General features: G+C 34.5%; 2 pseudogenes; one reads left to right on the forward strand and one right to left on the reverse strand.

The window, feature by feature from the left end:
- The first annotated feature begins 34,145 nt into the window (after positions 1 to 34,145).
- On the forward strand, positions 34,146 to 37,375 carry LOC143595649 (uncharacterized; annotated as a pseudogene).
- Positions 37,376 to 38,872: 1,497 nt separating this feature from the next.
- On the reverse strand, positions 38,873 to 39,457 carry LOC143595651 (protein IQ-DOMAIN 20-like; annotated as a pseudogene).
- Positions 39,458 to 72,089: the final 32,632 nt, after the last annotated feature.

Genomic DNA, 72,089 nt, shown 5'->3' on the forward strand with positions numbered 1-72,089 from the left:
TTTGGTGGTGGAATCCTGCTGGTAATAGGAAGATAATAGTTTTGATGAAAGCAAACATTAATCTAGATGGAGAACAAGATGTACGTACACTATAAGCCTCAAATATATAGTAGCCTTTACAACACTCCTCCTTGTAAATAATGGTTTCTATGTGTGTATAAGAAGAGTAATAAAAACATGTGGATAATTAATATCAATAGGGATGGATTTTACAACAGCAAACAAGACAATCATTATCAGTAACAAAAGCTTCAAATCTAGATATACTGTACCACACCTCATCCGCTCAATTTGGGAATACATTGCTTATCACGTCAAACGAATTCATGCATCTTTAAAAAAATAATTTAATCGTCGATGTTACTTATAATAAGGTATGGCAAGCTAAGAGCATTCCCAACCCATCCCCCATAATTATGTGAAGGGAATTGGTAAATTATAGGGTAGAGTTTTGAATGGTTGTGAGTGTAAATTATAGGGTGGAGAGAGAAATGTAGTGATTTTTTGTAAATTTGGGGAAATATTTGGGGAACATTGTTTGCCCCTATTTATTTTTTAATATTTGTTGAATTGGTTGTGAGTAGAGGAGAGAGAAAATTGTAATAATAAAGGTATAAAAAGTATTATTTAATTAAACAAGAAAGAGAAATGTAGTGTTTTGTAGTGTAATTATAGGGATAGAGATGGGGGATGGACTGTGAATGCTCTAAGAAAACTTATATATAAAGTATTTATGGGGGTTGAGATAGTAACTCTGTCTAGTTACTTAAATACATTACAACATTATAACCATCGAATCCTATTTCCATTGGGCATTTAGGTTTATATCTCTTGATACACTTGAAGTATCCTACCGAGGTATGCAGGTGACGTCTCAAAGTTTTATAAACGGCTAGTTATTATTATTATTTTATTTCATTTGCATTTACCTGTGGGTCGTATCTTAATTTTTTTCTAGTACTTGTTAACTTGAAATATTTTTACGTACGGTTAGATTGACAACACATGATCATTAATTCATTTGTTATAGTTTCGCATGCTAATCAGGAATTCAATATAGTAATACAAAACATGAATATACAATATGAAACCTATGAATCTCTTACAGAAGAGAGAGTGGTATCGCAACAGAAAAGGATGTAGTTGACATGTTTATCATCTTGATTGAGTATCAGTCAGGATGTATAGTTAAAGATGAGATTTTCGGGTTTTTGAGAGAATCGATTTTTGGAGAGAGAGAGAGGAACACGATTACTATATGTGTTTGCGATTCAATTATTGATGTTAATTAATCTATTCATTTATATACACAAAGAGAAACCCTTTATTAACTAGTAAGAGTAATATTATCTATCACCAATTACCAAAATAAGGGGGAGGGGGCGGTTCCAAATCCATCACCCACCACACCCAATGGTATGGTGACACCTCACCCCACCACATTTCATCACCAGTGATGGAATTTAGTGGGGGTGGTGTTAGAGCATTTTCATCATACCCATATCCATAAATTCAAAATTACACTAAAACATATTACTCCCTCCGTCCCATTATAAGTGTCATAGTTTGATTTTTCAAGTCTTTCTTGTTTAACTTTGACCGACAATATTTTTATTTGTGCTATATAATACTTGATGTAAAATATATGAATGGATTGGGTTTTAAATGTATTTTACATTGATATAATTTCCATCAAGTATTATATGACACGGAAAAAAAATATTTACGGTTTAAGTTGCAAAAGAAAGATTTGAAAACTTAAACTATGACACTTATAATGGGACGAGAGAGTACATTTTTTCTCTCCTTTTCAATTAAATAATACTTTTTTATACCTTTATCATTACCATTTCTCTCCTCTTCACACACAACCACTTTCAAAATATATTAAAAATTATAGAGGTGAACAGTAACTTTTCAAATATACTGAAAAATCACTACGTTTTCTAAAATATAAAAAACCCTTCACTCACAACACACTAAATCACTCTTTAAATTATAAAAACACTCCTCACCATAATATAGGGCATTGATGAGAATGCTCTTAGTGTGATGGATTTTGGTATATATACATACATATATATATATATATATATATATATATAGGTTTGTGTGTGTGTGTGTTGGGTTTTGTGAGATATCACCGCGTGATGGCCATCACGCAAAAACCCTCATCACACGTGGTGGGGGCATCGGCAGCGGTGTTTTGTGATGCCATCACGCGTGATGGTTTTCCACCATACTCCACCCCGTCCTCCCTAATATAATAATAATGTATAATTTAATTATTTTGATATAATATTATATAAATAATAATGATAGTCATATAAACTAATATACAATAATATATTTATTCTTACATCGCATTCTAACTTGACTTTTTATTGACATATGATACACTCTGATCGAACTGCTAGGAACGAAAAATACGAACGACCCTTTTGTATAAATTACTATTACTATATATCATATATTGATACGTAGATGTGTCAAGTTATTCTACAAAAGGTAACAAAAATGAGAAGTATGAGAAGCCATAAATAATTGACATGTGTCAAGTGGGGACCAAAAGAAAAAGGGTATAGAGGTAATTGTACATATTTTCTCTCTCCACATGCAAGACACATTTTTTTAGAACGTTTATAACTTTTTCGTGTGACATTTTTTTTTAAAATATCATCATAATAACAAGCGTTTTTTTATCTTTAATATGAGTATGATTTTTGTTATATAAAATTTAAAACAAAAATCACGTCATTGTGTCTTTTCGCACACCATTGTGTCTTTTCGCTTATCATTGTGTCTTTTTTCGTCATTTAGTCTTTTCGCACATCATTGTGTCTTTTCGCACACCATTGTGTCTTTTTTCGTCATTGTGTCTTTTCTCTTATCGTTGTGTCTTTTTTCGTCATTGTGTCTTTTTTCGCACACCATTGTGTCTTTTCGCTTATCATTGTGTCTTTTTTCGTCATTATGTCTTTTCGCACACCATTGTGTCTTTTCGCTTATCATTGTGTCTTTTTCGTCATTGTGTCTTTTTTCGTCATTGTGTCTTTTCGCTTATTATTGTGTCTTTTTTCGTCATTGTGTCTTTCGCACACCATTGTGTCTTTTCGCTTATCATTGTGTCTTTTTTCGTCATTGTGTCTTTTTATCTAATACATAAAACACAATGCTTAATACATGTTACACAATAACTTGAAACGTAAAACACAATGGTGAATACGTATAACACAATGACCTAAAACGTAAGACACAATGGTGAATACGTATAACACAATGACTTGAAACGTAAAACACAATGGAAACAACATATTACACAATGACACAATGAACAACAAAAAAACACAATTAAGAAAACCCATTAATTTTTTTTTAATTTTTATATAACAATATGATACTCATATTAAAGATAAAAAACGTTTATTATTATGGTGATTTTTTTTAAAAAAATAATGTCGTATGAAAAAGTTATGGACATTTTAAAAAGATGGGGGAATTGACATGTGTCTTGCATATGGAGAGAGAAAGTCAACAAAGATGTGTTATTACCTTCATGCCCTTTTCATCAATTTTTATTTATTAAATTAATCTCAGCCATTCAAATCTAAGATCAATGGACTAAATTTCTTCACACCCTTCTCATTTTTGTTATCCTTTGTATTTTTACTTTACCCTTAATATGTATTATGACTTAACAAAAGATAAAATAAAAGATAAACAAAGAAGAACAAGGAGTTAAATGCGGTGGCCCTTTTTTCTGGTTTTGGTAGCCAGGGATGATTAATGCTTGTTAGGAGGTTTTCTCCCCATTAAATACCTAGCCAACACATTCTTACTTCTTTTGTTTTTCACTTTCATGGAGCATGAAAGTGTAGCTATGATATTGGCCTGGTTCACTCATATATCTATAAAGTCGTTAGGGCTTTAATCTGATTGAGCCGTGCCAATATCTTAATACACTTTCATTTTATTTCTAAAATATTCAAAAGTCTCTTCACCAAGGTTGATCTCTTTGCTATAGACCTTCTGATACGTGTGCAATTTCCTTCTTATATGTACAAGTTCTTGTTGCCTACACCTTTCCAGCATATAATTAAGTACGGTTACTTAAATTTATAAGCTTTTTAGAGTTTTTATACGTTCTGATTGTTTTAAAACAATATTTTTGTTAACTATGTTTTCGTTTCTTAAAAAACTCGTGCGAATTGTTTTAGGGTTGAATGCAAGAATTAGTAACTTAATATCCAACTTACTTTCTTTTTTAATTTACTCGAGGAATTTAAAAATCATACCAATACGGCTTGAACTTTTGTTGGTGATCTCAAACTGACTCACCAAAATTGAAATTAAATTAAAGTTGTTGGGATGTTTTACAGTTACCTCTAACCCTAAATATTTTTAAACCTTTAAGACATGAATCATGTCTTATAAGTGGTCAAGATTGTTGTAAGTATAAATTTCGTAACTTTTAGTTTACGAGGTTGAGTTTTTTAATACCTTTTAAACACTAATTTTTAGCTATTTTGTTTATAATTATGAGTCACAATTAATATAAATTTATAATAATATAGTGAGATGAGAATCAAATAGATTTTTAAACTTTTAAACATAGAGTTTAAAAACTTTCATAAGAGTGGATTTCCTTTTGTAATAGTTTAAAAGTAGGAGTAGATGAGGATAGGGTGTGTAGACATTCACTGCTTAGGTAAAAACCTAACTTAGGGTTTGGTTTTGGAAAAACCGAATAACCTGAACCGAATGTTATATTTTAATTATATAGTAAACAAGTTAAATTACTTGTAAAAACTTTTTAAAATCTAGATGTTTGGTTAAATTATATTAATCATTTTTAATCTTATATTCTTTATTATTATTATTATTATTATTATTATGAATGGTTTATAATTATTTTAGGCTATTGCAACGTATTTGCAAGTATGAAGTCTCGTTGATAATATTATCATTATGTATGTTTATAAACTTGTTAAACCGAATGATATCACAAGGAATTCGTGGTGTCCATACCACGTCCGAAACGTTGTCTTAGGGATGTCTTCATCTTTCACATTCAACTTATGATAACCTGATCTAAGGTCTATTCGTGAGAACCAACTCGAACCTTGTAGTTGATCAAACAAATCATCAATATGTGGCAACGGGTATCTGTTCTTCACCGTAAGCTTGTTCAACTCACAATAGTCTATACTCATTCTCATACTTCCATCTTTCTTCTTAACGAACAACACTGGAGCGCCCCACGGGGAAACACTCGGTCTTATAAAACCTTTATCGAGGAGTTCTTGTAGTTGGGACATCAATTCTTTCATCTCAGATGGTGCCAGGCGGTAAGGTGTTTTCGCGACGGCCTGGGCTCCTGGTACTAAGTCTATCTCGAATTCTACCTCTCGCTTTGGTGGCAATCACGAAAGGTCCTCGGGGAACACTTCTGGATAATCGCGCACAACAGGAACATCTTTAAATTCTTTCGTCCCGGCCGTAGCTTTGACAACATACGCCAGGTACGCACCGCACCCTCGCCTTAACAAACCTTCGGCTCTTTTATCATCGAAATGAGATTAAGCCCTGAACTTCTTTATCACCATAAACCGTCACCGTATCACCATCTAAGGACTTTAACCTTATCAACCTACTCTTACACACTATCTGAGCCTCAAACTTAGATAGCCAATCCATTCCCAAAACCACATCGAACACTCCTAAGGTCATAACATACAGGGTAACAGGGAACTCACGTCCCTCTAACTCTATCTTACAATCCTTAACCATTCTCGTTATCCTAACATAGGTCTCACTAGCAGTTTCTTCTATAAAGGTTTCAGGCACACGACAACATTTCATTTTTGCTAACTTACTAAATGTCGTAGCTACAAAACTCTATTTGCACTTGAGTCAAGCAACACAGAAGCGGAAATACCGTTTACTAGAAATGTACCTGTCATGATATCTGGGATCTGCTTGGCATGTTCCTGAGTTAGCATGTAGGCCCTAGTCTTTGGCCTAAACTGGTCAGCATTCTTCTTTCCACTTTCTCCGCCCTCGGTACATTCTTTTGCCATATGACCCTTCTTACCGCACTTGTAACATGTGGACTCGGCATTGCATTCATGAGCGTAATGCCCCACCTTCCCACATTTGTAACAAGCAATTGACCCTAGTCTACACTCTCCACCATTAGATTTCCCACACTTATCGCACACATCAGAACCAGTACCCTACTTGCACTCACCAGCGTGCATCTTTCCATAAGTCTTGCATGATTTTCTTTCCCACACTTTCTGTTTCTTATCCTTGGAGTTCAACAACTGAGTACCGGTTCGTTTAGTAGGTGCAACCCATTTTTTCTCTTTATTTTCTTCCACTACCACATCACCCGCAGTCAGATCATCATAAACCTTTTCTGCAAGTTCAACATCATAATCAAAAATAGCAGCATAACCTACTAAGGTGCGAACGTTCTGTGGTATCCCTCTGATGTAACACTTGATTCGCTTGGATTCAGTGTTCACCATGTCAAGAACCAACCTCGACATTCGGTTGAATTCAGTACTGTACTCGTAGTGTGTCATTTTCCCTCCTTCAGATTCAGAAACTTCATCTCCTCCCTCTCAACTTCAGCATCAGCACAAAAACGTTTCATGACCAACTCCTTCAGATCATCCCATCTCATAGCCTTAATTTTTTTCCGGGTCTTTCTTTGTTCCACAGTTTCCCACCAGTACATAGCCTCATCACCAAACGACTGAGTAGCATAACCTACTGCTTGGTCGGGACGACACTCGCTAATTTGGATAACCTTGTCCATTGTGCTTATCCACTATAGAGTAGCGATTGCGTCTCCTAAACCAATCAGCTTCAGCGGGTCACAATCTTTGAATGACTTGTAGTTACATCCGCCTCGGCCTCTCTTTTTGTCATCAACCTTCACAAACATAACCTCACTCGAGTTACCTGTCTCTCTCTCTCATCATCCTTTTTACCATTCTCCCATGTTATTTGAGCGGTCCTTTCATGGCTTTCAACAGACTTGCTAGGATGCAGATTCTTCACTGCGGCAGTTACAGCTTGAGCAATGGTGGCTTGAACAACATGATCCAGTTGGTACCCTTCGTTGCTTGGTCCTCGCAGAGTTTCGCTCCTCTCCTCTCTTGTGTTAGTAACTGGTTCTACAGAAGGTTCCCGGGTAATGCGTGGCCTACCACGATGTCCCGTACGACCTCCTTGACCGACAACCTTTCTTGCTCCAGCCATTCTATAAGGAATCACAAACATCATCACTCAAGAAACTATTTAGTACAAGGATAGCAAGGCTAGCAGGTAATAACAGTGGCCAGCTGTGATTAGCTTATCATGTTACAATCTGTGTCCTATACACTTCCATTTGTGAGTCCACTTGTGCTAGTTCTACTTTGAACAGTTAGACAATCAAACAGTTCATATAATCATTTACTCCTATCTCTAGCAATTAAGCTAATTCCTTACACATTCTTACATTACATGTGAAATTAATCATGTATTTTACCTTTACTTAGCTTGCTTGAGTGACACATGGCTTTCTTGAACTGACATCTTCTTTCTTTTCTTACTTAAGTCCCATTCTCTATTCGAGTCTAAGCATGTAGGATGCTTATTTCTCTCGAAGTTATTCTCTGATACCAACTTGTAAGGTGATGTGGTCTAAATTATATACATATTAATATAAATTTTTTTATACATTTTTAGATACTTTTGAGTCATATTTTTATTTAATATTATTATTAGATGGTTCATATGTGGGTTACAAATGGTTTGAAGAGACAACGAGCTAATAGGGAGTACTTATTCTAAATTTTTGACCAAATGAATACTCGTATAGATCTAATATAATATATACATTTGGTTTCAAAAATATCATGTGCTTAATATTAATTATACTGTTGATAGATTTATTCAAATATGTTATGGGTTTTAAATGGCAAATTAAATGAGATATTAATTCAATTTTATATCAGGTTACGTAGGTGCAAAGAAAGAAGACTATGCCATGCATCATATTCGTTTTTCATATGGGCTTCATTAAATAAATTTTAACTGAAAATAAAAACATGATGGGCCCTTGTGATGGAACCCTACAAAGAAAGAATAAAAGAAAACATTAATTTTATTGTGGGAGGGGAGCCGCAAAACGACCACAGCTACATTATTACGATTATTATATATATTTTTTTGTGGTATTGGACTCACAAGAGAGACGGACAACAGCAGAACATAGAGCATTATTATTATTATTTACTTTGAGGTGCGAAAGGAGTCTCAACATTATTATTACTATATTATTTTCGTTTGGAGGGAACATTGAACAGAAGAGGTTGGCGCAAGAAGTCTCACGATTATTATTTTTTGTAGCCTACTATCCACTCAAGGGAGAACAAAAAGAGAAAGAAAGGAGCACAAGTTAATTAGTAAAGGTTTTGGGTTCACATCTATTCAACCAATCTTCATTATTATTCGGTTGGATTCTATTATTATTTTTATTATGAACTCCATTATTGAACATATAATGTTTTATCCTTTTGAACATGATTATTGGCTAAACACTTTTTAGTTATCTAGGTTTGTGATGATGTTTTGGACTTCTCGGTTTGCGGGTTTTGTTTATGGGATTTTGATTAATTAAAAATTTTGATCATATTTATTGGATGAGTCTCATGTGTATTTACTTTTAACTTGTGCTTGAATGAATGTTTCACGTGTTACTTGATTGATTGTCTTTCGATTATAGGTTGTATGTTAGGGTTGTTTACTGTGTGTTTGCAACTTATTTATGGTTTATTGAGCTCATTTACCATAGAAACTGATTTTTGGCATATTATTAGAAGTTTATATTCTTACTAGCTTATATATCCGACGGGTGATAAGTTGTCGGGTTTGTCTGCGTTGTTAGGGTTTTAAGTTAAATTATCTGACAGGAGGTTTGCCTATTTTTGCCTTAATTTAACTGTTTACCCGTGTCCTTTAGACTGTTCAAAAACCACCCCGTGTACTTAGAACCGTACATGAGATTTTCATCTCATATGGCTCCTCGTTCAATTCTTTCGAAGTTATTGGTGCATTGAGATAGTGAAACTGACGGGTTAGCTGTTTTCTAGGGTAATTAATCATAGTTGGTGAACTGACAGATGAAGCAATAAGCCGATGTTTTTACATGATCTCTAAAATTTCTTTTTAGGTGACACCTTGAGAGTGATTAAGGATCCATTAAGTTTCCTAGAGCTTCATACCTTTAGATTCCCGGTTCCTGTAGCATTTTCCCGTAACCGATAAAAGCCCGAGTCGTCACAATTCGGATTCCTCGCCCAGGTAACTCTTTCTCTCATTTGAATTTGCTAAAGTCTTATTTGGTAATTTAATTTTCTAGTTTACTTTAATTTAATTAATTATTAGTTTTTAAAATAAAATAAATAAAAATCCAAAACTATATTTTCTTAATTATTACTTTAAATTAGCTTTTAGAATTAGCCTTGTTATTTAAATTAGTGTCTCTAGGGTTCGATATTCCCGGTCTTCCCATAGCTATTCTACACCCAAGGTTCAATTGCTTGTTGCTAGTGGTTTGGTTTAGGGTATTCTAGGTTTTTATTACTCGTTGTGCTTGGTCATTATTTGTTAAATTTTTATATACCACTTCGTGCACTTCAAGTTTTTGGCGCCGTTGCCGGGGACACTTGGTAATAGTGAACTAGTTTCTATTTGCTTTTTGTTTGTTTTTAGTTTTAGTTTTTAGTTAATTAATTAGTTTTATTTTATTATTTAATTGTTCTTGATTGTTATCTCTTCCTTAATTGTAAATTGTGTACTCTAGGGATAAGCTTGGGTCCTTACTCTTTTTTCAGCGTATGCGACGTACACGTTCACTAGGACCATCAGAGTTCACTACTTCTGACGAAACCGAGATAGATTTTCATGAGCGCCGTAGGGATTTTCGATAGATTGCACATGCTCCGCGCAAAAGCAAGGTACACGTTTATGATTTTGTTTTAGATATGGGTGACACTAACCCCCCAAGGCGTACGGTTCACTCGAGATCGAATGAGGGAGTTATGGGAGACATTCTGCTATCACACGTCTGGCGATCCCGATGCTAATAACTGGCAGATTCCGACCAACGTCATGAATTCCATTACTAATTCTGCCCCATTTCACGGACTTGAAGACGAGGACGCGCCTGGCCATCTAAACAAAATTCACTCGTATTTGCGACACTTTCAATATTGCCAACGTCACTCGTGCTTTTATCTACCTTCATCTTTTTCCATTTCTCTAGAGGGTCGTGCTTCATCATGGTTGGAAAACCTTCCCCCAAGGTTCATCACTACCTGGGATAATCTTCAAGTTGAATTCCTTAAGAAGTATTTTCCGCCATCTAAAGCCTCGCGGCTTTGTGATCAGATCCGTTCCTTCCGCATGGACCCCGACGAGCCATACTCTTTGGCTTGGGAAAGGTTCCATAATCTGCTTAGTAAATGCCCCCAGCATGGTCTACTCGAATGGGCCGTAGTCGAGAAATTCTATAACGGGCTGACCTTTGAGATGCAGAAGAGATTCAATACGTGAGCTGGAGGAAACATGTTAGAGAAGCTGGATATAGATGAGTGTGAGTCGTTGTTTGAGAGTTTCGCCCTAGCCGAGCAGCAGGAGCCGTCCGCCCGAGGTACTTCTAAAACCACCACCCCTTCCACTCGTGGCATTTATCAGGTCTCGAATGATACTATCATCGCGGCTGCCTTAGAGGCAATGCAGAAGGATATCCGAGAGTTGAAGAAGATCGCTCAGAAATGCGAAATCTGTCGCGGAGGGCACGATACAATTGATTGTCCGGTCGATCAAGGAGAAGGTGGACTACTTAGGTAATCAGAATCGAGTAGTGAATGCCTACGGTAACTCGGGTTGGAGAAATAACTCCAACTATGGTTGGAGGTCGGGAGGTAATGCTCAGGGTTTTCGGCAGGAGCATGTTCAGGTTAGTGACCCAGAGGCAGCAGGGAGTTCGAGTGCGGGGAAGAGTAGTGGTATGGAACCGGATCTTAAGAAGCTTCTAACTAAGCAATCCACCATGCTTTCTCACCTTATTGACAGAGATAATAACACACAAAAGAGACTGGCTGAGCACGACACCCTATTGAAGAACCAACAGTCGTTATTTTTGGAGATGTCTCGAAAGGTGGATTAGATGATGAAGCAGATGCCACCTAATAAGAAGTTCAGAGCGTTTCAGGGCAGCACAAAGCTTGACCTAAAGGCACAGTTGAAGGCGATAACCACCCATAGTGGCAGAGGAGGTGATCGAGAGCAGTCGCCAGCAGATGATGAGGAGCCGGTGGACGAGGAGATAGAGATGGAGACTCCTGTGAGGACGCACGAGAGGCGAGTCCCAGCAAGTACCGCGTCAAATGGTGAGTCTCATGCAGAGAAAGTTGTTGAGAAGAAGATTGGAGATAACAAGAGTCCCGAAGTCGATCTTACTCGTGTTCCATATCCAGCTCGTCTTTTGCGGCAGAAGTATGCACAAGAATATGGACATTTCTTGGACATGTTTAAACAGCTAAAAATCAATCTTCGTTTGTCGAGGAACTTCAGCATATGCCTAAATATGCCAAATTCTTAAAAGATCTTCTTTGGAATAAGAAGAAGCTGGAGGGGCTTTCGACAGTACGTCTAAATAAAGGATGCTCCGCGGTAGTCCAAACAAGCTTCCGGAGAAATTAGCAGACCCGAAACACTTCACGATCCCGTGTTTGTTTGGCAGCTTGACTGAGAGCTACGCATTGGCTGATTTAGGTGCTAGCATAAATCTGATGCCATATTCTCTCTATAAAAAGCTTGGCGAGCCGGTCCCGACGCGCATGAGTTTATCCTTGGCCGACCGTTCGGTCAAATATCCGCGGGGAATCGTGGAAAACGTACTCGTTAAAGTTGATAAATTCATTTTCCTCATGGATTTTGTTATTCTCGAAATGGAGGCTGACGATCAGGTCCCGCTCATCTTGGGACGACCCTTCCTACGTACTGCTAAAGCACTTATTGACGTCTTCGACGGCAAAATTACACTTCGTATAGGGGAGGAGAACGTCACCTTCGATGTCGTCAAATCGATGAGAAACTCCAGTAGTCAGGACGATTCCGTTAACTTTCTTGACATGTTCATATCTTAGTTCGAACACTGTCTTGACTACATCTCTGGAGCAGATTTGCTCAATCAGGAGGACGAGGTTGATGTTCCCCCGGAGCACGACCTGAGCATTCTTGTTAGCTCACCTCCTGAATACCCCGAGGTGTTCACGGTTTCCGATGGCATCGAGGGACCGAAGGAGAGACCATCGATTGAGGCACCACCGTCCCTCAAGCTTAAAGAGCTACCTCCACATTTGGGGTACGCTTTCTTGGACGGTGATGCCGATTTTCCCGTCATCATTTCTTATAAGTTTACGGATGATGAGAAGTCAAGGTTGGTTGATGTGCTCAAGGCACACAAACAGGCTATTGCGTGGAAACTCATGGACATCCAGGGCATCAGCCCCAAGTTTTGCACGCACAGGATACTCATGGAGGATGAGTACAAGCCTGTAATCCAACCTCAGAGGAGGCTCAACCCTAACATGTCGGAGGTGGTTAAAAAGGAGGTTGTCAAACTCCTTGATGCAGGCCTGATATATCCCATCTCCGATTCTTCATGGGTGAGTCCCGTTCAGGTTGTCCCTAAAAAGGAGGGATGACAGTTGTCACTAACGAACGTAACGAGCTTATTCCGACTAGGACAGTCACAGGTTGGCGGGTGTGCATCGACTATAGGAGGCTTAACGACGCTACTAGGAAAGACCACTTTCCTCTTCCGTTCATTGATCAGATGTTGGAGCGTCTGTCGGGACTACAGTTTTACTGTTTTCTAGATGGATTTTCAGGTTACTTCCAGATCCCGGTCGCACATGAGGATCAGGAGAAGACCACATTGATGCGTGTTTAATGAATGCCCTTTTTAAGTAGCTCACAACTAAGCTTTAAATTTATAAAATGAAAATCCTAACGAATCCACACACAACCGGCTAGTGTACCGATCAAAAATAGTATAGACCTAAGGAAGTCCGAGTATCGAACACAAGGACACACGAAAACGTACTAAATACTTAACCCTAAACAAGACTCACCTAAGAATAATATATTTTTTTTAAATGATTTTTATATTATTAACTATTTAACCTAACTTACTTTAATTAACTTAAAAGACTTAACTTAAGAAGACTAGATGAAACTTTGAGAATAAGATTTATCAACGGAGAAAATGTCTACCTAGGTAAGAATCCTATTGAAGGTATAATAAGCTAACAGATTGTAGAATCTCACGACACCGGTATCTAAGGATGACACAACAAAGGTTCACTCAAGAAAGCTAGATCACCTCTCAGTCTCACTAACAAACCCTAACCTACACTTAGTTGATTTTGAGAACTAACCGGATAACGAATTGTTAAAGTGCTCTAATGTCGACTCTCCTCTCGGTCTCACCGACACACTACCCTAATTGAGACGAATACTACGCAACCAAGGATAGAGGAACAATTTAGTTTAACTTAAACTAGGTCAACTACTCGCTCACAAATCGAAACCCGACAAGAACCGAACCCGCTCTCGCGCGATCCTAATCCTAACAAGTAAAAGCTATGAGACGACCCTACTTCCTATCACCTCTCGGTCTCTAAGAAGGTGCCTACCCGCTGATTTTAACTAATTAACATACCCACTTAAACCCTACGGTTGATCACCCCGCAAACAATCTCTAAACACAAAGTAAAGAGTTCAAACAAGCTAAAATCAACTAAAACCGATTTAATCAATCAAAGAAAGAGGTAATTGAGTATTATTAATCAAAACACAGCCACTAAACACAACCTAATTCAATATTAAATCAAACTTTACATTAACAATTCAAGTCATGATCATCAATAATCCAATTTACTTGCTAAAACCTAACAATATTCATCTAACCTAGGTAGACTAACTACTTTAGCCTAACATTAGTTTTGGACAATAGCTAATATTCAAGTTAAACATCATAAAAATCAACATAAACATAAGTAAACTCATTCAAGATTCAATAACAATCAAACACAAGTCAATCTTCAAGTTACTTGCAAAACAATTTAAAGTAAAAGATCAAATCAACTAGTTAAGAAACTTGAACAAAAGAACAAAGTTTATGGATGTATACTCAAGATATATGGCTGAGTTTATGGTTGATGAATGTCCCTAGCTGCTGTAACAAGTCTTCCTTAAGCTTCTTCTTCTTCTCCTAGCCACCCTCTAGCCGCCTCCAACCTTTCTTCTTTCTTTTCTTTTTATGTTGTTTCGATCGGAAGTTGGCTGCCAAGTTAGGGTTTCTTTTCTTTTCTTCATATAATATGCATGTAAGGCTTCTAACTTGTGGGCTTGGGCCGGTCCTTGACTTGTAGTATTCAAAGTTGATCAAATAAGCCCCTAGAGTCTTCAAATTTGACACGTTTTCTTCATTAAACTCATAACCTACAAGTAATCAATCCATCTTTGTAAAATCAAGTAAAAACAAGCTATAACTCTTAATAATTAAACTATTTAAGCACTTAAACATGATAAAACGATACGGAAAGTAAGTGTGTATTACAAAACATCAACATTTACATGCCCATACGGTACCTTCGCGTACAAACGCATGCCTTTTGGGTTATGTAATGCTCCGGCTACTTTCCAGCGTTGCATGGTAGCGATATTCCAAGACATGATCGAGAGTTCCATGGAGGTTTTCATGGATGATTTTTCAGTATACGGGGACTCATTCGATCAATGTCTATCTAATCTTGAGAGGATGATGAAGCAGTGCATAGAGACTAAGTTGATGTTGAACCGGGAGAAGTGCCACTTTATGGTGACTGAAGGTATTGTGCTCGGGCACAAGATTTCGTGAGATGGTATTGAGGTAGACAAAGCAAAAATCGACACTATTAGTAGACTTCCTCCACCGACTAGTGTAAAATCCGTTCGTAGTTTTCTTGGGCATGCGGGTTTTTTATCGTAGGTTCATTAGAGATTTCTCTAAGATCACCCGGTCCATGACTCGCCTTCTAAAGAAGGACGTCGCATTCGACTTCGATGCTGATTGTCTGAAGGCGTTTGAGTTTCCCAGAGTCAGTTGGTTAACTCCTCTATCTTAGTAGCACCCGACTGGAGCTTACCCTTTGAGCTCATGTGCGACGCTAGTGATTTTGCAGCTGTTCTAGGTCAGCGGAAGGATAAGCACTTCCATCCTATCTATTACGTGAGTAAGACCCTCAATGATGCTCAGGAGAATTACACAACTACTGAGAATGAGCTTCTAGCAGTGGTCTTCGCATTCAAAAAATTTCGTTCTTATCTCCTGCTGTCCAAAACCATCATTTATACTGATCATGCAGCATTGCGTTACCTATTCTCCAAGAAAGATGTCAAGCCTCGCTTGATACGATGGATTCTCTTTCTTTTCGGGTTCGAAATTGAGATTAGAGATAAAAAGGGAGCGGAGAATGTAACTGCGGATCACTTATCATGTTTGGAGGATCCGAAGAGGGAGGATATTAGAGAGGATGCCATCGGCGATAAGTTTCCTCATGAGTCGTTGATGATGGTGAGAGTGAGATTTGAGAAAGAGCCAGTGTTGTACGTAAGTGCTGAAGAGGAGGGTCTTCCATGGTTCTCTGACATTGCGAATTATCTGGCCGAAGTAGTAGTGGTCAAGGGCTTGAGTTATCAGCAGAGGAGGAAGTTTTTCTCAGACACCAGCCACTACATATGGGATTCGCCTTATTTGTTTCGTATAGGCGCCGATCGAGTGTTGAGGAGGTGTGTGAGTATGGAAGAGAGCCGTGAGATTCTTAGGCATTGTCATGAGGGTTTAACTGGAGGCCACCATGGTTCGTCTTCCACCGCTAGGAAAGTTCTAGATTCCGGCTTTTATTGGCCATCGATTTTCAAAGACTCACACGATTTTGTCAGACAGTGCGACGCATGTCAGCGCACTGGTAACATCTCATCCCGTAATGAGATACCCCAAAACCCTATTCAGGGTTGTGAGGTTTTTGACGTTTGGGGCATTGATTTCATGGGTCTGTTCCCTTATTCTCGAGGGGTTTGTTCCAAGTGGGTTGAGGCTCAAGCCTTGCCCACTAATGACGCCCGAGTTCTAGTGGGATTCTTGAAGAGGTTGTTCTGTCGGTTTGGTACTCCCAAGGCCTTGATCAGTGATAGGAGCACTCATTTCTGTAATGCCCAGATGGAGAAGGTGTTGGCACGATATGGGGTCACCCATCGGTTGTCCACTTCCTATCATCCACAGTCGAGCGGGCAAGTGGAGAATGCAAACCGAGGAGTGAAGCGAATTCTAGAGAAAACTGTCGGCAAGAACCGAAAGGACTGGTCTGACAAGTTGGATGACGCACTTTGGGCTTTCCGCACAACATTTAAGACGCTTATTGGTACCATGCCCTTTAGGATGATTTATGGAAAAGCGTGCCATCTATCGGTTGAGTTAGAGCATAGAGCATATTGGGCATTGAGATCCGTTAATCTTGACCTGACCCAAGCGGTGAAAAACCGGTATCTCCAAATTCATGAGGTTGAGGAGTTTGAGAGATGAGGCATACGCTAGATCGTGGAGTTATAAGGAGCGTACGAAGGCGTTGCACGATCGAAAGTTAAGAAAGGTAAAAGAGTTCAAGTGTGGGGATCGGGTGTTGGCTTATAATTCCCGTCTGAAGTTATTTCCAGGTAAGCTTAGATCGAGATGGGTTGGTCCGTATACGGTGAAGGAGGCATTTCCGCACGGTGCTGTTGAGTTAGTTGATCATGAGGGGCGAGCGTGGAAGGTGAACGGCCATAGGTTAAAACATTATATTGGTGGGCCGGCTAATTCGGTCGAGGAAGATGTATTTCTCCTCGACATCCCTACTTTGATTGCTTGATAGTGATAGGACTCGGGGAATACCCGATTGTAGAGTTTGTATACCTTTTATTTGTTTTCCTTTATTATTTTAGTTTTTTGAGTCGGTTTTAAGTTTTTAGAGTCTGTTTGATGTCTGCTTTGGGTGCTTTGAGCTTTGTTTTGCAGGTCTGGATACTTTCGTTCGTACTCGATCTCCATTCGGACAGAGGCGTTCTAGCTTATTTGATTGTAGAGGGTACCCAAAAGCTGCGGCCGCGAATGAAATGCTATATGGTCGCTTTATTGGAACATGACATACGCATATCATTGCCATATTACCAGGGGAGTCTGTTCCCACTTTTTTATGCGTTGTTTTATTTTATTTTATTTCTGTTTTTTTGTCTTTTTCTTGTCTCACCATTATTATTTTTTGAAGCCTACTATCCATTCAAGGGAGAAGAAAAAGAGAAAGAAAGGAGCACAAGTTAATTAGTAATGGCTTTGGGTTCACATCTACTCAACCAATCTTCATTATTATTCGGTTGGATTCTATTATTATTTTTATTATGAACTCCATTATTGAACATATATATTTTATGCTTTTGAACATGATTATTGGCTAAACACTTTTTAGTTATCTAGGCTTGTGATGATGTTTTGGACTTGTCGGTTTTCGGGTTTGTTTATGGGATTTTGATTAATTAAAAGTTTTGTTCATATTTATTGGATGAGTCTCATGCGTATTTACTTTTAACTTGTGCTTTAATGAATGTTTCACATGTTACTTGATTGATTGTCTTTCGATTATATGTTGCATGTTAGGGTTGTTTACTGTGTGTTTGCAATTATTTATGGTTTATTGAGCTCATTCACCATAGAAACTGATTTTTGGCATATTATTAGAAGTTTATATTCTTACTAGCTTAAATATCCGACGGGTGATAAGTTGTCGGGTTTGTCTGCGTTGTTAGGGTTTTAGGTTAAATTATCTGACAGGAGGTTTGCCTATTTTTGCCTTAATTTGACTGTTTACCCGTGTCCTTTAGACTGTTCAAAAACCACCCCGTGTAATTAGAACCGTAAATGAGATTTTCATCTCATATGGCTCCTCGTTCAATTCTTTCGAAGTTATTGGTGCATTGAGATAGTGAAACCGACGGGTTAGCTATTTTCTAGGGTAATTAATCATAGTTGGTGAACTGACAGGTGAACCAATAAGCCGGTGTTTTTACATAATCTCTAAGATTTCTTTTTAGGTGACACCTTGAGAGTGATTAAGGATCCATTAAGTTTCCTAGAGCTTCATACCTTTAGATTCCCGGTTCCCGTAGCATTTTCCCGTAACCGATAAAAGCCCGAGTCGTCACAATTCGGATTCCTCGCCCAGGTAACTCTTTTTCTCATTTGAATTTGCTAAAGTCTTATTTGGTAATTTAATTTTCTAGTTTACTTTAATTTAATTAAGTAATTAGTTTAATTAATTATTAGTTTTTAAAATAAAATAAATAAAAATCCAAAACTATATTTTCTTAATTATAACTTTAAATTAGCTTTTAGAATTAGCCTTGTTATTTAAATTAGTGTCTCTAGGGTTCGATATTCCCGGTCTTCCCATAGCTATTCTACACCCAAGGTTCAATTGCTTGTTGCTAGTGGTTTGGTTTAGCGTATTCTAGGTTTTTATTACTCGTTGTGCTTGGACATTATTTGTTAAATTTTTATATACCATTTCGTGCACATCATAAGGCCCCGTTCCCGGTGCCATACTTTAGCGTTGGATTTACTCATAAACACAATTCTAAATACCAGATTTAATTAAAACTTTAGCGGAATAAATAAAACTTCAATCATTCGTTACAAACATTCAAACTTGTCTTTAAAAACATAACATAAAACATCTTATTTAACATCATGACAAATCTTTCTGCAGTTGCCAGCTTCTTCAGATCCTGCCATGTGTCCTTTTCAAGCTAGCTGCTTCAGTCTATTAACCTGCGTGCATATTAAAGTCAGCTACGCTGAGTGTGTTCTAGCTAAAGCAGGTAACATACAATACATTCACATACTTACTCGTACGTATATGTAGATACATACTGCTTACTTAACTCGCTTGTCTTTCTTTCGTACATAAATTAGTATATACTTTCTTTCTTTTATTCTTTCTTTCTTTCATACTTTCATACTTTATCTTGCTTTACATACATACTTATACGTTTTAAAGAGCCTTTCTCCCTATAACCTCACATATATTATTAGGGTCGGTCACCCTCTTTTACCGTCAATTCATACATACATTCCTTTTCTTTTATATATACATACTTTCATACATACTCTTAATCTTTTCTACATCATTCATATATCATACATACATCATTCATAGACATTCATATATCATACATATATCATTCTTAAACATTCACATAGCATACACTTACCACTTAAGGTAAGTGTATTAACTAATCACATCGAGTATGAACACAACCCCGAAAAGATAACAAGGAAGTGGGGCTAGAAACTCACTTGATCTAGGTTCCTTTCCGACTTAATGGTAACTCATCTGTTTAAATGGGTGCGGCTAATTGTATGACAGTTACACATATCAATTAACTACTTCTAACTATATCATACTTCTAAGTTATGGTAACCCCTAGCTACGGAGGTCCGGAGGCAGCGCCCGTGGTAGCGAGGTCTAGGGGCGGCAGCCCCTAGTAGGGTCCAAGTTGCAGAGCCATTGGCTGGGGTCGAGCTACCAGGTCAGCTTGGAAAATTTTTATTACCATTAAAGGTCCTTTACTAAATTTCATCAAAAACCCAATTTTCTTAAATACTTTACATCATACGCTACCCCATTCGTTATGATGAATGATTCCATTCGTTATATCGAATGGCTTGACTGAGATGAATGGGTGCATAAAGAATGACTAAGGCCATTCGTGCTTTCTTTGAGACGAATGGAAGGTTCATTCGTTACAGCAATACGCGAGTATGTTTTATAACGAATGGCTTGATTCGCTGTCTAAACGTGATGAATAAATGGGTAATGAATGGATAAGGTCATTCTTGACTTCTAGAGAACGAATTGGAGGCTCGTTCGTTACTAGAGCATACGAATGTGGCTCACCGTTATGACAGTTCAACGAATGACTTGCGATTCGCTCAACATAATGAATGAACAACAGTAATTATCCAATCTTTGACCCAAAAGGTTAAGGTCAAAATCCTCAAGAACACCAAACAATCAACAGATACCGGATTTGCAATTAGCCTTCAAATCACAATGAGACAACACAAGTTTGGTATCATTGAACTCGTATACCCAGCGCCTACAAACCCTAATCATCCAAACATCCAAACATCGTGTTTAAATGGTGCATTTGATCGATATATTCATATGGCTTAACATGTGATTAATTAACCCACCAAATGTTAACAAATTTCAATGAGAATCGTTGCATTTGATTCGTTTTTACCATTTATATATAGATCTAGGAATACTAAACGAACCGAACAAGTTTTCGTCATAGAACGTACCTTAAACGAATCGGTTTACAACCGCGACCTAGTCTGGATGTAGGTTTTTGCTCGCCCCGATGCTCTAACACCAACGAGCTTGGGTCTTTTCCTTCGGATCTTGGTCCGAGATGATGTGAAGGTGTTTGTGTGTGTTTTTGAAAGTGTATGGAGGCTTAGAGATTAGAATGAGGGTTTTAGAGTTTTGGGTGGTTTAAGGGGTTTATATACCCTTAAGCCCATGGACCTAAGGCACATCACCCTCTTATTCCATCTTATAATGTCCAAGCCCACCCTCTAATAGTTTATTTATCCAAACTGAAAAACGACACACTATTAAATAAACGAAATTCTTTATTATTATCATCAAAAGTAGGATGTTACACATGGAAACTGTACACACACTTTTGATGAACAACTCAGACCATGCTAAAAAACCATATAACAACAAATTACGTTCAACAATGCTCTTTTCCAAAAAAAAACTATACAGTTATACATACACGTGATTGTTTGTTAACAAACTCCTTGACCAAATTTCACTACATTACCCTACATTAACCTCCATAAAGTTATAACATGCACCCTACATTGACCTACACACCTTCATATTAGTAACATGTCAATACAATAACGTTCCACACAATTACATACACATACCCTTCATTACCCTACACAAACAGGTAACTAACCGCATACCTTAATTTCAATAAATCTTATTCCCAACGATCATACACGTAGTTTCTTTCCTACACACGATTAATAAAATGATGGTTATGATGAAAAAACGAGGCGCATTCTGAACAAAATCATCAACGCGGAATATGAACAAAATCATCATCATCCTTAACAGGTTGTTTAGATGTCCCTTCACCTATTCTCCAATTATAACCAATATTTTTGCCTACAAGAAAAGAAAAAATCGGTTATTCCATATATTAAGTTGATTAAAAATGTCTAATACATTTACCGTTACTGAACAACACATCTGCATCATGTTCTGATAGTTTCTCCACTGTGTTATAAATTAAATCACAAATCGAAACATATTGATCATCATGTAATGTGCAACACGATTTAACCAGTTTAAAACATTTGGTACTTACAAGTTACAACCATTACCCTACTTCTCTTTTTACCCCTGCTTTTACTTCCATCCTTGGTGTTAATAAACTAAACCTTCTTCAAAGTTATCCTTTTGCTACTTATTGTTGCATAAAACATACCTGATTACATGCCTTAGATTGTATCAATAAACTGATTTAGTTTTACCATGAACAACAATCATACCTTCCTTCAAAGACATATTAGCTTTCATCATGGAATTACCTACACAGAGAAACAAAAACAACACTTTAAAACCTACACTTCCTCATATTTATATACATTCCTTTGTCATTAAATTCTAAAATTTCTAATAACCATCAATTTCAACCTACACATACATTATTTCAAACTTATCAAATTAGGATTCATATATTTCTAAAAATTACTTTGTGTTATCAAATTAGGATTCATCTTAATTAAGTTTTATTATCAAAATCGATTTCAACAAACACATACATAGCGTTTCAACACATTTAACAAAATTATGAATCCCAAAATCAAGTTTCTCCTACACATGTTTAGGTCATCGTATCTCAAAATTAGACAACTTTAGAAGATTAAGGTACAATAAATACAAACCTAACCTCTGTCAAGCTTCTAATATTATCAGAGCTTCACTGTCGACAAGTAGGTTTTCATCAGCGAAATTGGAGTTATACACGCAATGGCAAATTAAAACTTTTCACGAATTGAGAAGATTTGTAACAATCGCTTGAATAACTTTGTGGATTTAGTTAATTCTCTCTAAATTTGGAAGATATTAAAGTCTAATGATGGTGGCATGATATACTCTATAGAGAGTAGACTTTCAACTTTTGAACCTAACACAATTTTACATTAGTACCCTTTTTCATTAAAAAACTAATTTAATTCATACACAATTAATTACAAAATTGCCATAACAAATGTAGGCCATAAATCAACACAATGAATGGTTATGATTAATTTCTCACATTAATATGATTTCTCCACTAAACCATCCCATATATATATATATATGATTAGGTTAATTTCAGAGTGTTTCTTATTGCGAGAAGTGCGAGAAATGAATCCAACTAATCATAAAATTTCTTTTATTTTGTCATTTATTTTAATAACAAGGGTGTTATAGTAAAAGGTGCATCTTTTTATATTTGGAAGGTCATAATATATGGAGAAGTTATAATTAATTTGTCTTTTTTATTTTTTAAAATATAGCCAAATGAACATATATTAAATTCTTTTTTTGGTTATTTTATCAAATTCAATTTTGTTGATTTATTAATATTATTTTTTTTCTCGTAATTTGAATTTCATACCTTTATGCTTTATCCAGATAATAGTTCTTATGTTCAATAGCGCCGACAAATTACACAATATATAAATGAACATACACATGAATAAAATTACACATACACAATTCGAAATATCATCTACATACTACATATACGAGCCTATACAGTACATAAACGAACCTACACACGATAAAAGTTATACATACACCATTGGAAATACCACACACACAATAATATATGAACCTACACACGATAAACATTATACATACACTATTGGAAATACCAGATACACAGTAACATATGAACCTACACAGTTCAGAAATGAACCTACACACGATAAAAATTACACATACACAATTCAAAATACTAGACACACAATAAATATATGAACCTGCAAAATAAACTATTTTTTTTTATTTTTCATATTATACTACATATAATAAATAACAAATCATGTTAATACCCTACAATTGTAAAATTTTCACATACGCATTCGTGATTCTACTAACACAATACATTAATATGCATGTCTTTATAATACATAAATTTGTGTAGGCAATATTATAACACATATGAAGAAATATGATTAAAGATATTATAGTATTTGATTAAAATTATATTTGTTTAACATTAGTTTGATTAATAACATCAATTAAAAAATAACAATTAAAAAAATTAAATGTAACTTTCAACTAGATAATAATAATAACAAATAAATGTTATTAATAACTTAAGTTTCACTACTTTGAAAAGTCCAAAAAATAAATACTAAACTACCCTTCTTTATTAAAATGTTGGTAGATTAATATAATCATAATTACAAGTTCGTCATAACTTTTCTAATCTATTGATTACACATAATCAATGGTCCAAATTAATTTCTTGCACTTTTTGCTGTAACTTGACTTATCGCATGATCCATATATATATATATATAACATTTGAAATGAATTTGAAGTACGAGAAGTTTATTAGTGAAACTAATATTACATAAAAACGGTGACTTATTATGAGGAGGTATAGTACATGAAAAATACATGATTTTAAATATTAAAAATTATTCAAATTGATGGAAAAGTTAATATTTTAAGAATGAAAATAATTATAACTATAATATATATTAAGCGATACTAGCAAAAGTGCCCGCGCGTTGCTACGGGTTCGTGAAAATTATCATATTGTATTGGTTTGTAGTGGTTGGTGTGGTGTGTAATGGATTATTAGTGTGAGCATGTTGTCGTATGTGCATGTGGTTTGTTGGATGTTATTTTTTTGTATTTGATTATGCACACGCATACGAGACTATGCATATAAAGAGCCCGCACTTTACAACGGGGACACAAAGGAGTTCAGTTGGTAGGGGGTTGGTAATAAGTAGAGGAAAAATAAAATAGAATAAAAAAGAAAGCAAGTCAAACATGGTCGAGATACATCCATAAGCCAAATGAAAAAGAAAAAATATATGGGAACTTATGCATATTTTTTTAAATATATATGCATATTTTTAAGTATGTATGTATCCAAATAAGATATTAAAATAAAAGAGATTAGAAAAGCACGTTTCAACACAGCCATATCCAAAGTCCGCTCCTATAACACTTGGTCATATAATGGCAATACTATTTTACTAATTTATTAAATCTAAGTGAAGTCTTTTGTGCTTAAAAAAATCGTATAGACAAAACTAAAACAACCAAACATACGACACTTTTCTAGACACCAAAAATTGAAAGAGGAAGGCAACGAGAATGTAATAATTACTAATGGGAAAAGAAAGTTGAGAAATGTATGTTTGAGAAACATTGATGTATAAGCGGTAAACATTTTGTTTCATAGTTGCAAAAACTGTTATTCTTGATAACTTCCTTATTCACTTTACAATAATAAGTAAAATATATGGATAGCTAGCACGTTTAAGTTTAAAATCCCCAAAACATGGTGGGATATCCCCTACCAACTTCTAGCGAAATAGCTTAACTATAGGCTAAGTTTACATATAGTCACGTGATTGGCTTTTGTAGACCCATTGTGAAAATAGATGGTTTTCCTACATGGTAATAATTTTATCACATGTGACATCTTATTCTAGTGAACTATTTATTATGTCACTGCCTCGGTACCCAAACAATAAAGTATTATAATTGTTATACTTAATAATTATTTATTACGTCGATGTCTCAGTACCCAAGCAATAAAGTATTATAATTTTTATACTTAAGAACTATTTATTACGTCAATGGCTCGGTATCCAAACACTAAAGTATTATAATTTTTATACTTATGCTCGAAGTCATAGGATAATTAGAATCATCCACTGCAAATCAATTAAAATGAAACTTTTAAGATATCCGTTGGAGTTATTGACCGTAATTATAGATAACGGATACAAATTGCAGGGCAGTTTCGGATGACATATAGGGGAGTTGCGGTCAAGATATACCTATTGGTTTGTTAGTGTAAATCATGCTCTGATATTAGTAGTTGAAGAGCTTGAATATATCATAGTAGTAATTGATTGTCCAACGCAGATGCGACTTAAAGCCGCAAAACTGTTGTATATGACTATAACCTGCAGTTTGACTTTACCTGGTCAAACTGCCCAACTTTACCACTTGGTCAAACTATTAACAAATCTGCAATCCCTTACCCATTAATAATTTTATATGTTTTGCTATACAAAATGCAATCATAACAGAGACAAACAGTAATTAAGTTATTGTATCAAATATAATGTACATTGTTTTATAATTGTAACCAAAACATTAATGACATTAGATCTATCACCTGAATTTTAACTCCAAAAGGACTTTTTATAAAAAAAATGACTTTTAACTTGAAGACTTTTGAAAATGAGTTTTAGAAAAAAAATATTTGAATTAACTTATAAGCAAACGTTGTTTTTTATAGTGTTTAGCTTAACTTTTCATTGTAAAATGACTAAAAATGACATTTGATATAAACATCGATTACATGAGAATCAATGAATTTAGAATTGAATTGTACAAACCTAGTAAAAGGACGGACGGAGACGAGGAGAAGATGGTGGCAACAGTTAGCGAAAATAAAAACAAAACAAAACAAAACAAAAAAGAATACCGTGTAGTGAATGTTGCAATAACGCATTTTTTTGCAGTTAACGATTCTATAATGGCATCATCAACTTTATCACATCCATGATTTCTGAGTCCAAATAGAGTTGCGCATCTCTCATATATGTTTTTTTCCTCATCTAAAATGATTTTCTGGTATTAACATTAAGTTTCACCAAATATATCGAATGTGCGTGTTTAAAGAGAAATATTCATTTACAAAAGAGCAAAAAGCAGGTGTAGCAGCCAGCTGGATCAACCGAAAGAAATGGTGTTGCCTCTAGTTGTCAAATTATCCTTTGAGGGGCAGCGCCATCAACTATAAAGAATCTATATAACATGTAATTTCTGTAAAAATGCCTAAATAACAACATTCTAAGCACAGAGAAACAAAATAATAGTTAATAACTCCAATTCGATATGACCAACTGAAGTGTAAATGGATGATTAAACAACCAACTTACATGTTGACAATTATGTAGCCTCAAAGATACTATGCAATGATTCACATCATGATTTAAACTTGAAATTGAACACGACCTTTGCTCAATGTCCAAACTACCCCTCAATCCAAATTTAAAACTGCATCAAATCTTGTGACCCGTTTTAACAAATCCGACCCATACACCCGTTAGACGCGGCTGATGATCCATACCACTTAAACAGATACTAGAATTTTAGTATTTGGAATATATATAAAAAATAATTAAAAAAAATAGAAAACCGAAAGCCCTCTTCAGAAGATAAGGTTTCGACACTGTCATGGTGAAAAAAAATGCATAGAATTTTTAAAATAAAACATATATGCAAAGTTAAACCAATAGCAACCATCATTCTGTTCAAGATTATTGGTAACAATGTTATAAAAGAATTTCGAAATAGTGTCTTTTGTTATATAATTCAAGAGGGTCTCTACATTAAAGGGGATTCATAATTGGCTAAAAGCCTGCAGTTTTAAGTTTTAGGATAGAAAAATAGGTCAAATGTTGCAGGTATTTACACAAAAAAAAAAAGATTTAGTATATAAATATGTTTTACTAAAGGCCTTATGGGCTGCTGCCAACAGTATAAAATGCCCATTTTGTTTGGTGGCAGTGACGAAAAATTAATGTTACCTAACCAATCAAAGAGTTAGAAACCATACGAAACCAAAAACTAAGAGACTAAAATTAGAAAATATACTGCATAACTACATTTACCCTCAATTTATAATTCCAATGACTAAGAAACCATTTAATAAGAAACTCAGACCCGTTAAGTTTAAGTAATGAATAAACATTTTAGGCATAAAACATCATCATACAAGTAATCAACTAAACATATAAAATCCAAAGAAATACAAAATTAATTTGCTTTGATCACTAGTTGACGTAGAAATTTCAAGAAGACAATAATGAAGTTCAACCTCCAATTCCCTAATTGGCCTTCATCTTCGCTGGTGCTCGTTACAGACTACAAACAAACTGAGAAAATGTAAATCAATGGATATGAAAATATCATCCAACATAAAAGGCATAGATGTAAGGCCCTGGTCTCGGTGCCCTACGTTGGCGTTAGAATTACTCATAAACACTGTATTAAATATCAGAGTTAATTTAAAACTTTCGTGGAATAAATAAAACTTCAATCATTCATTACAAACATTCATAACTTGTCTTCAAAACATAACATAAAACATATTATTCAAACATCATGACAAATCTTCAGATGTCAGCCTCTTCAATCCTGCCATGTGTTCACCTCAAGCCAACTGTCTCAGTCGATTAACGTGCGTGCATACTAAAAGTCAGCTACGCTAAGTGAGTTATAGTTAATCAGGCAACATACATTCATACATTTACTTTCATTTACGCATCCGAAGATACATATTACATACTTTACATGTTACCTTTCTTTCATAAATCCATACATTAATCCATACATTCTTTCGTATTATCACACTTTCATACTTTCATACTACATACATGTAACATCCTTCTTTTGAAAAGAATTAATAAAATAAATTTCATTTATTTTATAGTGCATTGTTTATCGGTTTAGATAAATAAACTAATAGAATGTGGGATTGGACTTTGAAAGGTGGGATAAGAGATGGAATGGGCCTTAGGTCCATGGGCTTAAGGGAGTATAAATACCCCTTAAACCCTAAACCTTTCCATTTTATACATCTCTACACCATAGCCTACACCTTGAAAAACACACACAAACACCATCCTATATCCCGAGCCAAGATTCGAGGTTGGAAACCCGAACCCGTTGGTGCTAGAGTGTTGTGACGAACCAAAAAACAGCAAGACTAGACCGTGTTCGTAAACCGACTTGTTTAAGGTACATTTATAACGAGAACTTGTTCATTTAGGTTCGGACTCGTTTGGAAATCATAGATCTGGTTGAGTATGGTGAAAACGAATCTACTGCAACAAATCTTACTGGAATTCGTTAACATATGTTAGGTTAATTAATCAACTCATGAACCGTATGCCTATATCTATAAATCGCACCTTTAAAACCCGGTGTTTGAACGATCGGACGATTAGGGTTACTAGGCGCTGGAATTACGAGTTCAACGATACCAGATTTGTGTAATTTTATCGTGATATGAGGGTTAATTGCAAACGTGTTGCATGTTGACCAAGTGTGTTCTTGGCAATTTTGACCTTGACATAGGAGTCTAGGTTTTGGATAAGATCTGATGGTCATCCGTTACTCACTTATTCGTTATGATTAAGATAACGAATTAGGTCATTCGTTACTCACCAATTCGTTATGATTAGGATAATGAATTAGGTCATTCATTACTCACCAATTCGTTATGATCAAGATAACGAATTAGGTCATTCGTTACTCACCAATTCGTTATGATAAAGATAATGAATCAAGTTATGATAAGATAACGAGCCAGATAACGAATCAGGTTATGATAAGATAACGAATCAGATCATGTAAGATAACGAATCAGGCTTAATCAAAGGCCATTCGTTATAACGAACGAGTTATCAATAAAATAATAATTTAAGGTTTCTAATAGAAATTTCGTTAAGAACAGTTAATGTTACCTGATTAACTAGAACTCACTCAGCGTAGCTGACTTTTGGTATGCACGCAGGTAAATAGATTGAAGCAGCTGGCTTGAGGGAGGGACACATGGCATGAGTTAAAAGGACTGGCATCAAATGAAGATTCGTCACGATGTTTTAATATTATCATTTATGTTATGTTTTAAAAAGACAAGTTATGAATGTTTGTATTGAATGGTTGACATTTAATGTTATTCCGTGAAAGTTTTAATTAACTTTGATATTTAGAACTGTGTTTATGAGTAAATCCAACGCTAATGTAGGGCACCGGGAACGGGGCCTTACAATACATACTATCTTTACCATCTCAGATATTATTAGGGTTTTGGTCTCTTTCTTCTCCATCTCAGATATTATTATTATGTTCTGGTCTCTTCCTTCTCTATCTCAGATATTATTTGGGTCTAGTCTCTTCATTCTTTATCTCAAATATTATTAGGGTCTGGTCCCTTCTATCTCAAATATTATTAGGGTCTGGTCCTTTCTTTTCGTAACAACTATACATACACTACTTTACACGTACATTCTATTATATACATTCAAATATATTCTTACTCATTCATACATCATTCATGCATCTTATGTAAGACACTCCTTTCCTGGTGATACGTGCAATATCGTAAGATCGTTCACGTACCGACAAGCGTATATTCATAACATAATTATAACTATCACATCTATCAGTAGGACATACACTTACCACTTAAGGTAAGTGTATTAACATTCACATTGAGTATGCACACAGCCCTAAAAACATAACAAGGAAATGGGGCTAGAAACTCACATGAGTTCTGTTACGTTCACCGTTAATGATTATTTATTTCTTTAGCTGTGCGCGACTAACTGTATAACAATTACACGTATTAATTAACTATCACTACCTATGTCGCGTTTCTAGTTTAATTATAATCCTCAACGAACGGGGGTCCGGGGGCAGCGCCTTGGAAGCGGGGTTCTAGAAGCGGCAGCCCCAAGTAGGGTCCAAGGGGCAGAGCCCCTAGCTGGGTTCGAGCTGCCAAGTCAGCTTAGAAAATTTTTTTTATCCATTAACTATCTTAACACATTTTTCATTAGAACTCTTAATTATTATTTTATTTGGTAACTCTTAAAGTTCGAGGGCTTCTTTGTAATTAATCCATTTCATCTTAAGTCCAGGGACCTTTTTGTCATTCTTTCAAACTTTAGTTCGTCATCTAGTCCTTTAACGAATGGACTCCTTCGTTATTTCTTAACGAATGTGTTCTCTCATAATGAATGGACTCATTCGTTATTTCTTAACGAATGGACCTTTATAACGAACTGTCCTTTATAACGAATTGGCTTTTATAACGAACTGGGGGTTCATTCATCAGTTCTCCGTTAACAAATGGCTTAACGAACTGCTGCTAATTCGTTATTTCTTCTTAACGAATGGGCATAACGAATTGCTTGTTAATTCGTTATTCTTCCGTTAACAAATTAGGGTTAGGTCAGAGAATGTCAGAAACATTCTCTGACATTTCTTCCTCGTACGCCGCCTTTACGTCGCCGTAAAATCGGGATCTTGCCGGAAAAACGAGACCTCACTCGTTTTCCACCGGTTTCACCGTTTTTTGCCCCGTTCGATCCAGATCTGAGCTAGGGTGACCCCTTAGCTCATCTTTTGATCGGTTTATACCCGATTCCATCCGGAACTCGTGACTTTAACGATTTAAAGTGTCGGTTCGTCGATTCGTGACTAGATCTAGCGGGTTAGGATCCATATAATATCATACTATCATTACCTCGGATTGATGTTCGGTTTTTTCTTGTTATTATGGCTAGAGAAAGATGAGAGAGAGCTTAAGTGTGTGTTTTGGGTGTTGTATGGAATGGGTGAAATGAATGGATTTAATGGATAATTAAGGTATTTATATCATGGGTCATGGGCTTAAGCCCATGGTCTTTCTTCTTTCCTTATTAATCCAAACCCATTACCCATTTTTATTTAACCCAACACTAATCCAACTCATAATAACTCATATTTTATTTTATTAACCGAAACGGAAACGGGATGTTACAATAGATGTATTGCTCAATAAAAAGTGCAAACAATTGTCAAAAGTAACCTGAAATGGAGATGCAAGAATGAAACTAAACTGATCGCCTCCTTTTTGGTTCTAACCCGCGCAACGACATATGAAGGAGTTGATGTTGAATGAATTGGTGAATTTCGTTTACATTTATAGCAATGATGTTACATTCGATCAGACCTTTGGCGTGCTTTGCGATTTATCGATTGAAATAGGTGCTCTTAAACCGTCAATATATTCGATACGAAATTGATTGCATGACTGCTCAATATATTGCACATAGTCTTAATTGTTGGCATGATGGCATTCAATGGCGAGGGAAGAAGAAAACTTGTGCATTATTAATGTATACTTATATTGTAGTTACTATTATTAACTAATAATGACCATTGGTTAAAAGGCCTTTTGCATTCCTAAAGGACGGAAGAGTAATTTTATAAAGATTGAAGCTTCATCAAGCTGTACCAAACGCTTTAAGAACTGATCGATACAATGGCAAATTACTTTTTCTGCCCAATTATGAAATGTTGTTTATGTCCTCATCCTCTAATTGTGAAATTACTCTTTCGTCTATCACTCCTTCTTAATAATATAATATAGATAATACATCCGTAAAATCAGTTAATATACTAGTATGAAGATGTTATACAAATTAATGGAAATGCTAAAACGATTTTGAATATTTAGAATTCGTTATCGAAAATATTTAGGTTTTATTTAAGGCATGAATCTTGAAATTTAGACATAATTATTTACATTTGCACATAAATAAAATGTAAAGTTTGATGATATTGGAAACTATAAAAATCTTTTAAATTTCGTTGAGATCGGTGAAATAATATTCTCTGAGATTAAATGTAAACTATAATGATTATGTTAATTAATTTGAATTTCAAATAGAACATTGATTATAATGACTATCTTCATTTTAAATAAATAAAGGTACATTTTATTATAAAGGAAATTTTAATTTAACTTTTCTTTTAGTGACCTTCAAGGACTTTTAGTTAGATATATTAAATCGAAGGTTAATGTTTAATTATATGAATAATAATAAAAAAAAATATCAGACAATAAACTTGTCTTCAACTAATTTTACTAAATAATATAGCGATAATTACAAAAGTTGAATTAAAATCAGTTAATTAGAAAACTTACAAAAACTTTGGAAATGATTTGATTTTTGAAAAATTAAATGAGGTGTTTATTTTATACATTAATTTCGACATTTTTGCATAATTAAAAAATGGTCAAATATAAAAAGATGGAAAGCTTATTGAGATAGGAGGAGACTATTAAAAACTTTAAAAGTTGTTGCAAGAGTGTTAAAATTCCGTTTTTAAAATCGGTTTAAATATGTTATCAATATTAAGCATAAAATAAGGGTATTATATAAAAACATAAATAAATAAATGTACATTTTATTATATTCAAATTTTTATTTAAATTTGGTGTTGGATACATTCAATGATTTTATAGTTAAATAGGAGTAAGTTTAGGGATCTAAGTTTTCAAATAGCGATCCATAAAAGTATCCAATTTTTTGAAACATTAATATGGAGTGTTTATATTCGACGTTAATATTGTAAGTTGAGAATAATTAAAAAAATGGTCAATTAAATATTTGGAATGTATCATTAAAATTAAATATGATGAATATTAAGAAAATTAAGCAATTAGAGTCAGTATCTAAGTTTTAGTTTTAACTTTAAATTTGAAATGAGTAATACACGATATATTAAATTGGTCAAAGAAAATAATCCATATTTAATACACAACTTATTAATTTTGAGTATCATTTAAAAATTAAGTTAATTGTACGTTGGTAAAATAAATAAAATGTATAGTGTGCTGAGATTGCAATTTATAAAAATATTTTAAATTGGTCAAATTCCGTATTTAATAAGGTCTAAATTTGTTATGATTAAGACTAAACTAATGGGAAAATTCCGTATTTATATTTTAAAAGGTAAGACGATTTATTTTGACATTTAGCCTTAAGTAAAAAATTAAAAATGGTCAAATATAAGAAAATAGAAATCGTGTATTTTCCATAAGCAATTATATATATTATTTTTTTATTATTCAAAATTCTAAAACAATTTCCATCGGAAGTTCAATGTTTAACCAATATGTTTTTAATTTTTTTAGTTATGACGAAATTATTTTCAAAAGACATTTAATATAAGATTCACATATGTTAACATAGAAAAAACAAAAATTATTCATATAAAAATGAATTAATTTACATGGAATTATGTAACCTACGTAAAATAACAAATAATTGTAAATTAAAAACTAAAATACATTCGTAATGAACGAAACAACCACAATCAACCTATTTTTCATCAAATACTCATTCCACGCAATTAGCCAAGCTACCAAGTTGGGAGTCAGAAACTGAAATTATTAAAGATCAATTAATGTTAAATATAAAGAATTATTAAAAATCAATTTAGTAAGAATTAACAATGGATGTAACCAGGATAATAAAGAGAATAATTCCAATAACGAAATAAATCAACCATATTTTCGTGTTACAATAAATTTTTTTACAAGAATTATTATTTAAAGATTGTATAATTATTTGTATAATGAATATAAATTTTTTGTTTATAGAAATCAAAATTATGGGACATGATTACCAAAAGTTAGGTGACATTTTTAATTCTTTAAATTGTTAATATTTGTTAAAGCTGTTAATAAATTGTTATACGGAAATCAAAATTAGTGGAATATTATTACCAAACATTAAGGCCAAACGTAGTGGATGAGAAAGTGGGCGAATTTGGGCGATTTTAGGGTGGAACACCGGCCCCGTGGGCGAAATTTGGGCGAAATTGGGCGGGGGCAGGGTTAGTTTATCGCCTGCGAGATTGATTAATAATAATATAATAATAATAATGTTACCGTTGGGTAACGGCTAAATATAAAAAAAAATAATTTAAACTTAATATATATATCAAACTTTATCTAACCATTTTCACCCTATCATAAACAAACTCAAACATAAAAATACCAATCGTTTTTATTATTTTCATACTTCTTCAAACTCAATGAGTTCCCCGGATTCCACGAACTCTGCCGAGATTTTGGATCAATTAATAAACGAGAGTCGAAGGATTCATCAGATTCACCGACAAGTGGCGGAAGAGCATTTAGAGGTCACGAACGCGGTTCGGGCCGTCGCCAATAACATGGTGTCCGGCTCTGCTCCATCTACGGCACCACGTAGACGGTCATATATCCTTCGGGATCGTACGTAAGCGAACGCTCGTTTGATGGAGGACTACTTCGACGACACACCTACATTTAACGACGCTATGTTTCGACGTCGTTTTCGGATGTCCAAGCGTTTATTTTTGCGCATCGTTGGTGATATGGAGCGGGAGTATGAGTATTTTCAACAGAAACCCGATGCAAGAGGATATTTAGGATTCTCCGGCATCCAAAAGTGTACTTCGGCTCTACGCATCCTCGCATACGGCAACACGACCGATATCAATGACGAGTATTTAATGATGGCTGAGAAAACAACGAGAGATGCGTTGGAGAATTTTTGCATCGGTAATATTTAAATTGTTTGTATTAACTATTGTTTTTAATATAAATATTGTTTAATAATTTATTTGTATAGGGATAATACAATTATACTCTCTTCGTTATCTGAGGATTCCTACTTCAAACGACTTGACTCGCATATATGATGTACACGAAAGCAACCATTCTTTTCCAGGCATGATCGGGAGTATAGATTGCATGCATTGGGAGTGGGCCAACTGTCCATCCGCATAGCGAGGTCAATACACTCATGGTGACCATGGAGTGCCAACGGTTAGTCTTCAAGCCATTTGTTCACACGACCTCTGGATTTGGTCAGCCTACCTCGGCTCAATCGGGTCCAACAACAACATAAACGTTCTCAACGCATCACCCGTGTTAGAGTATTACATCAGTCGTAGCATACCGGTCTTACCGTTTTATGTCAACGATACCTTCTATCGTCACGGATACTATTTGGGAGATGAGATATATCCAGAGTACTCGATCATCGTCAAGACGTTTCCAGACCCTATCGATGAAAAAAAAGATTATTTTAAGAAGAAGCAAGAGTCTGCGAGAAAGGATATCGAGAGGTGTTTCGGGGTTCTAAAAAAACGTTGGCATTATGTGAAAAACCCTTGATGTGTATGGACGCTGGCAAAAATGAGCGATGCCATGTATACGTGTATCATATTGCATAATATGATTTTAGAAGACGAGGGAAAAACAATATGTCAACACTATATACCAGGAAGCGTTCCAGAACAGTTCCTTGAATCAACCCAAGACCAACGAACGTATAACATTCACCAGCTCACGTCAAGTGATATACATAACCAACTGAAGGCGGATTTGGTTCAACACATGTGGGATAATCGTTCCGCTGAGGAGGACGAAGACGAGTACGAGGACGAAGACGAGTACGATGACGAAGACGAGGAGGAGGACAATGACGACGACGGGGACGAAGACGAAGATGAAGACGAATAGATTAGTTTTTTTATAGAAATTTTTATGTGTATTTTTATTTTGGTGTGTTTTTATATTATAATTTATTTTTATTATTCGTGTATTTTTTTTAGTTTATGTATTTTTTGTATTTATTTTTTAATTTTAATACATTTTTATTTAATTATTTAAATAAATTGGTTTTTATTTAATTAGTTTAATTATAAAAAAGAAAATAATAAAAAAACAAACTGTGCGCCCAACTTGTAGCCCCTACACCATTACACCCCAAAAACAAATTTCCACTCCATGCTGACTGGGCGCCACGTGTCATAATTCGCCCTCAATTGTAGCCCCTACACTACACATGGCCTAAGTGTTATTTAATTATTTGTTACCTATTTTAAAATGGGTGTCTGTCAAACCTCCTGTTTGTTCTATACAAACCAGAAGATTAGAATGTGAATGTGAAGCATCAAATGATTGATTTTACAAAACTTGAGTTTTTGGACATTCGGAAATTAGCTTTAATTATATATATATATGTGGTTTGGATCAAATACAAATTAAATTAACGTGCTAAATGTGAGAATTTTGTATATTAATTATGTAATTACATCATTGAGTAATTATGTAATTGCTCTACTTGATTTTCATTTTTAGCACGCTAATTTCATTTGTACGTTAACTTTTCTACACACACACACACATATATATATAACTGGACTAAATATATTAGTTTCCTAAATAACAATAAAAAAGGTCAAAGTGATACAAATTCTTAGTTTACATGATTTAGATCGCTACACATACCTGATCACATGAAGAGTATTCAAATTTAAAACCAAGTCTTTTTTTGTAAACAACCTTCATGTGTACTTGAACTAAATCATTCATATGAATCCTTAAATAAGATCTCTTACTGGATGCTCACATAACGAACAATGAGGAATCTAATAATTAGTCAAATTAGGCGTATTAGGAACAAAAATCACAAAATATAAACATACTTTATTAAATAACAAACAGATTAAACATCATATCAATTAACTGATAATTAAAAAAAATCATACCTTTAAACCCTAAATAGATTAAAACATAAATCGATTAATATGAATCGATCAAAAATCAAATCTATTAACAGTGAGTACAAAAAAAATCATGCAGTTAAACCCTAAATCCAATAACAGTGAATCGATTTGTTGTTGTTCTTCACAAAAATCGATCAACCACTAAAATATAAATCCTACCTGATAATTGAAAACAATGAACAGATTTGATGTTGTTTGGATTATGAAACCGATAAATCATGAAGAACCGGTTATAGATGAGGCGAAGAATCTGGTTTCAAACGATGAGGAGCGTTATGATTTTTGAACGAAGCGTGTGCCTTTTAAAGAAGAAACGATGAACTACTTTATTTTTGTAAACCTAGTATATTAGTAAGTTTTTGAATTCTAATAAGAATTAGAATAATTAATACTATAATTACATTAATAAGTTACAAAAACATATAAGTTAATATCATTGATTTAAAATTTATTGTGAATATGTGGAAATTATATGTATGAAAGATGGATGACATAGATGCCTATATGAACAGCTTAGAAGGACATATGTATAAAATAGTGTTGTTTTAATAGATTAGTTAGATACCCTAGTTTTAAAAGTGCTTACCGTTGAGTTTGGATTATCTGAAAGTTTTTCGTGCAAACATTTTTCTTACTTAAAAACAATTGACTAAGTTAAATGTTTCATTTTTCAATAATGTTTAACTAAAATCATTAATAGGTGACATAGGAGGTCAGGAGTTCAAAGTACAAACCCTAGAGTATAATTTTTTTTATTTGAACGACTAAATCACAAACTCATAATATTAGTACATGCTCTATTATTGGATTTTTTTCAGTCATAATATTAGTACATGCTCTATTATTGGATTTTTTTCGTTCTACAGGCCATGCCCACCTATTTCATACCTTAACCATATTACCACCCCACAAATTAGGCGTTCAAAATAAATAAACAAATAACTAAAATCATTAGACATTCATTTTTTCCTTAATTCATTATTATTATATTTATTTATATATAATAATTACAAACTTTGGTGCCGTTAAGTGTCGATTGGCCCACTTCGTGGCACCGTATTGATCCTTGAATTTTGTTTTTGTTTTTTAGTTTTTTAGTTTTAGATTCGGCACCATTACAGACATAACGGAATCGAACGAATTTGCGTAGACTCACTGCATTTGTTTTAATTTCGATATCATAACCAATGTGACAGAAATCAACCGAATTTGAGTAGACTCACCACCTCAACTTCGGGGATCGACAATGCTCGGATCTTCCCAGTGCTCAAGTGTTACCGACTGACGCCACTCAATTGATCACCTCAAATTTTATATGTTTTTGTTTTATTCTTGGTTTTTAGTTCCGCTATCATAATGCACTTTACCGAAACGTACCGACCGAATTTGCGTCGACTTATCACCTCAACGCCCTGGACCGAAAATGTTTGGGTTTATCATCGCCCGGATTTTACCAACCTGCCCAACGCAACGCACTGGGTATAACAGTAGCTTTATATAACCCACAATAAATTCGTTATAACTTTAGGGTCTGTTTGGTATGACGTAATAGAATGAACGAATGAATGGAATAGAGAATGTAATGGAATGAACAAAGGAATGAAATGAATCATTACCATTCCATTATGTTGTTTGTTTACCACAAAGGAAAGAAATGAATAATCATTTTACTATTATTTTATTATTAAGTAGTAAACTATACACACATATTTTTTTGTTAATTAATGGGACGATAATAACATAATGCGATATAATAATAAAAAATATAATAATTATTATAATTAAATAATAGTCATACCATAAGAAATTAATAATAATAATAATAATAATTTTTGACCATTTCATTCCATTCCTTGAAGGAATGAAAAAAAAAAGCACCTCCTCTGACTAAGAAATGAAAAATGTTATATATGGAAGGATTTTCATTCTTTAGTAATAATTCATTCCATTAATGAAGACAACCAAACATGTTTTATTTTATTCATTTGGAATGATTCATTCCATTGCGCCTACCATTACTTCATACCAACGCTATCTTAATTTGTATTTATTTTATACATTTAACCTGCTAAAGAATAAAGATAATTTGTCTTAATTTCTCTTACAACATCTCCGTCACTTAAGAAATTTCATCAAACTAGTTGCAACTTGCATTCTGAGAAGATTCAAGTATGCTTCATTCTAGCTATAACCTTAAATAATCACACAGCTGGGGTACCATAGGTTAGGTTAGAAGTGAGGAGCTGAAGTTGGCGAGCTCGAACCACAACCTGAAGCCGCGCAAGAGCATGCATACGCGCCTCGAACTACTGCTTGAAGCCTCACCAAACTCCTTAATGCCTTATACGCCCTCCGTGCCTATATAAGATACAATATTAATCATAATTATATAAAAAAACGACTAATTAGTTTTAGTATTCACAAAGTCTAGCGGCACAGTTTATTGCCCGTTTGTCTTTCATTTCGGTGTAAACACTACCAGCTTTAATAAAAAAATGAAATGACAAATAATATTTAAGGTGCACAAACGTACAAGATGGCGTCGAAAGCAAGCTTGAATCTTAGTGGCTGCAGCGGTTTCTTTGAGCGACGCACCATCACCTTCACATACGTGCTCATTGGTGATGGTGGCAGGGGTTGATGGTGGTGGCGGTGGTTGTTCTTGAGAAAATGTTGTATTGGTTGTGTGGAGTACTATGTTGGTCTCAGAAGGACGTGGAGATGACCGGAGAAGCCTTCTTCGGATAATCCCAAACCAAGATTTACGTGTTCTCGCCATCAAAGGTTGCGAGTTTGCTATAGATTAATCGTGCGGTCTAAAACATGAGCAGCCGGTGTTTATATATATATAGTAGTGAATATGGGTTTGAAGTAGTAGACGTAAAGAGTGGAGATGTGCGCACCATATACAAGTTTTGGCCATACGTTGAGAACGTGAGGGCATGAATTATGACCTGGTCCCAGGAAAGCGATTGTGTGATTAATTAAATATCAAAGTTTACTTCAATATAAAACGGGTCGGTTTGTGTCTTCTGCTCTATGTATATATTTAATCTTATTTTTCAAGTAACAAATAACTATAGCATATCTCCCGCATCAGATTTCAAATCTAACTCAAAATTTTATTTTTCTCACAACACAAAACTCTATATTTCCACGCACATCACACATAACACCTATTTTTACATTTAATTTTAAACTTAATCATATTATCTATATAAAAAGTTTCTATTTATTTATTTTTAATATATATAATAAGGATATTATTTTAAAATAAATAAAAATTTAAAAATAAAATATAAAATAACAGATAAAGCATCCAAAAACTTAAAAGTAAAGTGTCTTTGAACCTAAAAATAAAACATACATCACCTCCCATTTGATGCGGGCATCAAAATTATTATCCTTTTCTCTTTGGTACGTTATTCAGTTGGGTTGGGACTTGGAAGATTTAACACAATCTAGGAAGGATGTGTCGTTGGGACGAATATTCTTTGAGTATAGATTCAATCGTCCATTTCATCTCGATGTGTCGTTATGGACCACAAAAAACGGTCGGCATTGGAAATGGGCTTAGTGGAGACCACATAGTTGATTTACTTTTTGAAAATTTCCCTAATTCTTCTGATCCAGATAGATGGGTTTGGTCCTTTTAACGATAACTCTAAAGCCACTATTAAAGTTATAAGGAGACACGTGGACCTATGTACATTCCCGGGTAGTACATTTCAAACTAGATGGAATACTTTGATCCAAAAGAAGGTTAATATATGTGCGTGGCGTATTCTGTTGGAACGAATCCCGAGAAGATGGAATCTTAGTAAAATTGGAATCGATTAGGTATGTGGATGTTACATGTTGAGTGGTTGAAAGAACGTGTTTTTAGTGTTTAATATCATGCATTTTAGTTATTTATTTACATCGGACATGAGTACTTTGAGTTCTTTTACATTTGCAGGTGAAAGAAGCTTAAACAAGCTAGATGTCATGTTAACAATGATGGAGATGTGTTAAGAATTTGAGAAGTTTGGGAGTGTAAGAGAGCCAAAAGGCTAATCGGTATTGACAAGAATGAAAAAAAAACCACAAGAGTTGGGTTAAGGCATTGCCTACGCCCTACATTTTTTGTGTTACGCGGGAGCACTTTCAAGAGCATAAGTATCATATGCAAATTGAGGGGCGACGTAAAGTGAGCCAAAGAAGGTTAATATATGTGTGTGGCGTATTCTGTTGGAATGAATCCCGAGAAGATGGAATCTTAGTAAAATTGGAATCGATTAGGTATGTGGCTCAGTGGCTGTTACCTATTGAGTGGTTGAAAGAATGTGTTTTTAGTGTTTAATATCGTGTATTTTAGTTATTTATTTATATTGGACATGATTACTTTAAGTTCTTTTACATTTGCAGGTGAAAGAAGCTAAAACAAACTAGATGTCATTTTAACAATGACCAGTGCCGACTCCGAGAAGGCGAAAAATATTTTGGGCCAAAGGCGAAATTTTTTTTGGGCCTTAAGTAAAAGAAACATTTGTTTGGGTTTAAACAATTTAATTTTAAATGGGCTTACCTGATTATGGTTTGAGTTGTGTAAAAAACTTTTGTATAAAAATAAACTTATAATTGTCTCGAATAAGATTAGAACCCACAACCTTTTGCTTAGATGTCATACCCCTTTACCACTACACCAAGCTAGTGGTTATGTAATTTTGTTGAAACATTAATTATACATATCTTTTTTGATAATAATACATATAATTTTTTTTTGAAAAAAAAATTCGGGCCTGGTGGGGTGTCGGGCCTGGTGGGGTGTCGGGCCTGTGGCCGTCGACAACCCTGCCATGCCTCAAAGACGGCCCTAACAATGACAGAGATGTGTTAAGAATTTTAGAAGATTGGGAGTGTAACTAAGCCAATAGGCTAATCGGTATTAATAAGAATGAAAAAACACAAGAGTTGGGTTAAGGCATAGCCCACGCCCTACATTGTAGTGTTACGCGGGTGCACTTTCAAGAGCATAAGTATCATATGCAAATTGAGGGGCGTCGTAATGCTACGCCCTTATGGTGTGACCTTAAACCTTACTGCGTAGCCTTACGACGAGTGTTTTAATTTAATGGGAACACTTGTATTTTCTTAGGGTTGAAACTCAAAATTAGAAAGCTCCTGTGCCTCTATTTGGGAAACGACTTTGGAGTTCCATTCCACCATCACAAAGATTTTAAAACATAGTTTCTTCCATGGATTCAAAATCTAAATCAACCATTGGAGAGTTCGTAACGAAGATGCAAGGCTAAACCATTCGTGACCACTTTAAATGTAGGGTTTGTATAAACTGATTATTTTGTGGATTTTATTTGTAACTGGATTTAGTGTTGATTAATATTTTGGTTAGTCAAGCATTTATGTTTGTTTTGAACGATTAATCAATTGTTTCTATATAATTCACTACGTGAAAAATGACCTTTGGTCACACGAAAAAAGTGTGATCGTAGGCCTTTAGCCACATACATATGGTTTAGGTCATGTGTGACCAAAGGTCGCGACATCGTAGGTATGGTATGGCCACACACAGTTTTTAGTGGCCTTATGTGGTTATAAGTGTGGCTAAAGGGTACCAGCATTGGTTGCTGGCCATCAAGAAGCCTCTCCAATAAGTGTGGCTAAACGGTAGAAAATGGCCACATGACTATTTACTAGGTGTGACCATTGCACGTATAAAGCCACATGAATTCATGTTTCAGCCACATGAATTTTATAATAATGTGGCCAACAGGGTTGTGGTAAGCGAGTATTGTGACCTATACCGTGTGGCTATAGCAAAGCAATGGCCACTTGAATTTAATAATAGTGTGGCTAATTATATCATATAGACACTGGATGTTATATTAAATGTGGCTAAAAATGTTTACTTGCCACTCAAACACTCCTTTGTATATTATAGTATGGCTATTGTCATACCGTTTGTCACACATAATGCTTTTCGTAATTTAAAGTGTGGCTACTGTCAAACTTTTCGTCACACATAGTGATATATTGTGTGGCTAATCATATCATATAGACACTGGAGGTTATTGTCAATGTGGCTAAAAATGTGAACCTTTCATTCAAACACTCTTTTGTAGTTTGTGGTATGACCATTGTCTTACCATTTGTCACACGTAATGCTTTTGTAATATAAAGTGTGGCTATTATCATACTTTTGGTCACACATAGATAAATATGGCTAAAGGGTGGCAATGACCACATCAATTAACGATAATTGTGACATTTTCTATTATATAGTCACATGAATTTATTGTAAGTGTGGCTAATGGTTAATTTTATCCACGCAAAATTTTTTCAATTTTAAGTGTGATTATTGTCTAACCTTTAGTCACACATAATAGTTTAAATGTGGCTGTCGTATAAGCTTTGCTCACATATCACTACTAGATAATTGGGTTGTTTCCTACGCTCCTTCCCGTCGGAAACGCGTCAGACATTTCAAAGCATAACTTTATAAATGTAACTAAGCACATTAGCATAAATTCAAAACATGTTTTTTTCATGAGTTTAACAAACCCAATAACATAAATTCAAAACGGGTTTACATTACCAAATCTTCACTAATAAGTTATAAATTCAAAATATTTGAAACTACTACTAATTACTACCGATCTCAAACTTTCTCGTAAACTCATCAAATTGTTTTTCTCTCCTTTCTTCATTTTCCATAAGTTCCTTTTTCCACATGTTCCATTCGTTTCACTCGTTCTTCCAACTGGTTTTGGTTTACACAAATAAAAAACCGTTACCAACGGTTTGGTTTATGGTTTGACGAAAAACCGCGAAAATTGGACCGTGAACACCCCTACTTGGCTTTGAGGTTTCGCCTCACATTAACCCTTTACTAGTTATCGGACCGTGAACACCGCGAAAATCGGACTGTGAACACCCTTACTTGGCTTTCCATTTCTTGATTTCCTTTCACGGTCCGATTTTCGTGGTTTTTCGTCAAACCATAAACCAAACCGTTGGTAACGGTTTTTTATTTGTGTAAACTAAAACCAAACCGTATAACTTTTAAACCGGACCAAACCAAACCGTTAGTAACGGTTTGGTTTTGGTTTGGTTTCATAGAACTAAACCAAAACCAACCTTTTATATATTACACCCATAAAATCAGTATGTAATTTTCATTTAAATTCTCAGTTATAAACCGAACCAACCCGTTTATGAGTATACCACATGTATATTAAATTATATTGTTAGCAGTTTTTATGTTACCACATGTATATGAAATTTGAAACGGTCTATTTCATTTGCTCGTCCCTGATTGATATGTTATACCTAATTATATAAAAAATGAAAAATGATAAAGATAACTAAAATGCATGTTCTGGCTTTTCCGTACAAGAATCAAATCCCAGAAGGCTATTAATGTCGAGCTCGCCCGCCCAATACTTTTTCTTGCTTTCTTTGCTAAGGTGGGTATCTAATAATACTTCAATCCACTTAACTTTTCGACCATGTTCTTTTTCCTAATAAGAAGTAATGTAATAAACGTTAAAGCACAAAGAATTATAATTTTTGATCTAATTTTTTAAGATTGAATTTACAAATAAAACTAGCTTACCAAGCAGATACGATGCTCATCAAACCCTATTGAACCGCTCGTATGCCGAGATATGCTGCCATCACTGCCCTCTTTCGTGCGGTTGTATCTCCCGCTCGCGGACTTCTTTAGCCATTTTTCTGTGTTCCAACCCTATAAAAAGAAAAAATATATGATACATATATAGGGTAAAAATATAAAAATAAAAACTTGAATCGACGCATAGCACGACGACTATCACGCACAATCACATTAGACATAATGTATACACAAACACAAACTTGAAGCGACGACTCGTTGGTAATAATAATCAACGTCAACTGTACTAAAAAGTCCTAACATGTATTCACACATCGTATCACGGAAAATCAACCAAACATTCATCATACAACTTAATTTATGATCACTTAGTTCACGAGACATATTATAGCATGTACACACAGATTTTATTCACTAAGAAAATATTAAGTATAAATTCTACACACTTTACCATAGTATAATATATGAATTAGGTTTCTAAAAAAATATTTATTATATTTTTCTCATACAAACAAAACTAACAATAATTCAACCATTACAGATATGTACCAATAGTTCAGTAGATTGCACAACAAACATTTATTTAATGGTTCTATCAACTCATTAATCTAAATTTTGCAAGACCAATTGGGTTGTCTTCAAAACTCATAATACTAATTTTCAGAACTAGAACCAACCCGTTTGGTTTGTCATTAGGGATTTATGGTGTCGGAAAGACAGACCAGAATATAACTCCCTGAATCAGCTTTGACTAGTGTTTTTGTAAAATCATAAAAACTATTCAAAACTCGTCCAAAAATTACAAACTTTACTTTCCTAGAAACTAGACTCATAGTACTATATCCTAGAATAAACAATCGTTCAATAATCATTGTTTAACACCAAGTTACATACCAATATATACACGAAAACGAATCTGTCAGCAAACTGTTGTCATCAAAACTCAAACCCTAACATATTTATGACGTCGCTAGGGTTCTAATTCATCAATTAACCTTTTAGCTTTGAAAAAAGATGTACTATGCTTCAATTACAAGTGAATACATACCTTTTTAGCGATGAAAGAAGATGTACTAAGCTTCAAATACAAGAAATAACACTTAAAATTGAAAATCCCCAAACTTGGTTCTTAGGGTTCTTCACACTCAACACAAATCCGGAAAAAATCGAGATAGAATTGATGGAAACCGACACCACGGGTGAATTCCTCTCGCAAAAATAATAAGATTAGATCCCGGAATCAAAGGATTTGGTTAAGAATTGAGTGAGTTAGAGAATTAAGGATGAAAGATTATGGTGGGTGTAGAGAGATGAAGAAGAATAATAAGAAGGAATGAAAAGAAAGAAAAAAAAGGTAGGTTAAATATGTGGTCAAATTAGATTTAAGAATGGGATGTTAATTCAAAATTTTTTAAAGAAAAGAGGAGTAAATTTAATTTGAAATTTTGAGAAAAGTGAAATAAATAGGAACTAAATAGAATTAAATTTTTTATTTTTAATAATTAAAATAAAGAGCTGTTAGTGTAAATATATATATATATATATATATATATATCAACTAATTAAACCTTAAATAATATAAGAAATTGTATTTTAAATATAAAAACATAAATACAAGTGATATTTATAGTTGCTCTAAAAGAGTTGTATAAGAGTGTAGTAACTAGTGTTAACGCCCAATAAACCATACGTTCATTAGTGGGTCATACTAGTTCTTGATCGGGGTTAGTGTCCCGTTATAGCATTTATCATGTCACACTTGCTCTAAAAGAGTTGTATAGGAGTGTCATTAGTCATGGTTAGGTGTTAACGCCTGAAACACACCATACTTTCGTCAATTGGCCTTATTTGGCTATCATTAGTCATAGTTGGATGTTAGTGTCCCTTGGTTACGTCATAGTTGCTTTAAGAAGTTTGTATAGGACTATCATTAGTCATAGTTAGATGTTAACGCCCAAAACATGTCATACATTTATCAATGGCCCTTGATTGGTATTAGTGGCCATTATAGCATCTATCATGTCCCAGTTGCTACAAGAGGGTTGTATATGAGTGTAGTGAGCCATAGGCATGTGTCAATGCCCAATAACATGTCATACTTTTATTAGTGGGCCAAATTGGGCCTTGATTGTTGTTAATGGCCAGTATGGTTTCTATCATGTCATAGTTACGTTAATAGGTTGTGTAGGAGTGTAGTGAGTCATAGTTGGCCGTCATACTTTGCATTAATGGGCCATCTTGGGCCTTAATTGTTGTTAGTGACCTATTGTGGTCTCTATCATATAATAGTTGCTCTAAAAGGGTTGAATATGAGTTTAGTGAGTCATAGTTTGATTAACGCCCAATAATATGTCATACTTTCATCAATGGCCCTTCTTGGTCCTTAACTGGTGTTTGTGGCCCACTATAGCCTATATCACATCATAGTTGCTCTAAGAAGGTTTTATTGGAATGTCATTAGTCATAGTTAGATGTTAATGGCCGATAACATGTGATACTTTCATCAATAGGTCTTATTGGGCCTTGTTGGTGTTAGTGGCCCATTATAGCCCTTTTTATGTCATAGTCTCTCTAATGGGCCATATTAGGGCTTGAAATCTCTAAGTGGCCTATTATGGCATGTGATATGTAACATTAGATATTTAAGGGTTATATCGTGTTATAGGGAGTCATATTAGACCATAATAGACAAAAACAAGTCACACATGTCCTAATAGACCAATTGGGCCTTGAAATCTATAATGGCCCATTATGCATATAATTTTAAATTGTCTCTTAAGAGGTACAAACCGCCTAACCCGTCGATATACATTAAACATATGGGTGGCAAATGGGTTGGGTTGGGTCAAAACGGGTTATGTGTCGGAACGGGTTAGGGTCGAAACAGGTCAGGGTAGGAACGTGTCAATTAAAAAAAGGGTTGTTATGGTTCGGGTCGGAACGGGTCAGGGTCAAAAGGTTCGGGTCATTACGGGTCCAGGTCAAAACGGGTTTCGGGTTGTTTTTTTAGGACAACGGAGGAAATGTTTTAGTTTTTTTACTGTTTCCGTTTTTTATTTATATTTTGACTTATGATTTTTTTATTATTATTTTTGAATACTTTTTTAAATTGTTTCTTAAGAGGTACAACTCGCCAAACCAGTCGATATACATTAAACATAAAGGTGGCAAATGGGTTGAGTCGGGTCGAAACGGGTTATGGGTCGTAACGAGTTAGGGTTGAAACGGGTTAGGGTCGGAAAAGGGTCAATTAAAAAAAGGGTTGTTATGGTTCAAGTCGGAACGGGTCAGGGTCAAAAGGTTCAGGTCATTACGGGTCTGGGTCAAAATGAGTCAATGTCAGAACAGGTCAAAACGAGTTTCGAGTCGTTTTTTTAAACAAGGACAACGTAGGAAATGTTTTTAGTCTTTTTACTTTTTATGTTTTTTTATTTATATTTTGACTTGTGATTTTTTTATTATTCATTTTGAATATTTTGTTAAATTGTGTCTTAAGAGGTAAAACTCGCCTAACCCGTCGATATGCATTAAACATAGGGGTGGCAAATGAGTTGGGTTAGGTCGAAACGGGTTATGGGTTGGAACGGGTTAGGTTCGAAACGGGTCAGGGTCGGAACATGTCAATTAAAAAAAGGGTTGTTATGGTTCGGGTCGGATCGGGTCAGGGTCAAAAGGTTCGGGTCATAACAGGTCTGGGTCAAAAGGGTCAAGGTCGGAACGGGTCAAGATGGGTTTCGGGTCGTTAAAAACGAAAAAATTAAAAAAAAAAAAAAAACTTAAACATTTTCTCCCGTGTCAACGCTCAGCAAAAAAAACTGAGAAATGAGCCTAAACCGAAACCCAACTCGTCGAGTGCGAACACTCATGTTGGCTCGTTTCAACAATTTTTCAGATCGTTTCAACACTTAACAGCTCGTTTTAACAGCAAACAGCATGTTAAATAGCTCGTTTTAGCGGGTTTTCAGTTCGCTTCAGCACTTAACAGCTCGTTTTTACAGCAAACAGCATGTTAAACAGCTCGTTTCAAGGAGTTTTCAGTTCGTTTCAGCAATTAACAACTCGTTTTTACAGCAAACAACATGTTAAACAGCTCGTTTTAGCGATTTTTCAGTCCGTTTTAGCACTTAACAGCTTGTTTCAGCACTTAACAGATCCTTTAAACGCGTTTTGACCAATTTTACAGCAATTTAGCAATACAAAATCAGCAGTTCAGCTCGTTTTTGCCCGTTTCAGCAGGTTACATAACCAATACTTCAAAACGTTTTGTGTTTTCTATCCAGAAAACGAGTATAGGCAAACGTTTAGTGTTTTCAAAACCAGTATGTAAGTATGTCCATGTTTTAAATCCAAAAACTGGTGTCGCGTGTAATAGAGTTTTCTCAAAACCAAATGAATGCATTTGACTCGCTAAGTGTTACCTAGTACAAGTGTTTTAAGTTATGAGAGTATGGTCAACAACACATGACTCTAAGACCCACGTATGAACACACACACAAACACAAACTTGACCCGAAGAATCGTTGGTGATAATAAGTAATGTCAACAGTACCAAATGTCCTAACATGTATCCACACATCATATCATGGCAAAGCAACCAAATATTCATCATACAACTAGGGGTGTTCAAAACTATCTGAATCCGAATCCGTATCCGAATTATCCGACTATCCGTATCCGAACTATCCAAAAATTCGGATATCCGAATCCCGGATATCCGAAAATTCGGATTCGGATTCGGATAGCAGTTTTCAGATTTTTCGGATATCCGAAATATCCGGTTTTTTTAATTTTAATATATTTTAATTTTATTTTATATTTATACATAATAAGGAATCCCTAGATTTACACAAGTCAACACATCTGCAATCTTTCTCACAGCACCTCCTTCACCTGCGATCTTTCTCCGCCTCCTTCACCTTCATAGAATCTGCACAGGTCCACACTCCACCATCGTCACATTACTAACCCTCGCCGGTCCACCATCGTCACAGGTTCACCGTCGCCATCCATCACTGGTCCACCGTCGCCATCCATCAGACCATCACAGGTCCACCCGCTGCCATTCGTCACAGGTCTCCGTCTCCATCGTCATTGGTCTCCGTCGCCATCCATTTATTGTTAGATTGTTAATTAATTGTTACTTTGTTAGACTATTAATTGTTACTTTGTTAGTTGTAGTTAGGGCAAAACCATCGATAAAATTTGTTATAGATTGGTAAAACAAGGTTTTTTTTTATTTTATTTTCGGATATTCGGATATCCGAGGTTCGGATATCCGAAGTTTCGGATTCGGATTCGGATTCGGATAGTGATTTTCACTATCCGAAAGGTTCGGATATCCGGTTTTGGATATCCGAATCTTCGGATATCCGGTTTTGTCAGCCCTACATACAACTTAACTTATGATCATTCAGTTCACGAGACAACATCTGGCATGTACAAACTGATTTTATTCACAAAGAAAATATTAAGGATTGTAACATCCTAAAATTTTAATGATGAATAAAGGAAGTTATGTTTAGTGATTTCGCGTAATTAATTAATATCGGGTAAGGAGCGGGTCTTGGACTTGGATTAATTGAGATGGGTTAAATGAGAATGGGATTTCAGGGATATAAATACCCCCAAAACCCCAAAATACCTTCATTTCCATCATTTTCCTAAAAACACTCCATAACATACACACCACCTACAACCGTCGGCGGCAGCCGAGGAGAGGGAGAGCGAGGTCCGAGAAAGAGAGAGCGGTTGGTTGTGATTAAGCAAGTAAACGAGATCCAAACAAGCCCAAAAAGGTATGGTTCTTGATCTTTGAAGTTTAAAGATCCAAGCTTTTTAGTGTATAAACGACCGAAAATGGCCGGGTAGCGTAGTGGGTGATATTGAACCATAGCAAGGGTGTTAAAATCGCTCGAAATGCCGATCAGAAGCTAAAACAGCGGCTGTCTGGGCAACTTCGCCTTCATCTGGGCAACTTCGCCTTCAAAGCAACGAACTTCGCCTGCAAGCTAAGTTCGCCTGATGAACTTCGCCTGCAAGCTAAGTTCGCCTGATGATAACTTCGCCTGAGGCCAAGTTCGCCTGATGATAACTTCGCCTGAAGCCAAGTTCGCCTGATGGCAACTTCGCTGTAAAGCTAAGTTCGCCTAGCTGGTAACTTCGCCTAAAGCTAAGTTCGCCTAAGGTTAACTTCGCCTAAAGTCAAGTTCGATTAGAAAATAAATTAAAAATCTAATGAAAAATGTGTTAAGACAGTTAATGGAAATAAAATTTTTCCAAGCTGACCTGGCAGCTCGACCCCAGCCAGGGGCTCTGCCCCTTGGACCCTGCTAGGGGCTGCCGCCCCTAGACCCCGCTGCCAGGGGCGCTGCCCCCGGACCCCCGTTCGTTGTGGGTTATATAAAGATAGAAATACATTATAAGTAGTGATAGTTAAATTGATATGTATACTTGTTATACAGTCAGCCGTGCACAACTGAAGAAAGGGATTACGATCAACGGAGAACGTAACCGTGTTCAGGTGAGTTTCTAGCCCCATTCCTTGTTATGTTTTCGGGGCTGTGTGCATACTTGATGTGTTGTTAATACATTTATCCTAAGTGATAAGTGTATGCCCTATATGATATATGTGTTATGTAAGAATGATTGCTTGATGGTACGTGAACGATCTTCAGATATTGCACGTACTGTCAGGTTGTAATGTTAAGTATAAGGTAAATATGATATGTATGCTTATGCGTATGAACGTGATAGAGATAATAAAAGAAGGGAATAATGATGTATGGTTGTATGATTACGAAAAGGGTACCGACCCCTAATAATACTCGAGGTATGATGTATGGTTGTATGGTTACGAAAAGGGTACCGAGCCCTAAAATTTCTCGGGGATAATGTATGGTAATGAAGAGGGAATCGAACCCTACTAATATTCGAAAACTAGGGACCAGACCCTTATAATATCTGTGATGTTAGGGACCAGACCCTTATAATATCTGTGATGTTAGGGACCAGACCCTTATAATATCTGTGATGGTAGGGACCAGACCCTTATAATATCTGTGATGTTAGGGAATCGAACCCTTCTAATATTCGAAACTAGGGACCAGACCCTTATAATATCTGTGATGGTAGGGACCAGACCCTTATAATATCTGTGATGTTAGGGAATCGAACCCTTCTAATATTCGAAAACTAGGGACCAGACCCTTATAATATCTGTGAGGTTATAGGGCGAAAGGCTCTTTAAAACGTATGATTATGTATGTAAAGAAAGTATGAAGGTAAAAATGAAAGTAAAAGCACTTAAGTGTGTATGAGAGAAAGTTAGGAGGTTAGGTATGAAATGTAAAGAATGTATTGTATGATTATGTGATTAACTAGAACTCACTCAGCGTAGCTGACTTTTAGTATGCACGCAGGTGAGTAGGATGAGACAGCTGGCTTGAGCAGGGACACATGGCAGAAGAATAAGAGCCTGGCATCTGAAGACTTACGATGTTTTAATTTTAATGTTTTAATGTGAAAGACAAAGGATGTTTTGAGACAAGTTATGAAATATTGTAATGTTTTATGAAAGTTTTATACTCCGCATAAATGTTTTAATTAACTCTGATATTTAGAACTGTGTTTATGAGTAAATCCAACACGAAAGTAGGGTTACCGGTAACGGGGCCTTACAAGGATAAATTCTACGACTTTTACCACCGTAGGATATTTGAATCAGGATTCTCAAACAATTTTAATTATATTTTTCTCATGCATAGAAAAGTCACAATAATTCAACCATTACAGATAGGTACTAACAGTTCAGCAGATTGCGCTATAAAAACTAGTTTAATAGTTCTATCAACTCATTAAACCAAATTGTGTAAGACCAATTGGGTTATCTTTTAAACTCATAATAATAAGTTCAAGAAGTGGAACCAACCCATTTGGGTTTTTCATTAGGGAGTTACGGTGTCCGAAAAATGGACCAGAATATAACTCCCCGAATTAGCTTTGACATATGTTTTTGAAAATCATAAAAGGTATACAACGCTCATCGAAAAATTACAAAATTTACCTTTCTGGAAACTAGACTCAGAATACTATATCACAAAATCAAGAATCGATCAATAATCATTGTTTAACATCGAGTTACAGACCAATCAATAAACGAGAACGAATCTGTCAGCCAACTGTTCTCAACAAAATTCAAACCCCAACATGTTTATGACATCTCTGGGGTTCTAAGTAATCATGTTAAAAACCCCCGTTAGATTTGATCGCAGGATGGTTGATGAAGTTTGGAGCATGAATCAAAGTGATGAAGAAGAGTAATGAGCTTCAATCGATGTTTATGGATTAGGTTTGTAATTGGGAGGATGTGAAGGTGATGGTCACATGAAGCATAAAGTGTGGCCATTAACTAATAATAGTTATATTTGTTGGTTTGCTGTCACTATTAGCTTTTAGCCACACATCAAATATTATAAATGACTATCAAATAATTCTTTATGGTCACATAAACACGTAAGCGTGACCATATATATTAGCTTTTAGCCACATATGAAATAATTAATGTGTGACCATTAAATGTTAATAGTCACACGTTTTGTTTTAATGTCAACGTTAGCTTTAAGTCACACATAAAAACAGATAAGTGGCTAACAAACAATGTTATATGGTCACATTGACCCGTAAGTGTGATAATATGTATTAGCATTCAGCCACATCATTGAAACCTATTGTGGACGTAGATCACATTCGGCCACACTTTTCTAAGTGGGGCTAGTAACTGTCACATTTTTTTTGTTAAAGTGTGGCTAAAGGTTTCGACCAGCTGTGTACACGTATGTTTTTTAGTCACACGACCAAACATGTATGGATAAAGCATCGAACATGTGTGACTAAGGTTCTTAACAGATGTGTTTTTGTCACATGAACCAAACATGTGTGGCTAAAGGTTCTAGCAGGTGTGTTTTGTTGTCACAGAAATAAACGTTGTGTGTGTCACACCCCAACCTACGGCTGAAATGCCGGGGCGTGAACTGATTGTCACAGCTCACAAGGTTACTATCTTGCAACATTATAAGTTTCAATATCTATTTAATAATTTCAAATAAAACAATTACAGTTAAGTGCATCAAGTATAACGAAATTACAACAATGATTAATTAAGTTCGTATCCTAAAAAGCATCTCTACGTGATCTTCATCTTGCTAAACAACAAAGCTGATAACCTGCGAATGCGTATAAAATATATTTTTGTCAACAACACATGTTGAGTGAGTAAAACACCAGTTTATGACACAATTGTAATAGTATATAATACATAAAGAAAGATGCAAACTGTTCCTGTGAGATAAACAGTTAAACCATAGCACATACACAAACAATCAACCATAAAGAAAGGGCTAAACCGTTGCCATGCGAATGGGCACTGGTTACGAAAAATGAGGTGTCGGTGAAACCATTGTCAATGCGTCGGACGCCGGCCACTACGACGGTCGTATGATCATACTAGACTGAGAATATGTTGGACCTCTCCGAATGCGGTTCAAGTAAAGCAAGTAAGCAAATAGCAAGTTAGGCATAAACTGATATACACACAAGGATTAAACAGTTGCGGTTTTGAATACTAGATAATAGATTAATATGATACGATACGCATATGTCCCCAAAAGGTTAAAAATAAGTAAAAAGGGAAGTGATTACTCACCTGATCGGATGACGGAAATATAAATGATGATGTGGGAAAGATGAACCATTCGGGATACACCGACAAGGGTTCCTAATTAAATAAAGATAATATGAATTAATTAATAATGATATAACGTGTATAATGAAGTGATTTGAGTTATGTTTGAGATTAAGATGTTTATTAATAGATCAATTAATCTCTACGGTCATTGTTATTAATAGTCTTATTAATTAATAAATTCCCCAATAATTACCCACGATATAATATTAAATACTTAAATAATTTAGATAATTAAGATATAAGATATGGTTGTAAGAATAAAATATAAATAAATAAATACACCAACTAAATAAAATAATTTAGTTGAAATATACCTTTAATTATTTAAGTAAACAAGTTACTAATATATATATATATATATATATATATATATATATATATATATATAAATAGATAATTTTAATAATGTGTAGATAATTAAATATAATTAATACTAAGATATTAATAAATATTTTGTTTAAATCTTTTAACGAAAATCTATTTGATACGCTTATTAATATATATATATACATAAACGAGAACTTTTAACTAGATTTTGACAAAAGACATAACTTAATGACGTCGGTTTGATGAAATCATGTTTATTTAATATTTAATTTGTAAAACCATTAAAACAAAATAAGAACAAAAAAAACAACAAAAAAAAACTGCCATGGCCGGGACTCGAACCCGTACAAATGGATGGCCGAAGAGTAACAACAGAAAGCCAGACCAAACGCGCTACAGAGTCGATTCATTTTTATCATGATTACTGAGATTTAAAAACTAGACAGGTCATACTATAACATACGAACCCTAAGTCTTAATTCGTTAATCCAGATCATATAAGATTGAGTAACCATAGGGTTAACACAGTTTTATGAACGAAGAACATGATTAAGCATTCAATTACCTTAAAACAAGATCATAAGTGTGTTAATAAGCCCGATGTATAGCCGGCGCAAACAGGGATTAGAACAGGTACGGGCAGGTCTTCACAAACAAATTAACATTGGGGGTATTCTTGGCGTTGGCATGAGGATTGTACGTGAGGGTTTAATCGAGTTTTGGTGTACGTTAGGGGGTGTATTGCTTGACTGATTGAGACGACCAAACGCGATCTCAAACAAGTTATTGTAAGACCTTTTAATCAAATTAAACCTAGGGTTACGAGTGGCGGCATGATAATGAAGCTGCAACGAGGTTTAATTGAATTATTATTATAGGTAATATGCATTTTGACATTGACGGGTTTTGCTAAGGTTAAATCGTATAATTTTGATCGTGTTTTCCATATTAAAAACGCCAGTGTGTTCATTTTAACAATATAAACGATCTGAAATAATCAATTCCATAATTATGACAAAGATTAAGGTGCAAGACATTAATCGGGTATTCAGGTTTGAAATACGGGTTTAAGGGTTTGGTTAAACGGGCTTGGATATATTTATAATATAATAATAATAATAACAAAAATTGCAAATGGGTCCCTGAGCTTAAGAGATGGAAACAAAATGAGATTAAACTTAGTTTAGGGTGAAGATGCACTTAATTGAAAGTTATTTTCTTAAGTTGAATAAATATAATAAATAATAATGATAAATTATTGTTAGCTCGATAAACGTGATATTAACTCTACAAAAATAATCCGAACACGAAAGCGGGTCGGGTATTGAATAAATGAAAAACCGTGTTGTTACAGTGTGGCTGAAATTGTGATCGGTGACCTTTAGCCACACATTTAATCTGAAGTATAGCAAACCGATTTCAGCACATGTGTGGCTAAAACACTTTTTTCACGTAGTGATTTTCATTTATCATAAATTATTTGGTTTGTGTTCATCAACATTTAGGATTAAGTTCTTATTATCATTGAACCGTTTGCTAGTAATCATTGATCTATGTTGAGTTTTATATTAACAAACTGGTCATTAGGTGGACCATTTTCAGTTGTGTAAAATCGTTGGATTAGGTTCTGTGAATCATTACAACCAAATTACAATGTCTAGAGGTTATCAATCAATCTTAGCTGATGATTCATGTCTATATGATTATTTAATTGATAGAAGTTATAATTTTTCAGTTTATTACATTACCCAAACCTGAAGTGTAAGGCCCCGATCCTGGTGCCGTATATTGGACGTTGGATTTACTCATAAACACAGTTCTAAATATCAGAGTTAATAAAAAGAACTTTCGCGGAATATTAAAACTATTAATAACATTTCGTATAACTACAAAACTTGTCTTAAATAAACATCTTTTGTCTTTCATAAATAAACATCGTTCATTAACATATATCATAATACTTTGGATGCCAGCTTTTTTATTCACTTGCCATGTTCCGTCCTCAAGCTAGCTGCCTCATTCTACTCGCCTGCGTGCATACTAAAAGTCAGCTACGCTGAGTGAGTTATAGATAATCAAGCAACATACAATTAGTTCACATACATGTACACATGCCCGAAGGTATGTACACCTTTCATACCTAACTTGTCCACATTACTTTCATACATACATTCATACGTTCATTCTTCCTACTTTCTTTACTTTCATGGTACATACATAACTCTCCTTACATCTTAAAGAGCTTTTCGCCCTGTAATCTCACAGATATTTTAAGGGTCTGGTCCCCAACTTCACAGATATTATTAGGGTCTGGTCCCCATCCTCACAGATATTATTAGGGTCTGGTCCCTCCCTTCCGTGAAACCATACCATACCATTCTTTATAACTATATGCATAAACTTTCAAACATAATTTCATATATCATTCATACGTCATGCATAAGATAATCACATACCATACACTCACCACTTAGGGTAAGTGTAATAATAATCACATCGAGTATGCACACAGCCCCAAAAACACAACAAGGAACTGAGGTTAGAAACTCACCTGAATCATGTTACGTTAACCATTAATGGTTATTCTTTTCTTTAACTGATCTCGGCTAACTGTACATTAATTACGTGTATCAATACTTTTCCTAATCACATTATTTAGGTTTCAACACGAATGGTTAAGTCAGTTCTGTTCTATTGGTCTTGTAATGTGTGTATCCATGTGCATGGCCTTGTATTCGAATACCTTAAGTTAGAATACAAATTTCATTCAAACATCAATGTATTCGAATGACCGTTATGTTAGATTACTATTTATGTTCATCTCCAATGTATGTGAATGACTTGATGTTAGAATACAACATGCACTTGAATGGGTGTGTATTTAAATACAACATGTATTCAATATGCATGTATTCGGATATAATCATTTATTCGAATGGGCTTGCATAAAATTTGTTATTCGAATCGGCTGTGTCCAAAGAGATTAAGGGGATTGTATTTGAACAGACTTGCACATGTAATCAATTTCCCATGTATTCGAATTCATAGATAAAATCCTTGTACGGGTTGGTGTATAACACTTGTTTAATCTTTATTTCTTTCCTTCAGTATTCGAATAGTACTTGGATGGTGATAGAGTATGTTTATATTCGAATTGACATGTTACTCGAATACAATATGCATTCAAATAGGCATGTTGTTCGAGTACGATCTATATTCGAATAGACATGTTGTTCGAATACAATATGTATTCGATTTAACATGTATTCGAATCCTACCTTGTATACTCTCCTTTTCCATCTTGTCTCCTATTCGAATACATTTCTTTCTTCTGCCGGTATTCGAATATAATGTATTCTTTTCTTGCATCTGAATGAATAGCATGCATACTTGTATCCGAAAGAACATAGCTTGCATACTTATATTCAAATAGAACTTGGACTGAAATGCTTGTATTCGAATGGTTAACCTTCCTACTCGTTTTCGAATGGCAATCCCATTCGAACGCATCCATGTTACTGTTCACTCCTTTATTTCACTATCTTCATATATTTTTGCATCTACACTCCTATTATGGTTCCATATCATCCTTAAACCGTTTCCATTTCATCCTTAGTCCAAGACCTAGATCTTTTATTAATAAAGTCCCAATAAACCCGTTTTAAATAGATCTAGGGTTTCTTCACAAACCGTACATATCAATGATCTCATTAAGTCCATTTTAAACACCAAGTTTACATTTTTATGATACATCTATACCTGATTTGCTCTATGGCTAAGTTTTAGGGCAAAGCGTTCATAAAAACATAATCTTTATGGGTAAAGAACATACATGTATACGTTTTTAGGCTACGGTTAGCTTTGATGTGCAACTTTAGGGTTGTATCTTGCTTGTATAACAAAGATCTATCAAGATCCAAGCTTGATTCTTGGTCTCAAATCCTTATCTTGGTCACGGCCGAATGCATGAGTGTGTTTATGTGTGTTTTGGAGTGTGTAGGAGGCTAGGAGATGAGAAATGAGGGGTTTAGGGTTTTAGGGAGGTTTAAGGAGTATTTATACCCCGTTAAGCCCATGGACCTAAGGCCCATAACCATCCCACATCCCATCTTTCATTAACCAAGTCCATACTCTTTTATTACATTTAATCTTGATTAAATATTGACACACATTTAAACAAAAAAATTCCTTTATTTATTATTATCAAAATTAGGGTGTTACATGAAGTATTGTCACTCTTTCTCTAATTATTTACAACCAAAAGCAAGTTTATTTTCATTAAACAAGTCAACCTTTAAACTTCTTGGCATCGCATGTCCGCCTTAGTATAATTAACCAAGTAACAAACAACGAACTTGATTAGCATTTTCCACTAATTTCATGTGAATTCGATACCTTACTTGACTTTTTTAGTATTGGTAGTTTTATGAATATTTTTTATTGACCTATCAACATCGATCAAAATGGCATCAATGCTAGGGAATCAACGCACAAAGTGCTATTTTAGTGTTTTGTTTACTTTTATTTTATTCTTATTATCGTCAGTTTTCCGCGAGGATTCTTGTGTTCGTGTGTGCAGGTAATCTCATAGGTTTATGCACATGAAATACACAAAGACTATCCGCTTCAATTTTACCAAGAAATAAAAAAACACAAAAAGAAACCGAGCAGCTCAAAGAACTTGTGTGAACAGAAGATTTGAAGCAGAGTCGCCATAGCAAAAATTGGAATATAAGAGTCAACACAACCCTCCCGAGGTTCTAGATAATCTAGACCCACCAGAATACCAACCTGAAAACCAAGAACAGTCCATCAACCAAGGACACCCAATACCTGCAAAAATCCATCCCCCCACCCAATCATAATCAAACCCACGTCAAAACTAATACCGAAACCAACGAACCAGAGGTGTCAACCAGAACTACAAACCACCAAGAAGACTAAATGAGCCTTTAGACTTTCCAGCTTTCGAGCATGAAGATAATCAGTAGCTCGATCAACTATAAACTATCGTCAAGGCTAAAGAGGGTTTAGAGATGGAAACTGTGATGATCCGGGGCTAGAATGGTCGAGAATTATAATAATGGTAATCGTTGGGATGATTGGAATGAAGATGGGGAGGATTTTGAATATGGTCAATGGAAGTATTTCCAGCAATACCAGAATCATTAGCAACATAGTAACTGAGCATCTCCCCAATACCACGACAACCAGTACAATTATAATGTAATCAGAATCGGTACCAATACAACTAATAAGAGCAAGCACCCAGATAACCAGTTAACAGAAGACCTCCATCTCAGTTTTATGATTATGATGTTGGGGTCTTCTGATGTATGTGAAAGCATATATGAAATTTAGTTATTCGTCACACAAGATCGGGTTTTAAATAAAATGATTTCTACTAAACCTAAATCACACACAAATAGACAAGTGTCCCTATTAATTATATATGTAGAATATTATTGGTAAGAACCAATGGACGATCCAAGAACACAATATATTTTCAATACTTCATTTTTAAAATTTAATTAACCGAAAGTAATAAACATTTAAAGGTTGTTTTTAGATTAAATTTTGTTTATAAATAAAATAAAAGCATTAGACGTACTTGGATGAGAGAATCAATATCGGAGGGTTACTATCTCAATTAAAAATCCACTTAGCTCTTTTTTATAATTAAGATTATGAATATGTGATAAACTTACTTTAGGAATATAAGATAAAATAACCCTCATTTATAAGTGAATTATCCTATGACATAAAAGAAAGTAGAATGCGTAACCTCATATCTACCACGAAAATGTCAATTTAATTATGAAAGTAGTTTTAGTGAAGCATAAAGATTAGGATTAGCTTTGATTTCGCAAATAGTAATTGTAACAGATTTAGGGAATTGTAGTTTATTTACACAATCCCCTTTGGTTTATTTAAGTAGGTTATAATTACACACTCATTCAACATCTGATTTTTGTAACTAGCATGGCAACCTAATCAATCGTACTTGACAATTTTATTTTAGAGTTACCATAACTACATTAATTGATCATAACAAGTACTTCGTCTTTTCAAAGTTCATACAAGGAAACATGTTTTGGATAAAGTATCAAGATTTTCTTTTTACCATTTCTAGTTCCAAGAACATGAACAAGTCATGAATGATTATAAAAGTTTGTTTTAAAGATTTCAATCATCAATCTTGAATTGGTGGATTAAGGTGCCAAAACATATTTAAAAAAAATTAATTGCGAAATTACCATTACTTCTCAAAAAATGAATCACATATTTAACATAATCATCAAATTGAGTTAAGTTTCATCATAGATTAATATAGTAAATAAGAGTTTAGCTTCTAATGATCATGGTAACAAACATCATCGAAGATAAAGATATTAATCACATGACTGGCACTATCTGACCATATTCTTCATGTATCTTCACATCAAAGGTGATGATATATATATATATATGTATATATATATAGAGAGAGAGAGAGAGAGAGTTAGATTCCAAAGTTACCTCTAAAAAGAGAGGAACTGGTGAACACTCTTCTCAACCCCTGTTCAATTCCCCACATCTTTATGGTGCACCCTTAATCACTTACATCACATTATTTTTGTAAGAGAAAAAAAAAAACCCTCAAAACAAAATCAAAAAAATAATTAAAAAACATTATAGAACAAAAAAAAAGAGAAAAATAAAAAAGTATAAAAACCAAAATGTTTATATAGAATCCCCGGTCCAAAAAAAAACGTTCAAAAAAATCAAAAATTTAATTAAAAAAATATAAAACCCCCAATATACATATATATATATATATATATATAACTAGCATCCCGTTTCAAAAAATAACTCAAACTTAGTTTAGCCTTCGGGTTTAGTTTAGCTTTTAGCGAGTTAATGTTTTTTTAGTTGGGGGGGGACACTTTTCAAACATTTTACACGTAAAACAACAAACTTCATTAACATTTTACATGTAAAACAACATTTTATAAAGATTTTACATGTAAAACACTTTTACTTAACATTTTACACGTAAAACAACAAATCTCTTTAACGTTTTACATGTAAAATAACAGTTCTCTAAGATTTTACATGTAAATATTAATATTTTACATGTAAAATAACATTTTCCATTAACATTTTACACGTAAAACAACAAATTTTATTAACATTTTACACGTAAAACAACATATCTCATGAACATTTTACAAGTAAAACAACAGTTCTTTAAAATTTAACATGTAAAACAACACGTTTCGTTTTAATTTCAATGTATATTCAACAATTATATATATATATATTAAAAACCAACCTACGGTTATCTCACGAAATTTAGTGTTCATGAACATTTTCAAGTTATGCTTTTACGCATGTACAAGATAATGCGAGTTTCGATGTGACGGTTATAATATATTTATAAATTTTTCTTTTCCTTCTATCTTTCCATCGTCACGTGTACAAGAAAATCCCCCCCCCCATACCTAAAATTATCTAACCCCTAAGTCGGAAAACCTAAACCACTAAAAGCCTATCCCTGAAAGCTAAACTAAACTGGAAGACTAAATCGAGTTTTCTTTAACGGGGGATGCTAAATATTTTTTTAGGTTTTTATATTTTTTAATTAAATTTTTGTTTTTTTAGATCAATAATGCTAGATAAGAATTTTGGTTTTTTTAGTTATTTATTTATTATTTTTTATTTTTTTTTAATTTTTTTAATTACTTTTTTAAATTTTTCAGGGTTTTTTTTCTCTTACACAATTGATGTGATGTGGGTGACTGAGGGTGCACATAAGGATGTGGGAAATTAATCAAGGGTTAGGAAGGGTATTCCCAAGTTCCCCCAATTTTTTGGAGTTCCCCAATGAACTCACCCATATATATATATGTGTGTGTGTGTGTGTGTGTGTGTGTGTGATGGATCTTGTGAGAAGTGATATTACAGCAAGAAGTGCGAGAAATGAATGTATAACTCCATTAATCCCTAATTTCACTCACTTTCATATGATGTTACATACATATATGTAGGTTGGTTGTATTTATGTCTTAATTAAACATTCAAACCAACCAACAAACATATAAATGTACCGAGCCACATTCAAACTTATGTACCTACACACATACAAACATACATACACATATACAAACATACATACACATACACAAACATACGTACCTACACACATACATATGCACCTACACAACGCACCTACACATAAGAAAGTGAGTGAAATTATGGATTAATGGAGTTACACCTTCACTTATCGCACTTCTCGCTGTAAAAAAACTTCTGAAATAATCCAATACCTATATATATAGACCAGCTAAATGTTACACTACATAGAAATTGAACCCTTGAATTCCTATTTAATACCTTAAGCAACCTACCACCCCACCAAAGTGGGAAATGTATATAGATATATGGATGCATTGAAACAAATTAAGTTTTTTGTGAAGAAAACATATAATACTTTATACTTGGCATATGTGTTTTGGTTGTGCATTGTGCGAGCATGGTATAAATATTGTCGTTTGTATTCAAAATTTAGAATAACATTGCGTCGCGAAAAATAGTTAAAATATGTTATATATGACATGGATCGGTTTCGATTGACGTTTATATTGAAAGTTGTTTGTATTCGAAATTTAAAGTAAGATTGTGTTGTCAAAAAAGTTAAAAATTTTATTATATATATGGCGGGAATATCAGTTTCGAACGAAACTTATACTGAAACGTAAATAGTAACTAGGTAAGCAAACCAGTCGCGTTGCGACAGCGAAGCTACGTGAATTTGGTCGGTGTCAGTTCATCCGTTACAGCACCGGAACTAAATGCAAAAAAAAAAAAGAAGAAAAAGAAAAAGAAAGAATCTATAAACGCCCAAAACATTATCAGTGACGCATAACTTATTATCGAAGTGATACAAATTTGGGCGGTATCGGATACCGACACTGAAATCAAAAAATAAAGTAGTAAACGCCAAGAAAAGTGGCAACACTCGTATACTTATGATAGAAAAAAATAAGTGTTTATTTGGTTCCAAAGCTGAACGTTGCATTGGCGAGTTAAAACAATTTGTATTTACCCCTAACGTTAGTAAAACCTGAGTTCGCGACGGTGATATTGTATCGTAACTTAACTCAAAAAATATATTAAAAGTTATCATATTTAAAAGAAAACGAAAAAAAACAATAAAATAAACTGATCTAAACAAATAGAAAATAATAAAGTGTAAGACATCGAGTCACCTTAAAGATTCAAAAAAGACCTTTAAAATAAAAATGTAGTGAAGGGGTCTCGAACCTGAGAAGTAGGATGGACAAGTTGAGATTAAAGGATTACAATAGCAACCATTAACCATTAGACCAATATCTGAGAGTTTGTATTGATACCTAAATATCTACCTAAATCAGGATCTAGAAGTAATAGGCATGTAGCAGGCAGTTTGTGGCACCAACTTTTAGATAATTATATATATATATATATATATATATATATATATATATATATATATAACGAAGACATAAAAATCCTACGTGTCGTGATGTGGTCGCTCCCCTTTTTTTGGAGTCACCAGATTTGCTTGATTTTTAAATGGAGGATTTTCATGCATTTGACCCGAATTAATGGGCATGGGTTTTACCAAATCCAGATATTCCTTAAACGGGTTATAACATCTCATTAAATTAAAAATTATTCTCACCAAATTATTGATGTAAAAATCCTATAAAATAGGATATACTAAAAATTAACATCTTATTTATTTCAAAAAAGATATATATATATATATATATTATTTAAATTAAAAAACCAATTTTATAGTAAAAAAAATAAATGGGTCTTGGGTATCATCAAACCATAAGTATATTATTAACTTTCATAAATATTATTTATTATTAATTATAATTAAAAACCAATTTTATAGTAAAAAAAATAAATGGGTCTTGGGTCTCATCAAAACCATATAACTTTTAAACCGGGTTATAACATCTCATTTAATTGTAAAATAATTTATTATCAAACCATATGTATATTATTAACTCTCATACAATAAAAAAATATAAATTCAAAAAATAAATAAATATTAGAACAAACATTATAAAACAACCCCCGTAATACGGGGATAAAAACAAGTATATATATATATATATATATATATATATATATATATATAATAAGCATGTGGCAATATTGAATTCAGAAATTGAAAGAAATTCATATTTTCAAAAATAGAATTTGTCGAATATCAACTACACAAATAAAAAACATGAAAATAATTATTAAATTTATGTTGTAAATGAATAAAATAAGGCCATGTGTCTAACTAAAAATTAACTATAAACACAAAATTGAAAATAATTAAACTTCAACTACCTAAAACACATATAAAAAAGTAATTGTTACGTTCATGAATAGTAAACTTTTTGAGTTAACTAGCATTGGGTTATATATATAATGTTATTAGCATGGTGGTGATGGTGATGATAATGATGATAGCATCATAATCATCAACACCATCATCATCATCAAAATCGTCATCGTAATCATCCTCATCAACACCACCATCATTATCATAATCATCATCATCATCAACACCACCACCATCATCATCATCATCAATATCATCATCATCATCATCCTCATCATCAATATCATCATCATCGTCATCATCTATACCATCAACATCATCAACACCGTCAACATCATCAACACCCAATCTAAATCAATTTTTTTATTAAATAAATATTATTTGTGATTCTTTGAAGTATTATAAAATAATAAGTTTGCGAACCAATAGTTTTGCATCGGAACCATATTAAAACACATTATACATATTTTGAAATAAGTCATCTTTTTAAAAAAAAGTTATATCGAGATGTTCGCACAAAAAAGTTAAAATATACTGTGTATTTATATTTTATTTTGAAGTTAAATATTACGAGTTATTAAGTAACTAAATTATTCGAGGAAATTAGTAGTAAATTTTTGGGTTACAAACAATAATCAAACAAAATGATATGATGATGATAATGATGATGATGATGATGATGGTGATGATACATTAAAAAACATAAACTTAAATAAAATTTGATAACAAAAATCAGACGAAATTATAGAAATTTGAAATTTGAGATTAATAATAATAATAATAATATTGATGATGATGATAATAATAACAATAATAATAATAATGCATAGCGTTTACACAACAAATTTTTGTTACAAATGGTAACTCATAAAATACAATTAGCCCATCAACGAGGTTTTGGGTGCTTATTATCGGCACTGTTTGGATTTTTGGGGTGACACCCAATTCTTCAAAACCTTGATGGAAATGTTATGAACCCCATGTTGGTCCATCTCTGTTAATTGTTTTTGAGGTGGTCCGTGGCCGCAGCTCCACACTCCATGATTCAACGGAGTTTATAGTGCATGTTATCGGAATTATTGGGATTTATGAGGGTGGACTAATAAAGAGTTCCACCAGGCTATGACAACCCCACCCCTAGCAAGTCACTCCAAATTAGTGTCTACACATCCAACATATGGTTTTAATAATAACGGACTCCAAAATATGCATCTCCATCGGGTTTTGACCACCCTTCTAAGATAGACCGATGATAAAAAAAACAGGTCGTGGTGTTTTGAATAATATGGTGGTCGAGAGTGAAATATGGTCGAGAGGAAACATGGAGGAGAGGTTTATGTTAAGGAATTATAATGGTAAAAATGATGAACGGGAGCGGGTTTTGTAGAGAAAATATGGAAAAAGTGTACGCCATGTTGAGAGTTTACCGTGGTGGTTAGGCTTTGTAGGCTTTTCAGGCTTTGTAGATTGCAATGTTATCTATATACCTCACGTAGAGCACTCTACATTGGGGTTCGCACATTATAAACCACGTAAAGCTCTATACGTGGGGGTTAACCTATATTATATTTTTAAGGCTTTGCAGATTATAACATTATCTATATACCTCACATAGAGCACTCTACGTGGTAATTAGCACTTTATACGTCATGTATAGCTCTATACGTGGGGGTTAACCTGTATTATATTTTTCAGGCTTTACAGGCTTTGCAGATTGCAACGTTATCTATATACCTCACGTAGAGCACTCTACGGGGTGGTTAAACACTTTATATGCCACGTAAAGCTCTATACGTGGGGGTTAACCTATATTATATTTTTCAGGATTTACAGACTTTTCATATTACAAAGTTATCTGTATGCCACATGTAGAGCACTATACGTGGAGGTTAACACTTTATCACCTATATTATTTTTCATTTTTAGATTATGATAATATATTTTTACATTTGATGATATGATGATTATGATGGTGATGATACGATGTTGATGTTGATGATGATGATGATAATGATGATATGATGATGATGATGATGATGATCTTATAATGTTATGATGATGATGAAGATGGTGATGTTGATAATGATGATGATGATATGATGATGATGATGATGATGATGATAGTAATACGTTACAAAATATAAACTTAAATAAAATTAATAACGAAAATCAAACGAAATTATAGAAACTTGAAATTTTCGATTCATAATAATAATACATAGTGTTTACACAACAAACTTTTGTTACAACTTCGTAGTTAATCAAATACAATTAGCCCATCAATGGAGTTTTGAGCATTTTAGTCAGTTTCCTGCATCTCCCCACTCCATGTTTCAACGGAGTTTACATTGCTTATTATCGGCACTATTGGATTTTTGAGGTGGCACCCAATTTATCAAAACCTTGAAGGAAAATTATGAACCCCATTCATGTCCATCTCCGTTAAACTTACTTTTTTGAGGTGGAAGGTGAAGGCAGCTCCCCATTCTGTGATTTAACGGAGTTTACAGTGCCGACTATCGGCACTGTTGGGATTTACTAGGGTGGACTAATTAAGAGTTCCACCGGGCACCTGCACCACTAGCAAGTCACTCCAAAATAGTGTCTATATAGCCAACATATGGATTTAATAATAACAGACTCCAAAATAGCATCTCCACCGGGTCTCGACCACCCTTATGAGATAAACCGACTGTGGTAAATAGGTTCTTTGTGATTTGATTAATATGGTGGTGGAGAATGAAATATGCTCGTGATGAAACATGGTGGAGGGGTTGGGTGGAGATGGGTAATAGCTGAATTATGTTGTGAGAAGGGACGGAGGGGAGACAGGGGGGGTTGTAAAGAATTCTGGACAGTTGTGTACGCCACTTATAGCGCTTACCGTAGCGGTTAAAGATTGTTTAACGTTATCTATATACGCCACGTTAAGATATATACGTAGCAATTAGGACGCTACTCAACAGGCTTTGCAGGCTTTAAAGATTGCAACATTATCTATATCTGTCATGGTAGGCATTTGCCATTGCGGTCAGATCATTATCCCACACGGTGAGCGCTATCCATCGGGGTAGCACTCTATCCTCTACATTATATCTTCTCTTTTTTATTATTTTTATTTCTATCATTATATATTTTATATTACTATACAATCTATATATGTAAATAACATTGAACAAACCCGAAAATCAAACGAAACTATAGAAACTTGAAATTTGAATTTATTAATAAAAATATTACATTGCAAAATATCATTTGCGCAGCAACTATTGTCACAAATTTGTAAGGCCCCGTCCCCGGTGCCCTATTTTGGCGTAGGATTTACTCATAAGCACAGTTCTAAATATCATAGTTAATTAAAACTTTCGCGGAATAAATAAAACTTCAATCATTTGTTACAAACATTCAAACTTGTATTTAAAAACATAATATAAAACATCTTATTTAAAATCATGACAACTCTTTCTACATATGCCAGCTTCTTCAAATCCTGTCATGTGTCTCCCTTTTGCTAGCTGTTTAAGTCTATTAACCTGCGTGCATACTAAAAGTCAGCTATGATGAGTGAGTTCTATTTAAAGCAGGTAACATACAATACATTCACATACTTACTCATACGTATCTGTGGATACATATTACTTACTTGAGTTGCTTATCTTTTTTTCGTACAGTATATACTTTCTATCTTTCTTTCATTCTTTCATACTTTCATATTTTATCTTGCTTTACATACATACTTATACATTTTAAAGAGTCTTTCGCCCTATAACCTCACATATATTATTAGGGTCTACCACCCTTAAAGAGCCTTTCGCCCTATAACCTCACAGATATTATTAGGGTCTGCCACCCTCCTTCACATATATTATTAGGGTCTGCCACCCTCCTTCACATATATTATTAGGGCTTGTCACCCTCCTTCACATATGTTATTAGGGTCTGCCACCCTCATTCACAGATATTATAAGGGTCTGCCACCCTCTTTTGGCCAATTCATACATACCTTCCTTTTCTTTTATATTTATATACTTTCATGCATACTCTTAATATTATCTATATCATTCATATATCATACATACATCATTAATAGATATTCATATATCATACATACATCATTCATAAACATTCACATAGCATACACTTACCACTTAAGATAAGTGTATGAACTAATCACATCGAGTATGCACACGACCCCGAAAACATAACAAGGAAGTGGGGCTAGAAACTCACCTGAGCCCGGTTCCTATCCAAGTTAATGGTAACTCCTCTCTTTATCTGGGCGCAGCTAACTGTATAACAATTACACGTATCAATGAACTACTTATAATTATATCATACTACTAAGTTATGGTAACCTCTAGCTACAGGGGTCTGGGGGCAGCGCCCCTGGCAGCGGGATCTAGGAGCAGCAACCCCTAGCGGGGTCCAAGGGGTAGAGCCCATGGATGGGGTCGAGCTACCAGGTCAGCTTGGAAAATTTTTATTTCCATTATAGGTCCTTTACTAAAATTTCATCAAAAACCCAATTTTCATTAAATATTAAAGTAATAATTTATTATGGATAAGCACCATTCGCTATCCCATTCGTTATGAAGAATGATTCCATTCGTTATAACGAATGGCCTGATTTGAGTCTTAACGAGACGAATGAGTGCATAACGAATGACTAAGGTCATTCATGATTTCTTTGAGACGAATGAAACGCTCATTCGTTACAGGAGCACACAAATGTAATCTATAACGAATGGTTCCATTCGCTGTCTCCTCATGAAGAATGAATGGATAACGAATGAATAAGGTCATTCATGTTCTATAGGACAACGAATGGCAGGCTCATTCGTTACCAAAATATACAAATGTATGTTATTCGCTATTACTTCTTAACGAATGATCAGCCATTCGTTTATCATAATGAATGGTTATCAAATATTATCCAATCTTTGACTCCAGTTGTCAAAGTAAAAATCAATATGAACAATAACAGTCAACAGACACCATACTTTCAATTAACCTTCAGATCACAATGAAACAACACAAATTTGGTATCAATAGGTTCGTATACATAGCGCCTACAAACCCTAATCATCCAAACATCCAAACATCGTGTTTAAATAGTGAGTTTGATCGATATAAGTATACGGCTCATTGTTTGATTAACTAACCTAACAGATGTTAACGAATTTCAACGAGAATAGTTGTGTTTGATTCGTTTTTACCATTTATATATAGATCTAGGAGTACTAAAAGAGCCGTGCATAATTTTTCATTATAGAACGTACCTTAAACGAATCGGTTTCACGAACATGATCTAAGCTTGGTGTATGTCTTGCTCGTAACGACGCTCTAACACCCACAAGCTCGGGCCTTTTCCTACGGATCTTGGTCCGAGATAAAGGAAGGTGAATGTGTGTGTTTTTGAGAGTGTATGGAAACTTAGAGATAAGAATGAGGGTTTAAGGGTGGTTTAAGGGGTTACCATTAATCTCATGGACCTAAGGCTCATCACCATCCCTTATTCTATCTTCTAATGTCCAAGCCCACACTCAAATATTTCATTTATCTAAACTAGATAATAACGTATTATTAAATAAACGAAAATTCTTTTATTATTATCATTGAAAGTAGGATGTTATAAAATTTGTATCTCATCAAATACAATTAGCCCATAAAATTCTAATTTGCACCCCTGCCTCCTCATCTGGTAGCATTTCGGGCACGATCATGACTCCGCACTTCATGCATATTTTCGGCACAATTGGGATTTTTGAAGGGGGCACCCAACTGACTAAACATCTCAACAATGGGTGTCTTATTTTGATCACCCATCGTTAATCCAACATGATAGAGGGTGTTGTCGTCCTTATTAAAAGTTTTAAGGTTCACGAAAACCGCCCTAATCGTCATTGTCATCAAATCTGAGTATAAAGGTAGCGGATCGTCTACATTTTTACATATTCATTGATAATAATGGACCCCAAAATAGTATCTACACAGACACGCTGTGGCATTGACCACTCTTCTGAGATTGACCAATGGTGATAAACATGTTGGGGATATTTGTCGGTGTTGCGGAAATGGAAATATGCTCAAGAGAAAACATGGTGGAGGTGTTTGGTGGTAAGGGGAAATGTAGGTGTGTGGGGTTTTAAAGATTTATGGAGAGGTGTATATGCCACATAAAGAGCTTACTCTGGCAGTTAGAGTACAAGCTTTTGGCAAGCTTTAAAGACTATAGAGTCTGACTGATTTAACGATACACACCACATAGAGAATTATAGGCGGCGATTAGCACGCTCCTTCAAAACGGTCATATTATATATATCTGCCACGTATAGAGCTTACCAGGCCGTTTGTAGATATTGTGAGTCCTGACTGTTGCGTATATGTCTCTACGCGGCGGTTAGGACGCACTAGAAATCAATTATAAGTCAACTCCTCAATCCCCCAAACCTCTCCACCAATGTTTTTTCTCTCCACTCATATTTCCATCACCACGACCCTGCTTTTCCTACCCTGGAGAGTAATAATGATGGAGTCCGAAAATAGTATCTACACAGCCACAAAAAATTCTGTCAAATATAAAGAAGATAATAATGGCTATGTAAATGCTATTTTGGAGCTCATTATTATTAAAAAAGAATATAGTTCTGTCGGTCAGTCTAAGACGGTTGGTCGAATGGATATTGGTGGCTGTGTAGATGCTATCTTAGAGTCTATTATTATTAAAAAATAAAACACGGGGGGGGGGGGGGATGAACGTTCCTGGTGGCCACCGGCATAAACCCCAACAGTGCCGATAATAAGCTCTGTAAACTGATGTGCTAGAAACAGTCAATTAAATATTAACTAAACTAAACAAGTAATAAAAACTAGACATAAGACTCAACTACACAAAACACCGGCAAGTGAACCAGTCAATTGTACTAAAGCTAAGTAAGTCCGGAATATCGAACCCACGGGACTCTATAAATTACGTTAATTAACTAATTAGACTCGACTTACGACACGACTATTTATTATTAATGTTTAAAGGGGGTTTTTAAACTAAGATTAAACTAAGAAAGCAAATAAACAAGTAAACAAGAAATAAGCAATTAAACACAAGATCGAAACCAATCAAAGAAGGAATCTACCTAGGTAAGAATCCCATGCATCAACAATCATCAAGCAATGGACAAATAACATGATTATGGAAACTGATTTCTAAACATATTCATTTAACAATACCCTAAGGACCCTTGACTGAATCAAACGAAATCCCAAAGAACAATTATTAGATTATTAAGCAATCAGTTATATTGACTTCCTTACGGTTATCAAATAAGGTTAATTAATAGTATCTAA

Source organism: Bidens hawaiensis, unplaced genomic scaffold, assembly GCF_021521415.1.
Source record: "Bidens hawaiensis isolate Kalapana, Puna unplaced genomic scaffold, B.hawaiensis_p1.1 tig00045414_1, whole genome shotgun sequence".
NCBI classification, from domain to species: Eukaryota; Viridiplantae; Streptophyta; class Magnoliopsida; order Asterales; family Asteraceae; genus Bidens; species Bidens hawaiensis.